Source organism: Antechinus flavipes, chromosome 1, assembly GCF_016432865.1.
Source record: "Antechinus flavipes isolate AdamAnt ecotype Samford, QLD, Australia chromosome 1, AdamAnt_v2, whole genome shotgun sequence".
Taxonomy (NCBI): domain Eukaryota; kingdom Metazoa; phylum Chordata; class Mammalia; order Dasyuromorphia; family Dasyuridae; genus Antechinus; species Antechinus flavipes.
The window spans coordinates 577,575,981-577,648,069 of NC_067398.1; the positions used below are offsets into that span (position 1 = coordinate 577,575,981).

Here is a 72,089-nt window from a genome sequence, read left to right on the forward strand (position 1 = left end):
CTGGGTCCGGAATGACCTTCTCATCCTTCTTCTTCTCATCTTCATCTGTGGAAATGTATCCTATTCTTTAAGCGCAGATTAGATGAGCACCCAAGTGATCTTTATTTCCATGAACTTTAATTAGTTTATAGTACACTTCTTATGTGCTTATGAAATTCTAAGTTTATTACAACTCTTTGAATTTGTTAAATGTCACTATTAGATTTTAAGCTTCTAAATAATAGAGAATGTGACCCATTTGTCTATTCCCCCCACTGCCTTGCACAATGCCAGGCAGAAGATTTCTTGAGTTGAGTCTACCCATTTCACTTTAAACAAAATAACTCTTGGCTTCTACTTATTTATCATAAAATAAAAGGATTAGACTAGTTAGTCTTTTCTGACTGTGAGTTCTCTGAATTAAATTGAAATGCATCTAGAAAACAGATGTCAGGTGTTCTTTTAAAAAGTTTGAAGGTAAAAGAAAAAAGAGATGTATTTTAAGGCAAGGAAGTACTACAGAAGAAATGTGTTTTATGTTTTGTTAGTAAAATAGTAGTTGCCTGAGCATATTTATGAATCAAAGAAGGATTCTGTGAAGATCAAGATACTGACAATAAAAGAGATGACATGTGGGGGAGAAATCCACTTCTCACAGACAAATACAAAAAGAGACGATAAAATAATGAGTTTTAGAAATGATGTGTGTGTGTGTGGGGGGTAAATATGGAGTACTTAGCAAGAAGATAGATAGTACAATAAAGCTTGAAATAGTGAGCATGTGGGAGACATTCAAGTACTAGAATGTTCAAATACTAGAACAATTGGGTCACAGAGAGCATTCCATAAATTAAAGAGTTAAGATGAACTGATCAGGTAGTGCTCTTTGGGTATTCCTGATGTTAGAAAAAGCGAAGAAGTCAGCCAGCATGTTGTTTGCATCCTCTGTGAGGAATTATGCAAGATTATAGACTAGGATTACACAGGATAGATAAGCATGAATTGCTTTTAAGCTGCATCCTTGGAGGAAATGGCCAAAGATCCATGTGAAAATCTGAGAATGTTTTATAACAAGGCACTGTTCTAGGTGCTGAGAACACAAAGATAGATAATGATTTGAAGCTTGGCAAGGTTGGAAAAGAATTCCAGACTTCAGGATTTGGGAAATGAGTCATTTTGAGTAATGAGAAAATTTAGGACCTCTCTAATCTAATGAGTGGCTGAAGTAAAAGTAGGGATGGAACTCATAAGAGTGGAGATATTGATCAGGTAGTAGGGAAAACTAATGGTTGTATTATGAAGTAATCAGTCTGGATAATGAAGTCTTCAAGGCTGAAAGGATAAGGGCAAAAGAAACATAGAAATCCTAAACCAAACTATGGAGAATTCAGTTCAATTCAATTAATACTTAAGTACTTTCTAAGTATGAGATACTGAGGAAAATGATGGATAGTGTCTAAGAGGTCTGTAGACAATACCAATGCTCCTGTCAGGTGAACTTTCAGGGGAGAAATTGTTGAGTGATTCTAGTAGAACAGAAGAACGGAATAACAATGTGAACAGGTGAGATGTGACCAACTAGTTTCATTAGGCCTTAATCATACATTATATTTTGAGCATCTTTCCTAAGTTTTACACTTAATTGGTAAGTTTACACTACAAGATTCACATTCTAGTCTAGTATTCCAGTTTTATTCTTATGCACAAAGAACACTTAAGATGCTTACTTATGAATTATTTTTATAGGGAATAAAATATCCTTCAAGGTTATAAACAGCTATAAAAGAAGTTTCCATATATACTATTAAAGAAAATTTCCTCTAGGCTGCTATCCAGTCCAATGTAATTTTCAGTGACTAAGATGGAGATGTTGAAAATAAGGGATAATAGCGGAAAGGCTGACAAAGCCATAACTCCCACTACTGAAGGAATGGCAAAAGAAGACTAGAATAATAATGATAAAAAAAGTAAATTTCTTTTTTCTTCTCTAATCAAAAGCAGAAAGAATTTCTGATGTTATTTCTCTCTTATACACTAATTGTATAATTGTTATGCATTATTGTTTTTCCAAATATTACTTATTTTCTTAATATTATAGAACATTTTAAAACATTTTACTAGGATATAATTTTTTAATTTAAGCTTGAAATCAATGTATTACATTACCAAAACTACATGTTAACAACAACAATAATAGTATTTATGGAGCACTTTAAGATAATAATAATTGTAAAATGTTTAGCACAGTGACACATAGTAAGTACTATGAAAGTGTTATTATTGTTGTTATTTGCAAAGCATTTTATAAATAACAATTTATTTGGTCTCCACAATAACAAAGCAAGGTACATGCTATTATTCCCCATTTTAGAAATGAGAAAATTGAAGAAGACAAAAAAATTGAATGATTTACCCAAGATTATATATGTGATCAAATGTCTGAAGCCAGATTTGAATTAAGGTCTTCTAGATTCCATGTCAGTGCTGTAGCCTGTGGATCACACACTTATCTCTAACCATCTCTTCCCCTTCCCCCCCCTCCCCATCTTTGGAAACCTCTGTAGCAGAATAAATTCCCGTTTATCTTTAGGCAAATGAGAACACTTGCCTCACTCCACACCTGTTGCCTTAAGAACTCTCCACTAAGAAGAGAGAGTTACATGTCATTATCATTCCTCTGGAATCCAGGGAGGTCATTGCACTGATCTGAGTTCCAATGGCTAGGACATTGTATTGTCTTTGTTCCTGGTTCACCTTCAAGCTATGTTCTTACATTTCTTATCTCGGCAGTTGACTATGGCTCCCTTCATATAGTACTTTACAGTTACAAAATGTTTTCACCTCTATTATTTCATCTATTTTTTCACAAAAATTCTGATTCCTGACTCTTGTACTCATGCTGCCTTCATCTTTGCCTTTCAGAATAGATCTCCCTCTTGGTCTAGATCCAGGGTTACCTTCTAGGTGATGCTTTTCCCTCTTCCCCCCCTCCTCTCAATGGTGGCTAATGCTTTATTTCCATTTCTTCAAATTATCATATATCAGAGATAAAACCAAACCCACTGTCTTGCACTGATAAGTGTTTGAATTTTCCAAATGAAAAAATGAAGATCAGGGAATGTAAGTGACTGAAGAATTGAAGAGTTTATATTATATAGAGCACTCAAATCTATATTTTATGTTAAAAAAAATTTAAACCCCAACAACAACAGCTTTATAATAATTTGTTATCTAAAAATTAGAATGGATTTCCTCAGGAAATACTGGGATGTCCCAATAAGATGACCCTATTATATGGCAGAGTAGATAGAGAGCCAGACCTGAAATCAGAAAGACCTGACTTCAAATACTTACTAGCCATGTGACTCTAGGAAAATCTTTACTGCTTCTGCCTCATTTTCTTCAACTGTAAAATGGGGATAATGATAGGATATATCCCTTGGAGTTGTTATGAGGACCAAATGAGATGATATTTCTTAGCAGCATGTCTGGCACATAGTAGGTGCTGAATTAATGCTTGTTCCCTCTCTTCTTTACTGGAGGTCTTTAGATAAAGGCAGTATGATTACTTATCATGTAGGAAGATATCTAAGATATGTAGGAAAGATTCTTTCTTAATATCCTCTCTAGGTCCCTTTCAAGTCTGAAATCCCATGATCCCCTCTCTAAAGTAAATAGTTACTCAAATCACATGACATTCTCTACCCCCACCCCCAGAATATAGGCAAAATAGTATAATCAATCAATTTATTAAACATTTATTAAGCACTTGCCATATTACCAGGTAAGTGCTAAGTGCTGGAAATACAAAGACAAAACTGAAACAGTTCCTCCCCTCAAGAAGCCTACATGCTAATTTTATAATGAATAGGAAATATAAGGTGCTTTGGAGAGGGAGAACATTAGCACCTGGGGGAACCAGGATAAGCTTCAGGTAGAAGGTTTTATTTGAGATAAAGGAAAACAGGATTTCTAAAAGGGGGAGTGGGAAAGCGGGGGAGATACCAGTCATGGGAGGCAGTTAGTGCAAGGGCTCATTGAGGGGACCACCTTACATGGAGAATAGCAACTAGATCCGGAATGACTGGATTAAAAATCACAATGGAGGGGAGGAATGATTTCAGACTTGAAAGGAGGATTAGTGAACTAGGAAGGGGCCAAATTATGAAAAGCTTCAAACGCCAAATAAAGGACTTTCTCTTTGATTCTAGAGGAAAGAGAATGGATGTGGATTCTATTTCTAATTCAGCCCCTGCTAGATAGGTCACAGTGGTCTCCCTTGGCCTTAGCTGTCGCATCTGTAAAGTTTAAGGATTGAATTAGAAACCCTCAAAGCTTCCTTCCAGCTGTGACATTCTATGATCATTTTCATGAAGGGCTTGGTTTATAGATCTATTGAAATTCCCTCTTCTAAATCTATTTTCCCATTCCTCCTTCTACCTTCTTCTCTGATTTTGACAAATCCTTTTTTTTGCAGCACATGGTAAAAAAAAAAAAAAAAACATTAAAAAGTATATTTGAAAAGATTTCCAATTCTCTTTGTTCCCATATTTGCCTTCTATTCAAAGCTCTCCCAAAGCCCTGAAAAGGGACCCGTCTCCAGACACCTGGAAGAGACATAGTTAAAGGGAAAGATATGAAAACGGGGCCAAGCCTGGTGGAACACAATGGTGCTGATAGTCATCACCCAGCTTTTTTTATTTTTTGAGCTGAAGGACACTGCCATAGATAAAGGATCCTTGACTTGAGGTATTAACTTGCTCCTGTTACTAGTCCCATTATCTGAGGTCACTGTTTGCTTGAGATAGATCAGGGTGTATGTGTGTGGGTTTTTAAAGTGCTATCATCTCATTTTTGGGAACTTTATGAATAACAAAATGGAAATAGCTCAGAGATCTTATTTCCTTTTAGCTATCATTCATTCTGACAAATAAAAATGGGGACAAGACATATGATTTGTTGGCTATCAAAACAAAACATCATCCTGGTACCAAGAGCTTAGCAATTACACAGGAAAATACATTGCACAGGCTAAAATGGGATGTTTATCAAAACTTTCCATGAGCCATCAATGGCTCATCAGGGTAATTTGTCTTTAGAATACGAGGAAATGTGTTCTTCACTGGTAAACACAAACCTGCTCTGTTTGTTCCCAGGATAGATTGTCCAGTGACAGAGCCATACTCATTCCTATTGTTCCTCATATCCCCACACAAAGGCTTCCCTGATCTCTCAACGGCTAGAGTCTCCCTAAAATTACTTTATGTTTATTATATATGTGTGTATGTATGTGTATGTATAGATGCACACACATATATATGAATTTTGTATATGTATATATACCTCCCTTCTCCCTCTCACCAAAGGTGGGTAGGAATTATTTTGCCTTTATATTTGTATCTTTATTGCCTAGTTTGTTTAATAAATTATTGTTGGTCAATTAATTATATCTCTAAGAATGGGGTAAAAATTATCCCATCCCACTTAGCCATTTTAAAATTATTAAGGGGAAACACATCCCAGTTTACTAGGTATGAACAAGAACAGGACACCTCCCTAGGTACAATTGCATGTCTATTCTTTTGGGATCAAACACTTGCTCCTACCTGGGGTACTTGTATAAAGCCAACAACTACTTCAGAAGCCAAAAGATTCAAGAGTCTGGGGCCAAGAGAGACGCCTCTGAGAAGAAATCACTTGGGTTGAGGCAGAACATCACCAAAGTTCAGCCTTAGTTTCTTCTTTCTTGGCCAGAGGAAGACTGAGAGATTCAAATGATCTAAAAGATTTTTGCCTTTCCATCTTCTCAATTGACATCCTTTCATTTTCCCCAGGTCAGCAGTGTTGGTGTGAGTGTTTGCTCCAGAATCTAAGAACAGACTGGATAAAGTTCAGAAAGTCATATTCAAGACTCTATAAGGAACCCAAAAGAAAAGATGTAACATCTTTAAAGGAAATTTTATCGAGCACCTTCACAAAGGGGAGAAAAAGTCTTCCCTTGACACATATACTTTAAAATTTGAATTCACCTTCCTCTGGACTCCATGTACTTGTGGAGGAATGGGTCACAAATTTGGGGGAAATGTTTTGTATCAATTGTTCTTAGCACTTTGGTAAATACCTTTTTTTAAGAACTAATTAATATCAGCTGATACTCATCCTAGGAAGTACATCATTGGGGGCTTATGAGCTATAGCATTAGAAACATATTTTCTCATGGCTACTCCTAGAACCCTGACAGAAATTGTAGCAACCAAACTCTAGGGACCAGACTCATCAACCTGATTGGGAATTAGATTAAGAGTTCCAGAGCATGTGTTGCTCTTCTTAAATCTTTCTTTTAAATTTTTGTGTTTAGAAAAATAAATTTTATTATGTTATATTATAATTATTAACATAGTAACATAATTTAATTCCATATTATAATAATCATTTTCCTTAGCTCCTTCAAGGAATCCAACTAAAGAATTTCTAGTGTAATTTACTAAAGGGACAAAACTATTGCTTCATGTCACATTTACTTACAACCAACTGACCATTCCTCCTTAAGCTTCTTCTAAACAAAACTAGTGGAAGCTAGCAGGGTAGCAATAAAAATCAGGGAGCATCTGGAGGAACAAAACTAAGCTAATCATTGAATATGTTTCAGGAGCTGTATGTCCTCACAGTTTAGGGAAAGAACAAGTATTTCAACTCCATGTGGCCTTCAGCACTTGTGTACCACTGTACTTGCAAGGTGCACCATCCAATTTATGGACTGAGTCACCAAGTAAGATTCCAAGGAACTTACAACAGTTCAGATGTGGTGGCCTAGGTTGCCCCTGGTATCCTCCTTGGGGCTGGGACTGAACTCCAAGCTTTGTCATTGGGAAAGGAGAGCACCATCATACCATTACACATAGGTTAAAAAAAATTCCTTCTCCCGACTTTTTTCATTTTTAAATATTTCAGAAAAGTAATCTTATCCAGATTTTTTGGTTCTAATTAATGTACTTTTGAAACCAAAGAAAGCATACCAAGGATTGTTAAGTAAATTATAAGCAAAAGTTTAAAAACAAATTTTCAGTCATCTAGAAATGTGCTGCTCAGATTAATTTTAAACTTAAAGGATTACTGAAACATCCAGATGATGTAACAGGATTAGCAGAAGGGAGGCATTCTCCTTGCTAGATAGCAAGAGAGGTATAACTTTAGAAAGCAGAATGAAACTAGACACCCAAGACAACAACAGCAATGTTTGGGGAGGCCAAAATATTAATAGCTTCAGCCTTTAGAAGTTCACAACCCAACACTGAAGCACTATACATATAAAGCCTAGAAGCAAAGGTTAGAAATGTTGTGTATATTAGGTAGTGTCTGTAGGTCAAAGATTCTTTTCCTTCCTTTCTTTTTTAAATCTTCCTTCCCTCCCTTTCCTCCTTTCTTCCTTCCTTCATTCCTTCCTTCCTTCTTTCCTTCTGTGCTGGGCTTAGCACTTCCAAATAAATCCATCAGCTCCTCTATGTTCTCTGAGCAGAAGGACTAACCCCATCTATTTGTCCTACCTCTAAAACCCATTTAATTTAGTACTCAGTTCTATCCTCCAAAGATGAATGGGTGAGTCCTTCTTTAGCTCTTTTTAAAACCTCCAGCAACTTGGTCACACAAAAGACTACAGAAAGAAGATTAATGATTCTGAATGTCCAAATTCACCTAGGATTTAATCTGTTCACTCTAGATAACAAGAGATCCCCTCTATCTTATTCAGAGGTAGAACCAAGAAGAAATCTTCCAGTTAGCTTAGTCTGTTTGGAAGATTTAAGGTGGACTAGGGGAGTTGCTGGAGATACTGGTTTTGACAGATTTCTATCATCTTAAATAGTATGAAAGCTACAATTATTTACAGTCTGGTTTAGAAACAGATGTATTTATGGACCTTGAGGTCAACTAGCTTAACTTATCTTAGGCATGAATTATTTTTCTATCATATTATCTCAAAGTGGTCAGTTATCGTCCTTTAGTATATATCTCCCAAGACAGACAATCTACCTTTTGAGGAAGAATCATTCCATTTTTCAACATTAAGAGAGAGAGAGAGAGAGAGAGAGAGAGAGAGAGAGAGAGAGAGAGAGAGAGAGAGAGAGAGAGAGAGAGAGAGAGAGAGGGAGAGAGAGAAAGAGAGAGAGAGAGAGAGAGACAGATGGGGAGAGAGAGAGAGACAGAGAGACATAGACAGAGACAGAGACAGAGCATAGCACAGTGCATATAAGACTAGCCTTGGGATTAAGAAGACCCTGATTAGCTCCTGCCTCTGTTCCATCTTGATTATAGGGCCCTAAGCAATATTTATACTCCAAGAATCCCAGACGATTTCCTTAGACAATAAATTACAGAAATTTCTAATCTGCATTGAATGGAGAGAGTTCAGTATGGGGAAGATCTAGTATTGAGAAAATCACAGATCCAGAACTCCCCCACCCCCAAATCAGAAAGTTTTGCTTTCTACTGAACTAAAATCTATCTCTTTTCCATCTCTCCTAGTTCTACTCTCTGGTGCCAAATAGAATAAATCTAATTCTTTTGTTACCAGAAGCCCTTAAAATAATTGAAGACAATGATTATTCTCCTTCTTACCATCCCCACCAATTCTATAGCATAAAATCTAGAGACTTTTGGGGTGTTGTTTCTAGAATATATACATACATATACATGTACACACATACACACATAAATATGTACATGAATACACACGTGTCTATGTCTATATATAGATATATGGTAAAGAATGTAGACCAGGATAATGTAGGGCAATAGTCTTGTCTACTTAACTTTCATTTTCCATCAAGCTTGTTTAAATGGTGTCACTTGAGTAGAATGGGTTTAGTAGCACCAACCACTACACAAAACTTGTGGGAATCTTTGTGCAGATCGCTGAAAATTGGTTTCGGATACATAGGATGTCCATCCAAGGTTAAATGGTAATCACAAAAAATTTCCTAATCCTAAATTAGATAAACAAATGTCTATCTATAAATAGATTTAAAATCAGCACCAGCTACCTAGGTAGGCAAAAGGATAGACTTAGTCTTATTAAATCTAGAACTTTAATTGCTTCTCTTAGTTATATATGGTGACTTATAGACTGAGACATTACCAAAAAAGCTATCAGTCTCCCCTGGTGATGGAGAGGCTTTCTAGTCATATAACCTGGAGCCAAGAACCTAGCAGATGACCCTGAAGATCTGAAGTCCGGGAGATAGGTGAGCGACAGAGATAATCCAAGTGAATATGAGACAAGTGGGGATACTCGGGGGTGCACAGAGTAGTCCAGTGCCCTCATCAGCGGACTTTAGCAGCTCTCTAGCCTCAGAGGTCTGCACCACCCCCGTATATGTCCTCCTAACATACGTGCCTATTGCTACGTCTCTATGCTGAGCATATATTTTCTTTTGTGATATATTAACTTTAGAAAAGAGTATCCTATGTTTGAATGACTGGGAGGTGGGGACATAGGAATCTTTTCTTGTTACTTTATCAACTATACTATTTGATTAAATCACTTTGTTTTAAATAAATATGCCCTCTGGCTGCTTGACAAAAGTAAACACAGGAGGAAGTACTGAGAAGGACTCATGAGTTATGATTTTTAGTGAATGCTAAAGCACAGTGTACCTTGAACTTGGGGATTGTTTTTCTGGGGATCCGTGTTTAAGGGGATACTCAGTTGTGAGATCTAGACTAAGCATCCCCTGTCTCTTCAATTATTCCTAATATATAGAGTGGGGACAAAAGATAGTAGGAAAAGTAGGCATTTGCTTAGGATAAAAGGTAATGTGGGGAAGATGACAATGAGATCTGACTTTTTCTAGTATTTTAAAATAGAAATACCGTTAATGCTATAAAATTCATATATATATACACATAACTACATACATATATGTGTCTTTATGCACACACATATAACTATATACATATATATATATATATATACATACACATATTTCTACATACATATATGTGTTATATGTATCCCTCCATGGCACATTCTGAATGGTAGAATCAGACTAAAAGTTGGAAGGAACATCAGATGTCATCTAATTTAAACTTACCCAATTCATGAATCTAATCATCATTCCGATCACCTTCTTCTGGAGGCCTTCCCATTTGTTAATGTCCCTATTGAACTATTCCACTAGAACTGAACACATAACTCCAGCTAGGAAAGGCTATTTAGGGGCCGCTAGAAGTCACAGTGCCGCTCTGAAGTCCGGAGAACCTGAGTTCAAATCTGATCTCAGACATTTAACACTTCCTATCTGTGTGACCCTGGGCAAGTCACTTAACCCCAAATGCCTCAGCAAAAAAAATAATAATAATAATTTAAAAAGTGGGGGATATTTTACCTATTTTCAAATAGTTATAACAAAATTATGACCTCCAGTAGAAGACTAATTGGTGAATGTAAGAAATTTTCTGTATACATATAAATGTATATATAAGTGATATTTATATATTTATGTATAAGTTATACACACACATACATACACACACACACACACACACATATATATATATAAAATATTGAAATAGACAAAACATTTAAACTGAAGAGAATTCCTAATTTTGGAAAACAATCCAGCATAAGAAATTGGATTGAGGCCGTGTTTAAACTTTGATAGTGATACCAATTTACATAAATTAAAAATGAAAATGGAATTCTGAAAAAAACAACAGTTTAAAATAAGAACCATCACATAATTGCCACTTGCAATTGAGGTCCACTTTGTTCATTTACCCAGGTCATTTATTTGTGAGTCATTTCTATGTGCCCTGAATATAGAATATTGAACTAATAATCTACAAAACCTAAGAAGACAATAACACTTCTTAATTTATTGCCCTGAAAACACTTGTTTTCAATTTAACAATGCAGTAAGAATATTTTGATTTATTGTGTTGAATAGAATGCTAGGCTTATAAACAGGAACATAAGGCTTCAAATCCTACTTCTAACAATTGTTAATAATAACTTTGTATAAATTATTTAACTTTTCTCTAAGTTTAAGTTTCTTCTCCAATAAAATGGGGTAATGATAGGACCTCATGGTGCTATTGTGAGGATCAAATGAATAAAGCTATTTTTACATTAATGCATCTGTGATGTTATTAATGTAAGTACTCCCTTCAACAATGCAGATGACAGCTGTTCCAAGCCTTTTCTCTCTGTACAAACCTGTCCATCTTCTTCCATGAATGCTTTATTGAGAGACCATCCAATGTTCTAGAGATTTTCACTGAGATCTCAGTATAAGAGGGATATTAATGGAAACCCTAATGAACTAGAGCCAGTCTTGAAGAGGAGGAGATTGTGTTGGACTACATTCAAGAAATTGCAGTTCTTTAAGGACCTCAGGCTTCTTTGTGAAATGTTCATCTTTTGAAAATGATAACTCTTTGAAAGTAGGGATTTTCACTCTTTGTATTCTCATAACTTAGCATAGTGTTAAGCTACATACTAGGCAATTAATAAATGTTTGTTTACTAATTGACAATATTATTGTTCTGATGATATCGCAGGATACTATAAAGTCTAAAAATGAAAGTGTTGAATCACCCAAAAGACAATAAAAAAGAATGGGATAAATAGGGTGTAACATAATACCAAGGAGGAAATGTACAGGAAGGAGCAAAGATCATCATAAGAGAGACACATGACTTAAAAGGGTAGTATATCCTTGAACTGTCTGCATGTTCCAGTGGCTTCTATACTAGCAGCACAAAAATATTCCATAAAGCATTTTTATAAGTTTTCTCATTGTGTTGATTACTGTGAGTAGCATTATGGTGGAGCTTCCAAAAGAACTTCATATATGAAGCTATAGAACATATCAATCACAATAAGAGAAAATCATAATCACCATTTTCTTGGACTAACAAATTCAGTCCCTTTGAAAACTAATCAATATAAGTAAATTTATGAGCTGTATTAGCTGCCATTTTGAGTCCTTAGAGTATAAGGAATAGCTTTCTTTAGTTTTTAGACAAAGGTTACTTTTAAAACTTATCTGCTTGCAGTGAATAAGTACAGCTGTCAGATTGACAAATTTTTACAAGAGAATATAAAGAACTTAGGGATAGAGTGAAGCATTAGCAATTGTCAGCAATATAAGAGAGGTTAAAAAAAAAAGTCAACACTGAGTAATGCCATAGGCGTGTCCAATATCTATCTTTGTCTTTGTTGTAAAAGGACCTAGATACTCCTGTAGAAGAAAATTGTTCATGAGAACAAGGATTAAATAGATTCATTACCATCTATCCCAAACCCATCCTTCTTCCAAACCATATTTCTATTGAGAATGCAACCATAATTCCATTCATCCAGATTTGAAACTGTTGAATCATTCTGAACTTTTCCCTCCCTTCAGCCTTCAAGTCCAGTGAATTATTAAATTTAATTGATTTTACCTCTATAAGATCTCTCATTTGAATCCCTTTCCTTTCAAAGGTTGCCACCACCCAAATTCAGGCCTTCATTCTGTTTCAATGTAGTATTGTAACAGCCACCTAATTGAACTTCTGTTTCCCAGACTCCCCTCTTTCCTCTTCTCCCCCATTCTGCCCTTTACAAAACTGCCTAAAAGTACCATTTCACACCTCCTTTCAATAAACCAATGGTTCCCTATTGCTACTAATATAAAATATAAACTCCTTAGCTTGACTTTGAAATCTTTCAGTCTAGCTATGGCCTGCCTTCCCAGGATTATTTCACATTTCCTTCATGCACTCTACATGTCAGTCAAACTGTTAAACCAGTTATTTCCAGAACTGGGTAGTTCATCTTCATCTTCCGTGACATTTCATAGTCTCTCCTTGAAGGCCTTGTATTTCACAACTGATTCTTAGAACACATGGATTTCTTCAAGGATCAATGACTGTTTCATCTTCTGTTGGAGGTCATTTGTGATTCCCTTAGTTGTTAAGGCCTATTCCCTACTTAAATTACCACAAGTATTTATTTACCGGTGTCTCCCCAGCATAATAACAATGATAACTATCATTATTATAACTAATATTAAAATTGCACTTAAAGGTTTTCAAAGTACTTCAGAATATCTTATCTCCCTTCATAGAATGAAAGTCCATAAGGGGAGGGACTATTTTTTCATTTTACTTTGTACTTTAAAATTTTTTAAAGTACAAAGACATCTGCCACAGTGTCTCATACAAAGACAAAGACTTAATAAAGACTATATTGAATTGAGTTAAATTTAATAGAATAACATTATTTTTAAAACATATGCAAAGATAGTTTTCAACATTCACCCTTGAAAAATCTTGTGTTCCAAAATTTTTTTTCTCCCTCCCTTCTTCCCCCCACCTTCCCTAGATGGCAAGTAACACAGTATATGTTAAACATGTGCAATTCTTCTACACATATTTCCACAATTGTCGTGCTGCACAAGAAAAATCAGGAAAAAATGAGAAAGAAAATAAAACGCATGCAAATAACAACAAAAAAAGTGAAAATATTATGTTGTAATCCACATTCAAGTACTTTCTGGGTGCAGCTGCTCTATCCATCACAAGATCATTGGAACTGGCCTGAATCACCTTGCTGAGAAATATAGCTTTAAGAAGAAATTCTTGGAAGGTAGTTAGATGGCACATTGAATAGAGCACCAGACCTGAGTTCAAATTTAGCCTCAGATATTTAACACTTACTAGCTGTATGACCTTGGGCAAGTCAATCCCAATTGCTTAAAACAAACAAACAAACAACAATAACAACAATAACAAAAGAAATTCTTGGTTGGCTAAATGTAGCATAATTAAATATCTTCTGTGTTTCTTATTTGTATAATTTTGGGAAGGTAAATGAACCCACATTAAAGCTTCAGAAAGGTGTATGTATTTTTTTTTACTCTCACAAGGCTAAACATTATCATTACTTTTCATTCCAAAAAGCTGTTTATGACTTTTATATAACACTCCCAATTTTTTCTGATCATAAATATTTAAGCTAGCCAATTTCCAGTCACAAACTTCATGGAAATAGTTTTTAGAGAACCCAGGCCTAATTTGTTACCAGCTTTGAGTTTCCACTCACTTTCAGCTCAACAAGAAAGAAAAGAATTTCATGAAAAGAATTTCATGACAATGCAAATGTTTGTTCTCTCACATATTAGGGCCAACTTTTGCTCTGGAGGAAAACAATCTAGGTTCAGATCCTGCCCTTGAAGCTTCCTACCTGCACTACAATGAGCAAATCACTTACCCTCCCAAGGTCTCAATTTACTTAACTGTAAAATTAAGGGAGTGCTTTACACGGCTTTTGAGGTTCCTCCAGTTCTAGAGTTCTAGATCCTTTCGGATTCCTCATCCAATCAGAAAATCCAATGGTTTCTTCCCTTATCGTTTGTCTTACATCTTTCCCTTCTGGATTCCCTGCCCCTGACTGGAGTTTAGGTGCTTACAGCCTCACTCCTGTATTTTCTAACAGTCCCCTAACCAGCCTTCCTAAATTTAGTCTCTCCTAATGCACGAATGCACCCTCCATGTCACTGATATTTCCAAAATAGCACTTGCATCATTTCTCCTCCTCAAAAACCTTCAGTAGTTCCCTAGTGATTATAAAATAACATCCAAATTCCTTGGCTTGGTACTGAACACCCTTCATAGTCTGGTCGCAATTAGCTTTATCCATCACATATCCCATTATTTCCCCACAGACATTTTCCAGTGAAGTTAGACTGCTTAAGTCATTGTCCACTGAATGGACTTTGCTCAATGGACCCTGGTTCACAAGGGTGGGAGAGCCAATTGATTCAAACGATCACCCTCACCGCACTCTAACAATAACTCTAGATCCACACCTTTATCAGGTGAAAACATTTCTATTGGATCAATCAATCGAAAGCATTAAACTAATGTAACCCCTGTCGGGTCTTGTGGGACTTTATAAATAGCAAGGCAGCTCAGATTCTAGCATTCCAGTGGCTAGCCAGGAGAGAACAATCTGAGCCAGGCTTCTGAGAGAATTTCCTAGGAGCACAGAATGGTCAGAAGAACCAGGGCGGACTCCTCCACTTCACCTTGACCAGAGGAGGAATTCGTGAACCTCGGTGGGATGGAGGATTTGGACTTGTTCTAGTGGATATCCCAGAACACCTGGCAGCAGTGAATGCCCTGGGGGCTAAATGCAAACTAAAAATACCTAGAAAAGGCAGGTTGGGGTTCTACCAGGAGCCCGTCAGAAAGCTACACTCTAGTCTCTTTAGGAAGGCAAAAAGCCTTCCAGCAGCTCCAACCTACCTTCTTTGACCCAAGTGCTCTAAACCTGAAATACTCCCCAGCTCTATATGGACTTATTGGGAAAAGGAGCACAAACTGGGGGGAGAGGAATGTTGATATCAATTGTTTTTATTATATTACTTTAGTAAATACTTTTTTTCTAAAAGCTCATTTTTATCTGACTGACTGACTAATCGATGTCAATTGATATTCTTGGGAGGGGGTGAACACACTAGTGAGGATTTATGAGTTATGGTACTTTTAGACCCTTCAAACGCTTTAAAAGTCCTCCAAAATCCTGAAGGAAGCTGCCAGTCTTGTTCTGGGGCCCCAGACTACTAGTGCTAGTTGGGGGTGGGAGAGTGAATGTCAGAGCAAATGCTACATGTCCAGTGTCTCAGTTCTTTAATTACAGATTATGGTAGAATGAGCATTTGATTTGGAATCAGGGATCAGGGTTCAAATTCTAATGAAGTTTATGATGTGTGTGATCTGGGCAGCTATGTGGTACAGTGGATAGAGTCCTGGACCAGAGTCTGGAAAACCTGAGTTAAAATATAGCCTTGGACACTTATTAGCTGTGTTTCCCTGGGCAAAGCACTTAACCCTGTTTGTCTCAGTTTCCTCACCCGTAAAATGATGCTAATAATAAGATCTATCTTACAGGATTGTTGAGAGAATTAAATTATATAATATTTGTAAAGTACCTAGCATACCGTAAGTGCTATGTAAATGTTTATTCCATTCCCCCTCCCTTGGAAAAGAAAGTTAAATGAAGGAATGCTGATAATTTTTTAAAATTATTTATTTGTTTGTTTGTTTTTTTGCTGAGGCAATTGGGTTTAAGTGACTTGCCCAGGATTACACAGCTAGGAAGTGATAGGTTTCTGAGGTCAAATTTGAATTCAGGTCCTCCTGATTTCAGGGCTGGTGCTTTATCCACGGCCCCCATTAGCTGCCCCGAATGCTGATAATATTAATAATTTTAACACAGTGCCTACATGTAGTAAGTATTTCATAAGTGATTGTTTATTGACTTATTGATTGGTTTGCATTTATTCATTCACTTTACTGCGTTTTTAACTTGACTATGTTTTTAAAGAATTTGTGACCAAAAAAAAAAAAAAAATCAATCCCAAAAAAGATGGGACCACTATAGATAACCTTAGGATTCGGGGTTCTGATGACCATCTGACATGTATTTTGGTAGAACCTTATATTTCTGATTTGCTAAGTGGGCAGTTGAAACTGCTTCCCTGAAAGTCCCTAATTTCACAGAATTCTCAAACAACCAATCAGGTTGAGATGTTCTAGTTTATATTCATTTGTCATGGGGATAAACTCTAACCCCTAGAACTGGTAAAATGACAGGAATGCTGGTCATTGTTTAACAAATGGCTTTCTAGGAAAAAAACAAATTTATGCATAACTCATTTTTAAGTTTAATCAGCATTATTAATCTCTCCTCTGTCTCTTTCATAAATCTGGGCCATCGGCAAAATAATAAATTAAGCCTTGATTTGTAGCATTGCCAATTTCTGAGGTGTAAATGCTCATCCTGAAGGTTTAACAATTGGCTCTTGGGAGATGGTTCAACCTGGCTCTAGCACATCCCTGAAGGAATGGAAAATGTATAGGATTGGTAGTTAGAGAATCTGAGTCTGAATCACATCTCTGCTACTTATTACTGGTGTCTCTTAAGGCAAATTATTTAACTTTTCTAGACTTCAGCTTACTTATCTTTAAAATGAGGGGTGGGGGGAGGAGGGAGTTAAGATAGATGACCTCTACAATCTATTCCAACTCTAAGACGATGTTCTTATGCTTCTTCTGTATAGTCCTCAAACCTAGCATTGTACTGTGTAAATAGGATTGTACATTTCAGATTTATATCCATCTAGTTCAACCTTCTTATTTTATAAAGGAACAAGCTGAACTATAGAAAAGGTAAGAAAGTTGTTTAAGGACACAGTGAAAAGAACTATGATATGAAATCAAGTTCTGATTACAAATCTAGTGTTCTTTCCATTCCATGAATACAAGTTATTAAATTTAAAATAAATTAGTAAAATTACAAGTTAAGAAATCTCTACATGAGTGGTTTTCTGAGAGCTCTGTGAAATCAGTGATTTCTACACAATTCAGAGGAATGGTATCTGAATCAAGTTTCTATCTCTTAAATTAGATATGCAAGTTCTAAACTTTTGGTAGACAGTCACTGGTAAACTCCAAGGGCAGAGAGGGATTTGGTACACGGTGAAGAAGAAACATGATTTCCTAGGATGATCCTATCTTTTGTGGTCACCAATTTTATAATGAATTAGGCAAGTTAATGAACCAAAACTAAGTAATTAATAAAGAATTTATTAAGTGTCTACTATGTGCCAAGCACTACATAAAAATCTTAGTAACTTTAGTAATATTCCTTCATTTTAATTATTGTCTACTGTTTCAATATTATCCTATCTCTTTCTAGCAGGTATCATCTAAAATTAAAATGCATGTCTCTGACTTAGATGAATGATGCTGAGTGAAGTGAGCAAAACCAGGAGAACATTGTACACAGTAACAGCAACCTTGTGTGTTGATCAGCTATGACAGACTTAACTCTTCTTTGCAATACAGTGATGCAAGACAATTCCAAAAGATTTGTTATGGAAAATGCCATCCACATCCAGAGAAAAAACTTTGGAGTCTGAATGAAGATGGAAACATACTATTTTCACTTAAGATAAAACTTGTCTTTTGTTTTTTTCTTTCTCATGGTTTTTTCTTTTGTTATGATTCTTCTTTCATAACTTGACTAATATGGAAATATGTTTAATATGATTGTATATGTATAATCTATATTAGATTGCTTGCTGTCTTAAGGAAGAGGAAAGAAAGAAGAGAGGGAGAAAATTCTGGAACTCAAAATCTTGCAAAAATGAATGTTGAACGCAATCTTTACATGTAATTGGAAAAATACTATTAAGTGCAAAACAATTTTCTGATAGGTCAATTGATTAATTGATTGTTTCAATAGTATAAACGTATCTTTCACTACTTACTGGTATTTCAAAAAATCATCTATATTCTCACTAAAAAAATTCTATTATTTCACATGTAAAATGTTAGATTCAAGGCTATTTACCTACCAAAGAGCTAAATTAATTCTTGCTTCCCAAGGAGCAAAAAAAAAAGCACTTTGATGCTCTAGAACAAAATGGTTTTATTTTTTGCTTTTTTAAAATCTCCATCATATTCTTTATGACCAAACTCTGCAGTTCTCTGACAGCAGCAATAATAAATACACAGCTGCCTATAATTCTTTACTGCAGAATTCATTTTTGGCTGCAGACACAGTGAGAAGAAATCTAATCTTCCCCATATACATGGATGGTAAATTGATAGTAGTAACTAATAATAGTTGACATTTACATAATATTTCTTTGGTTACAAAGCTCTTTTTATACATCATTTCTTTTGTTCCTTTTAACAACCCTATGAGGTAGATAATGCATTGAAACAGTTGGGGTGAGAAGGAAAGGAGAGTGGTAGATCAAACCTGTAATTTCATTTGGAAATGGATTCCTAGTGAGGAAATTCTCTTTACCAATCCAGGTCTGGATCTACCAGTTCTGCAGCTTAAGAATTGACTGGAACATTTAGAGGTTATGAGTGGCGCTGTTTCACATAACCAATATGGGTCAGGATTACTGGAATCCAAATGTATTATTCTCTACTTTATTCCTCTAAACAATGGACCAAGGGATCTTTCCTACAAGGGACTAGTAGGTAAAACCTCCTTTATAGGTTGTCTTCCATATTAGAATATGAGCTTAAGAATAGGTGCAGTCTCTGTTTTTCTGTTCCTATCCCTGGTACTAAGCATGAGGTTTTCCCCATAGTAAATGCTTAATGTATGCTTTTTTTATTCTTTCATTTTCATTATTGACTCCAACAATGGTTCTCTGTCTATTATTATATTCTATACTGAATACTATTATATTCTAACTGATACATTATTATTCCCATTGTATAAATTGTAAAGTCAAAGCTTAGAATGGTGAAATGTCTGGATCAAGTCCACAATGCTCAAAAGTAGTAGAAATAAGACCTAAAACTGGGTCTTCCAGAATCAGCAGTCTTTTTACTTTACTCCACTGCTCCATTATAACTACAGAAAAAGTGATGGAACCCCTTCTTTGTCTCAGAAAGGCAGGAGGCTTCATAGAGAGAGAATAATGCATACAGGGTCCAACGTAGTCACTGAGTCAGTTGATTTTTATTGTTAGTCCATAGGAAATCATTGAGCTATAAAAACAAAAGGCAGCAACAAAATCTTAATTTTAAGAAGAGGAAAAAGAAAAAAGCAATATAGAAGGAAACTTTCCTTAATCCTAGAAAAACTAAAAGTTCCACAGCTTTTTTAATTGACATGAAGCCTTCTAGAATCTTAAAAACATGAATATTCGAAGAGAATTAAAAGCATTCATTCGACAGTATTTACCAAGTGAAAGATACTGTGATTATTTTATGAAATCATGTGAAATTCAGCACCTATTATTTTAAAGTTAATATTGAAGTTATTTTTTTCAATAACTTTGATACTGAAGATGAGCCTGGATTCTCAGAAGCTGTGGATCAAGAATATAATAAACTCTCTTTGGTCTTACCAAGTTAGAGACTTAATTGAATTGAACCAGTAATTTATCTACCAACCAAAAGCAAACCTAGCTAAATTTTAAAAGAATAGTTAGCATTTTATATCATGCTTTAAAAGGTTTTCAAAGAGCTTTATATTTGTTATCTCATTTGATAAGAATGGTTCATCAATAGGAATTTGACCACAGTAGTTTCTAGTGACTACTTACTAACATGTGGAGAAATGTCAATCTTCATCAGTGGAGGGAGTACTCATACTAATGAAAATGAGGATTTATAAAAGTGTTTGAGGAAGTACAAGGCAGTTAGGTGGCATAGGATGATTAGAGTGCCAACTGAGTCCGGAAAACCTGATTTTAAATGCTGCCTCAGACACAAACTCTCAGGCTTAGTTATTTCATTAATAAAGTAGAAACAATAAATAGCATCTTTTTCATAGGGTTATTGTGAGAATACAAGTGACATACAAGATTTGCAAATCTTAAAGCACTGTTAGTTATGGTTATTTATTATTCATTATTATTCCAAAAGGATACTTCTTTTTTTGAAAAAAAATTTTACATTCTTTTTTTTAAGTTCCATTCTCTCCCTCCTTCAAATCCCTTCCCGTCTATAAAGAAGACAAGAAATATGATATTCATTTTACATGAGTCATGCAAAACATTTCCATATTAGCAACATTGCAAAAACAAAGCAAGAAAAATAAAGTGAATGTATCCATATGTCTATCTATCTATCTATCTATCTATCTACCTACATCAATCTGCTCTCAGAATTGGTAAAATGATACTTCAGACAAGGATCCTCTTTTAATATATCTAACAAAGTGGTTGATCACTGAGTTTTCCCTCAAGACTTCCAGGAAGGCAGAACCCACTACTTAATAAGATCATTTTAATTTTGGACATCTCTGGTTATAAAGAAATTTTTTTCTTGACTTCAAGCCTACACTGATTTTTTAGCATCTTCTACCTAATGCTTCTTGTTCTGCTTCTAGGGCTGAATAAATATAATCCTTTTTTTACCCTCAGAAGCAGTTCTTCAAATTTTTAAAAACTTCTCTTCCCTAATTTTAAGATTCCTTGGTTTCTTTAGTCACTTCTCACATGGAATAAACTACTGGCTCTTCTGCCATTCTGGCTTCCTTTCAATGAACACTTTCCAAATAATTTTGGAAACTTGTGCCAATTTATGTTATTGTGGCTGTTCAGACTCCTCGTGACCTCATTTGGGGTTTTGTTGGCAAAGATACAGGAGTGGTTTGCCATTTCCTTCTCCAGCCTATTCTACAGATGAAGAAACTGAGGAAAATAAAGTGAAGTGATTCATCCAAGCTTACATAGTTACTAAGTGTCTGAGGTCAGATTTAAACTCAGGGAGATGAGTTTTCCTGACTCCAGGCCTAGCACCTCCTAATTATCCTTGCCAGTTCATACCTAATGATTACGTAGCACTTGAAGATTTTCACAGGATTTTGCATTCTACCACATGACAACTCTGTAAGGTCCAATTTTTTAGGACCAGATCTATGTTTTCATCAGCATAAGAAACTTCCAGATTGGTGATTGAATCTACTCATGTCAATTAGCACCTGCTCTGAAACTTAGTCTAAGGGATCGCTTGGGATACTGAGAGTTTAAATGTCTTCCCACCACCACAAAGTCAGTATGGGTCAGAAGCAAAACTTGAACCCAGGGCTTTCTAACTCTTAAAATAACTCTATATCCTTTATTCCCTGTTTTTCTGATCCTCTAGATATAGAGCTAGAACAAACTCCTAAAGATCATTCAGTAAAACTTACTTACTTTATAAATGAGTCTTATATACTATATACTATATATATACACACACACATTATATATACATATATATGTATATGTATATATATAATCTTAGTCTTAGACAGTATATATATATATATATATATATATATATATATATATATATATGTCTTATATACTAAGACATGTCAAGATTAAGGACATACAGGCAGTAAGTAGCACAACTGAAATCTGAACCCAAGTTCCCTGACATCAAACCCAGTAATCTTCCCACTAACTACATTTGTGAAGAGGACAGAAGGATTGGTACCCACCTGCAGTTATACAGAGTGCTTAAGCTATTAAAGGCCTAGCAGGTGTTGACTCCCATATCTGTTTGCATGTTGTTAAATAAATGTGAAACTGTGGAGAAGTGCCATCCCTGATAACTAGCTGCATTTTATCTTTCCAATTTTACTTTCATTAGTGCCAAATGAAGGAAGGCTTTTTTCCTAGACTGAGAGCCACAACCAAATGTAGTTTGATCGAAAACTGTTACTTGTAAAAAAAAAAATTCAAGTCGTATATGATACCAGCTGTTGTCTGTCTCATAGATCCGACCCATAGAACCAACTTTCTTAATTAAATGTTTTTCAACAGCCAGCATCTATTTTCTCCCTATCCTTCCCACTGAGAATGAAAAAAAGAAAAACAAAATCTTTCTAAAAAATAGTCATAGCCAAAAAAAAAAAAATTGGCCATGTCCAAAAATGTATGTCCATTCTGTGTATTGAGCTCACCACTTTTATTAGGTGGTAGATAGCATGTTTTTTGCTTAGTCATTTCACTGAACCACCTTTCTTTTTTTTTTTAATTTTATTTTATTTAATAATGACTTTGTATTGACAGAATCCATGCCAGGGTAATTTTTTACAACATTATCCCTTGCACTCGCTTATGTTTCGTTTTTTTCCCCTCCCTCCCTCCACCCCCCCCCCAAGATGGCAAGCAGTCCTTTACGTGTTAAATATGTTGCAGTATATCCTAGATACAATACATATTTGCAGAACCGAACATGAACCACCTTTCTAATGAAAGAAACTGCTGGAGTTGTAGTTAGGGCAAAAGGCATCAGTAGGTATTCAATAAATACTTACTTTTTGATTCATGCTTCCTAGTTGTAAGTAGCAGAGTCAGAGCTAAATGCAGTACTCTTAGGATGATCTGCCCCACTTTGGGGGGCTGATCTTTGTTTGACCCTCTAACAAACCACTGACAATCTAGAATGGATATCAAGCTGGATCAGAGCTCCAGAATCACAATCACAATGGTTGTCTAATCTAACGCAGAGTTGCAAAAGAATTCCCTCTATAACATACTGACAAGTGATTATTCTGTCTTGAAGGCCTTCAGTGAGGGAGAGCCCACTGCTTTCCAAAGCAGCCCATCCACTTTTGAACATATCGGACTGTGTCTTTGTTTTACATCAGATCTGAATTTTCCTGTCTGCAAATCTCTGCCCATTTCTCCTTATTCAGTTCTCTGGAGCCAAACAGGACAAGTCTGAGTCCTCTTCCAGTTAGCTGCCTTCAAATATTTGAAGAAAATAATTATGGTTCCCTCTTCTCCCTTATCTCTTTTTCCATCAAAAATCTTCTCTTCTTCAAGCTAGACATCCCCAATTTCCACTTCACGTCACATATTAGGCACTTAATAAATGTTTATTGAAGGGGCAGCTAGATGTTGTGGTAGATAGAACACTAGTCCTGGAATCGGGAGGACCTGAGTTCAAATCCAACCTCAGATACTTATTAGGACAAACCACTTAACCCTGATTGCCTCCAAAATATCCAAAACATGAATGTTTATTGATGAACTCAACTGACAGAATGAACTCAAGGCTCTTTATCATCTTGGTTGACCTCCTCTGCCAGCTCTCCACCTTTCAGTGTTCTCCTAAAATGAGATGCTCACAATGAAAACAAAAAGCCAGGTGTAGTTTACTGAGATCAGAGTCCAATTGGATCATTAACATCTCCTGATTCCTGATGTTGTATATCTCTTAATATACTTTAAATTAGCATTAGTTCTCTTATCTGCCATGTTACATCTGAGCAAGGAGCTGGTGACTAGCCACAGGTCCAAGTTAAAGGTGAGACCAGAAACCCTAAAAACCTGTTGAACAGAGAATGTGTTTATATCTATTCAATCCTGTGGATTCCCACTCTCTCAGCAGGATATTCTCCACAAAGTGGATTTCTTTCTATGATGGTGCTTTATAATGAGGTAAATTTAACTGGGTGCTGACTGCAAAAGCTCCAGAGAACAGACGAGCCTCGAAAAATTTAATAATAGGATTACCAGGTAAAAATGCATCTTCCATAGAATTGGGCTTGCGTTCCAGCCCCTTTTGAGAGGATCTAGAGAATTCTTTTAATTGGTTGCCAACTGTCTCCAGAAACAAAAGGATTTATTGAGGGATGAGGATATCCTAACAGTGATGGGGGTACCTAGAACAGCAGTTCCAATCTGCAAGTGATGTTTTTGACAAAATGGGTTTATTCTCACTGAGAAATTCCTTCTTTCAGTGGGCCACTTCTTGATTAGGAAGATAAAGTTTGGGGTACAGAGTCTTGTTTTTTTATTTCGCCTTCTGTAGTTTGGGGCTAGGATATCCAAATCAATAAGAATGGTGATTGTTTCCCAGACCAAAGTGATTCCCAGATCATTTGGAGGTGGAAATTTCTTATGGGAACTAAGTAGTTTTCCCAGATTCAGGGTTTTTCTAATCCAGGTCCATTCTCCTCCCCCTTCCCCCAAAGATCAGAGTGATACAGTTCTATTACATCAGAATGGCAAATGAGTGTCCAGGAAGACTGGACTATTTTAAGAAGAATCATTCTTACTTGTAGTCCAGAAGAATGAGCCATTATGCAAATTGTCCTCCATGCAGAGAGCATCTGGCTACTCAAAAAAACATTTATGAAGCACCTAACAAGTGCTGGGGATACAAATAAGAAAAAGACAGTCCCTGCCCTCAAAGAGTTTACAATCTAATATTCTAAGGCAACACACAAAGGAATCTGAAAAGGGACACAGGAGAGTACCCAGTTCAGAGCCTGATGGAAATAAATCAGGCAGAATTGCTGATGGAGAATAGTATTATTAGAAAGTTAAAAAGGCTCTCAGAGTTTAGTTTTCCACCTTCCCAATCTACAGGAAGATGGGGAGAGGTAAAAGAGGGAATTGACAGGGTGTTGAATAACAAAAACAGTCAATTAGGAAAGTGTTGAGATTTTCATTTAGCAGCATTTCTTGGGGGGAAGGTTAGACGTTCTTAGAAGTTGACTGAACACTTTGGCTCAGTCAGAACAGGGTGTTCTAGTGTACTGACCCACCTTATGCACACTTATGAGCTGGTTCCTTTTCTTTTTGGGGGGTGGAGGAGTTGAATAGGAGGTAGATATTTTTTATTGAATTTTATTCAATTTTATTGAATTTCCAGAATACTATGAAGTCAGAGGACTCTGTTTAGCCAGGAGATCTCTTGACCTTTCAGGTCCCGTTTGCTTTCTTCTGCCTGTTTCTTTTTCTGAGCACAAGTCAAACATTAGTGATCCTAGGAATGCATATTCTTTTGGGGATAAACCTGCATTCAAGAGTCCCCGAGATCTAGGCTGTCCAAGAGACTGGGAGTTCCTGAGTTCCAAAATTAGGCAGTGGCCTTCCAGAGGGAGGTTTCCTTACTAGCTGGGGTGTATGGAGTGCTCAGGGAGGAATAACATCTCTGGTACGGTTTGCTGAGTTCTTTTCAAGGCTGTTTATCCACCTTTAGTGTCCAACTTTTCAAATTCAACTTTCATTTGTGGCACCCAGGAGTCGCACCCTGCACAGGAGCCAACCTCTGTAAAACCTTCTTGGCTAACTCAGGTAACTGACAGGTTACCCTCAAATCCATGGCAAATTAGGGGGGATGTCTACCCCTTTTCCTGGGGAATAGGCAGATGAAAATAATTTCTTCCAATGTCCATAAAGGCAGTGGAAGCAGTTTGTTCAGATGTTGGAGACACTGGAGATCCTCACCCTGGGCCATCCTGGGACTTTGGTTCTGACACTGGACTCAGTGACTCAGAAAAAGAATGGGGCTGATGACTTTGTGCAATTCTGCCTCACTTAATTCAAGAACTGTTCAAGAGGTCACCCAAGATGTCTCTGGTCCTTTTAGAAAACAGAGGATGAGCAACAACCTTACCAGCTCCTTTCTCAGAAGAGGAAAGAGTATCTACCATGGAGAAAAGTCCTGCAGCTGAGGGAAGAACTAAAATCTGTCCATAGAATCTTGCCAACTTTTCATGTTATTTTGTTATGTTGTTCACATTGTGCTGATTGGAACTTATTGTTGCTGTTCGGTTGTTTTGGTTGTGACCTGTGAGAAATGGATAGTCATTTTGGTTTTCACAGTTATAAAAATCAAAAGTGAAATTTAAATTAGAAAACTGAAACTCATTAGGACATTAAAGAATAATCAAGGGTGGAGGTCACCTTCTTCCAAAAGAAAGTAAGCTCCTTGGGGGCAAGGACTGACTTTTGCAATCAGAGGTTGTGCCCAATGTTTGAAAAGAATCCTTTGTTCTTTGCCTTTAGCCCTTTTCTGTTATTTTCCCCCTTCTGGAATATAAGCTCCTGGGACAGCCTTTGTAATGAGAGGTGGAGATTCATGAAGTGTAATTTCTGTAACATTCAATTAATGGGGAATCAGGGGAGGGATTTGTGCTTCAGGATAGGAAATAAAATGCTGAGATTCAGATGTGTCTACTCACCTAGGCACCCATTCTTGCAAGAAATGTAAAATAAATCCTGCATTCATGGGCGAGTCATCGGTGAGTTCTTGGTATGATATTTTGTTTCTTAAAACATGACCCATTCTTTGGGATCCTTGGGGTTTTCTTAACAAAGACACTGAGTTGGTTTGCCATTTTCTTCTCTAGCTTATTTTACAGATGAGGAAACTGGACCAAATGGGTTTAAGTGATTCACACAGCTAGTCAAGTTTGAACTCAAGTTTAATTTTTCTTCTGAAGAAGTCTAGCAAGTACATTTCAGTGCTTAATATTTCTGTTATGAGTTCCTACAAATCACTTTTATCTGATATGCATTTTCAATGCTGAGTGAAACAGAGCCAGTTCCTTAGCTAAAACCCATATTATCCACTGAATGTTAATTTGAGTGTTAGAAGCCTGTTGTCCACATTTTGGGGAAACTTGGATGAAAGTCAGATTTAATCTTTATTAATATTTTAGGGTGAATGCAAGGAGTCAAGAGGAATAATAATTCCTTTGGGCAGGGATATGTTGGCAAATGTTTAATAATATGTTCTCTGGGGGAGAAAGTACAGGCAGCATATTGTTTAAGTTTAATCTGCATTAACTTTTTTCCTATACTTAAACAAAATTTTTTTTTGATTATACATCTAAACTAACTTTTAAAAAATATTCTATCACTTTCTTAAGTTTAGAAAATGAGCAAAATAATAAGTCCTTTTTTGTAGTTCTCCAACTTCTGAATATAATGCTCATAACAAAAATTTAACAATTGGCCTTTTGGAGCAGGTTTGAGCTGGCTCTTGCATATAGCAGCTTTTGCAACTATCCCTCCCCCAGGATCTGACCAGATCCATGTCAGTCCAGAGTCCTTAGAGAGGCAGTAGGCATCTGGCGTTTCAGTAAACAATCTTCATATCTTGTACCTGAAAAAGGCTTAGTTATAAAATTCTTTATATTATGTATTTTATAGTCTAAAAATAAAATTTTCTCACACACACACACACACACACACACTCACTTCTCTAATACATGTTTAACTGATTCAGTATCACTTGACAACACCAGAAATGTCAATAAGTGTTCCTCAAGCTAAAAATGTAGTTCGGGTTAGTCTTTAAGGGATATGTTTGGCCCTGACACTGCAGTTATATTACAGAGTAATGTAGCTATGTGGAGTTTCTATGAGAAAGTTAAATGAAAAGTTAAATAAAAGAAAAAATTCTCCTTGAAGGGGAACAAAGTCAAGGTAAAAAAAGAGTTAAGGGGTTAGTCAAAACAACAAATAGAGAAGGATCCCTGTCTTCAGCCTCTGCCCTCTGTTCAGCCTCCATCCCTCTCTGTTTTTATTTCTGCCATACTGTAGATCCTCCTATTCTGAGGCCCCCTCTCGAACTGGCATGGACATTGTCACTACAATCCCTGGTTTTTTGGCTTTCCTTTAAACTTCTTAATTCATCAGAGTCAATGCTGGACTAGTTTGAAAGCAATTTATGCTAGAGGGACAAACATGTAAATATATAATGGTATATACAAAGAGCCATTTACAAAACAGAGCTTATGTTAAATTAAAATTTAGCCAGAGATAGACATGAAAGAATCATATATCTAGAACTCAAAGAACTTCAGATGGGATATGTCTAGAAATGAAAGAACCCACTCTAAATATATACAAGGAAGCTGAGGAGGCCCATAGGCAGGATAAAAATCTTGTCCAATATCAGAACAGGATTTGAACTTAGATCCTCCAGCCAGCTTAGGTTAGACGGTAAACCAAGCTCTCAAGCTCTTAGCTTGAAGTGATTTTGGTTTCTGAACATTTTCAAATCTGATATAAGTTTCCATTTTTCCTCAGTGTCTCCTTCCCATTGTTCTTTATGGATATCAAACCCTAGGTCACTTCTTCCATCTCTTGGCTGCAAAACATATTCTCTTAGTATTTGTCTTGGGCTCCTGAAGAGGAGAATCTCAGAATTTCTATTGGCAGAGAACTCAAAGATGACCTAATCAAATTTATACATACTTTGCAGGGTAATCCCAACAAGTAGTTATTTAACTTCTATTTGAAGCCCTTTAGCAATAAGAAACTGATAGGTGCCTATCTTACAATTTCCAAGTTGTTTCCAAGTTTTCCTGGTTATTAATATTCCAGATATGTTCTGTCTGAGACAAAGTAGAGCAGGTCTATTACCTCCCATTCTGTATATTATGCTTCTCAACTAACCTAAAATCAAATTAATCAGCAGGGCTCATTTTCCTCATCTGTAACAAAATACAGTCTCTTCTAGTTCTGATATTCTATGTTTCTATGGCTGGACCTGACTGTTCTCTTGGCACCTTCTAATACAAATGCACTGATAGAGACACACAGCTTTTAGCACAAATATAAAGCTAGTTGAAATAAAATTAAACTAATAAATGAATTAATTCCTTGGATAAGGAGGATGTGAAGCAAAACACAAAGATATAATTAGGGTAATGAAATGGGATAGCAGTGAGAATTCCATATTGGAATGGAATTAGAAAGTGAGGGGAAGTGAGGAAGAAAGAGAATGGCTATGTTTTCTAAATAATCCTTCGAGGCTTTGGGAAGTAAGCCCTCTACAAAAACCCTGAGATCTTCAATTCGATGTATATTGTTTGAGAATTGGGTCAATTGTTTTTTGTTTATTCTTTTCCCTTTCATTTGTAGAATGGGACAAAACTTGGGATTTCACTAGTCTAGGGAATTCTTAATTGAGGAACAATTATTTGGGTAGAGTTGGTACTTTCCCTGAAATTTAAATCTCATATAAAAGCCTAAAATACTTAAAAGTTAAGTGACCATGGTCATCAAAAATGGGATGGAACTTCAGTTTTTCTGTCCTTGAGAACAGTTTTCTATCCACTTTTCTTTTCAAATCTTAGCTCTGCAGTGAAATATTTCCTGATCCCTTTGATATTAATATTCTCTTCCTCCTCCTCCAAAGAGTATTTCCTTATTTGTTTGCATTGTTGTACTTTCCCATGAGCAAACTCTTTGGGGACAGGAACTACTTTTCTTTTGGTCTTTCCATCTTTAGAACAAAGCACATACCAGATTCACAGTGGAACTAAATAAGCTAGGTAATTGTAATTACTAGGTTCTTGCCAATCATGCCAGCATGCATTTATTAAGCATTTATTTATTTTTTATAAAGCTTTTTATTTTCAAAACACATGCACAGATAGTCTTCAACATTTCCTCCCTCTCCCCGCAAAACCTTTTGTTCCAAAATTTCTCCTCCCTTTCCCCCACCTTGATGGCAAATAATTCAATATATGTTAAACATGTGCAATTTTTCTACACACATTTCCACAATCGTGTTAAGCATTTATTTTTGCCTGGATGGATGGGTGCTCACAAAGGCAAAATAACAGTCCCACTCATGAAAGGCTAATTTACATTCTAATGAGGAAGACTATGTAAATAATTAGATATATAAATAAATATTGTTTGTATGTATGTATGTATCATCTAAAATTAATGGGAGGGAGTAATCTTGATGCGGGAAAGATTCCTTTCTAGATTCCCACCCTCTCCTAGTTAATAATGTAAATTGCCCTTTAACTCACAAATCCTGGTCCCTTTGAATTCCAGTAGAAGATCTGACCTGTTCCCAGCCCCACCCGTATATGAGCCAACTTTGGGGCTACATCCGAAAGCCCCTCGAGCTAAGTCTCCTATTATAAAAAGGCCACGCTGGGAACCCCTCTTTGCAGAGATTCCAAACATGGCTACCATGTGAGGACCCTCTGTCCACTGGACCCTCTGTCCGGTGCCCTCCTTATCTCTACCTTTGCCTATACTTTAACTTTGCTTATCTAATAATAAACCTCTTTTATCAATCTAGCTCTCTGGGCCAATAAATGCTTTTATTGGGAACTCGCACCGCTACTAGACCCCATTTATCCTCGTATCCTTGCGCCGAATCCAAGGGGGTTGCAGGGAAGCTTTGCTTGACTCCCTGTACCCCAAACCTGCCACTAGACCTTAACTAAACCCTAATTTCATTTAGGTACCCCAAATCTAGACCTCAACAATTTGAGAGAAGGCAGTGGCTGGACTAGTTGGAGACTAGGGGAGAGAGGGATTCAGGAAAGACCTCCTAAGGAAGATAAGATTTAAGTTAAGCATAAGGGAATGGCTAATACAAAGGCATAAAAGTCTGAGTTAGGTAGGCTGAGGAGTAAACTATGAATACTGGATAAAAAAGGTCAAGGTTTTAAACAACTTTAATTGCTGTACCACTGGGGCTTACTAAGCAGAAAATAACATGGTCAGTTATAGAAAAATAACCTTGGCAGCTTGAGTTTGGAGAAATTTGAGGATGGTAGCCCACTTAATAGGCTCTTGTTATAGTCCAAATTAGAAGTGATGAAGATCTGAATTAGGATTTGGGCTCTGGAGAGAAGAAAACATGATAGAGTTGTGAAGGCAGAAATGATTGGCGATATGGAATGAATGAGAGTGAGGAATGGAGAATGATACTGATGAGAAAAGATGGTGGTGTGTATGCTGGATGGTAATAAATAAGTTTGAAATTGTGAGGGAGAGGAAAGGGAGACAGGATAGTTTTCTGTTCTGAATATGTTTTGAGTTTGAATGATTAAAGGACATCTAGTTTGAGATATCCAAGAGATATTAGTAATATGGGACTATAAAGAGGAGGCTAGGGATGGATATATAAATTTGGGAATCATTTGTAGCTGATAATAGAATTCATGGGAGCTAATAAAGTCACTGAGTGAGATAATATAAAGAGAAAAAGAAAGAGAGCCCAGAACAAAGCTTTAGGACAGGAGTCCTCAAACTACACCTGCAGACTAGATGCAGCAGCTGAGGACGTTTATCCCCCTCACCCAGGGCTATGAAGTGTCTTTATTTAAAGGCCCACAAAACAAAGTTTTCGTTTTTACTATAGTCCGGCCCTCCAACAGTCTGAGGGACAGTGAACTGGCCCCCTGTTTAAAAAGTTCGAGGACCGCTGTGAGATACCCAGAAGTAGTGTGTGAAGGAAGAAATAAAGAGAATCAGAGGGAAATGATCTCATAAAAACTGTCAGAGAACATGTTTTGGAGGTGATTGGCTGTGTTAAAGGTGAAGAATGTTTCATTGAGATCTACCAGGATGAAGCTTTAGAAAAGGCCATTACATTTGGCAATAGATCCTGATAACTTTGTTTCATGATGACATCAGAAATCAATGATTTATACACTTTAGAAAAGTGAGGGAAGAGTAGTACAGTCAAGTATAGAGAGCTTTCTCAAGGAGTTGAGCTACAGTGGGAAGTGAGCTATAGGATAACTAGCAGGGATGATAGAACCAAGTGACAATTGAGATTTTGTTTGATTTTTTGTTTGTTTGTTTGTTTTTAAAGCTGGAGAAGCATATACATGTTTGTAGACATCAGTGAAGAAACCAGAAGATAGTCAGGAGAGTGAGAAAAATCTGCTTGAGAAAAGTAGGAATAGGATTAATATTGAATATAGAGTTGGGCTTTGGAAAGAAGGGCCCTCTCTTCATTTGATGTCCATTTGAAGGAAGAGATAGTGGAAAGGTCTGATATGAGGATGAGGGAAGAAAAGGATGTTCTTGGCAAATGGCCTCAATTTTTTCAGTGAATTATGAAGTTCTTTCTCAGCTTTGTGAGAAAGGAGATATTGACAGTTCTAATATTATCAGGGATCCTCAAGTTTTTAAAATAGGGCCAGTTCACCATCCCTCAGACTATTGGAGGACCCGACTATAGTAAAAACAAAAACCTTGTTTTGTGAGCCTTTAAAGAAACTTCATAGCCCTGGGTGAGGGGGATAATAGTCCTCAACTGCCGCATCTGGCCCACAGGCCCGTAGTTTAAGGACCCCTGTATTAGTAAACAGATTTATTTAAATAGTGAATAAATAGAATTAAATTTCATGATACTATTTTCCAAGTGAATGAAACCTCTCCCAATGATTTCACTGGCTCATAATCTTTTTTTTTTTTTTTTTTTTTTTTTTGCTAAGGCAATTGGGCTTAATGACTTGCCCAGGGTCACACAACTAGGAAATGTTAAATGTCTGAAAGCCTATTTGAACTCAAGTCCTCCTGACTGCAGACTGGTGTTCTATCTACTGCACCACCTAGCTGCCGCCTTACTATAGACATTTAAAGGACTTGCAACTTGAAGTAGCTACGTGATATCCTTGAGATAGCATCCAGGTTATATAAATGGGCCCTATAAACTATCTTAAACAAATGAGACACTATATGTGATGGTAAAGTTCAATAGCCATCCAGGTCGGGAATGTTATCATCCATAAATCCCTGGGTTTAAATCACTCTGTAGGTCTGCCTCTACCTCAACTTTGATGAAGAACTGCATAAAAAGAAAAACCTGAAAATGGGCGGGGGAGGGGGATCTTCCAATATTAAATATCAACTATCTAAAGTCACTGGGCCTCTATTTCCTCTCCCATACACAACATAACATACAGGTTAGATGTGTAGGTGTGTTTTCCAGCTCTATTCCTTCTTCCATACAACAAGGAAGCAGGATAGATGATGTTAAAGATTATTTTCCAGTTTTATAAAGCTTCCCAAAACTTTGTGTACATATATTTATGTATACACAAAAAATATGTATGATGCTTGTTTGCAAAGGCTCAACTTTATTTGATGATTGTGTTTATATAACCATCTACATACTATCTTTATATGTTAGTATACACTATAACCAAATGGGATAAAGTTGGGGCTTTGCAAACTTAACGGGGGACAGAAACAATTAGCCCTGATGTGCTCTTATCTATGTAAAACTCTTAATTTTTTTTCTCCCCCGTTCGAATGGCAGGTCTAGCTAGGAGGGTACTTGGTCCTCGGCATGGAGTTCACGACTACTAAGATTTGAATGAATGTAACCCCCTATTTTACAGATGAGAACACTGAGGCCAGGGTGGTTCAGGTCTGGCTCAAGGTCACGCGGGCGGCCCATGCCCGTGAAGGTCCCGGGGTTCTAGAGCCGGGCTGGGGGGCGCTGGGGTATCCGGGGACGCGGGGGGCTGGCCCCCGACCACTAGCCGCCCGCGGGCCCAGCTCCTCTCCTCCCAGGAGAGGTGATGCTGAGCAGCCGACAATCCCGCGCCGAGAACACTTTAGTGTCTAACAGCCCAAATCGGGGCCCCACCTTGGCCTCGAAGGCTGCTCAAGACCGTGAACGTGACCGCCCCGCCTCCTCCGCCCCGTTTGGGGGCGGTCACGTGAAGCTGAAGAAGTCGCACCAATGGGAGGCGGGCGCGGAATGGAAGGGATTGTATGACCCCCGTGACGTCACAAAGCCGGCGGGGAGAGAACGCGGCCCTTCCTCCTCGGCTCCCCCGGGCCGGCCTCCCCCCGCCTTCCTCGCCTGTCCCCTCCCGACCCCTCCCTCTCCGCTGGTTCCCGGCTCCACGCCCGCCTTCCTTGTTCCCACCCACCCGGCCGCCCCGCAGCCAATAGGGAGGCGAGAAGGGGTTCGGGGCCGCCCGGCAAGGTGCCAGAGCGGGGCCGGGGTTGGGGACAGGGCGGGGGCTGGGGCCCTAGTACCCGGGACCTGCGCCTCGGGCTTCGGGGAGGAGAAGGCGCGGGAGGCTACACCGGAGCTGGAGCCGCAGCCGGAGCCGCTCCTGCCGCCCTCCAGCTGCTGCTCCCCAGGGAGAGGAGCCAACTCCCCGGACGTGCCCGGTGCGTAGCCCGTGCCCCCGAGCAGCCCTCGCCGGACAGTGCTGCTAGGAGCTGGGGGAGCGGGCGGGCGTGGGGAGGGCGCGAGGGGCACTGGGGCGAGCGTGGGTCACGCCCGTGGGGATGGGCTGTGGAACCAGGTGAGCTTGAGGGGGAGGACTCGCCCTGCCCTCCCTCCGGAATGCGTCTAAGGGGGTGGGACCCGAGTGTGCGTGTGCTCCCACGGGGGCGGGGGCGTGCGTGGGCAGGGTAGGAAGCGTAAGTCAGAGCTGAGCTGGCGAGCGAGAGTGTGAGTGCTTCCAGCTCCGCAGCCCCGAGCAGACGAGGCAGAGACCCACGCACCCCACACAGACCTTCCCGCGCCACTGGAGCTCTCGGATGCCAACGCTCTGAATGTGGTGCGGGATGTGGGAGGAATTTGGGGCCCGAGCCCCGGAATTCTTAGGCCCCACGGTCTCATGCGAGTCAGTGGGAGATTGCGTGCCCTGTTCTCCGGACCTCGCTCGGTGTGTGGCTTAACCCCTTCCCCCTTTACACCTGCCCCTCTGTGGGCTTCCGATGCCTGTCTCTTCTCCCATCCCCTTTTGTGCTGCTGAAGATGGGGTTCAGGTCTAGCTTTGCATCGAGTCCAAACTCATCGTGGATGTGGCCGGGCTTGGGGACGCCCACGCCGGCTGTGGATGGGGTGCTCGTGGGGTGCTGCTTGGGGGATGCCGCCGCCGCTGCATTATTTCTCTGCTGTACCCATGCATCCCTCAGTGTGGGGAGGGGGCCCCAGGGGTCTGTGCCTCCCGGCTCCTTCCTACTCTCCGGGTGTGGATTTGTTTGGTTTCTTCCTTGTCTCCTCCTCCTCCCCCTCCCCTCTTTCCCATTCACTAACTGGAGACCTCCTCCTTCCCCTGGCTTCTCCACCTCCCTCTCTAATATTATTAATCTCTGCCTTGCTTTCAATGGGCCGGTGCTGCTGTCGCTGCTGTCCCTGCTGTTGCTGCCCGTGCGGGGTGTGGATGGTGTCGGCTCCGTGTTGTGATGACAGGAGAATGTGTGTGTGTCCCGGGCCCAGGCGAATTGGTAGGTATTCTATTGACTGCCAGCTTTGGGTACTCGAGGGAAGATTCCCCCCTCTTCCCCCCCATTAATAAGGCTTTCTTTTTGGTGGGGGGCATTTGGAATTCAGGGAACAGGTAGGAATAGAGGACCGAGACATCCAGAGCCCAAGGGAGATGGTAATTGATGTCTAGGCAGATTTCAGGTTAGGGACAAAGGAAGCATCAAAAGAGTGCCTGGGCAGTGCCTCTTCCTGTTTAAAAGATCTAATTAATTCGTCGGAATTCCCCCCCCCACCCCACCCCCATGAGTGAAACAAACAACTCCCTTAACAGGCACTGAGAAAATGCAGGAAAACAGCCCCAATCTATTTGGGGGGCTTCTTTAATGAATTTCATTATTGGTTTCTTTTTAAGGTAATTAATACTATTTCTTTTAACACATACAAAAAAAAAAAATAAAAGAAGCCTTTGAAAGATAAGGAGACTGGAATCAGTGGACCAGTAACATTTACCAATTGGTTTGACTCAGATGTTTGTTTATGAAATAAGTCATTTTTTCAATCCCTATCCCTATCATAGGTGCAGTGTTCACACAAGCCATAGATTAATTTTTTGCCTTGCTTTTGATTTCAGAAGGTTTTTCAGAATTAATCTGGCAAAATCAGTCAAGTTGCTTGAGCTATATGTTAGGATCCCATGGCCTGGCCTAGGTCATAAGGCTTGAACTTTTAAGTGAGTAATATTGTGAAAAAAATGAGAATTTGGCTTTTGATCACTTCATTAGCATGCGTAGGTGTTCTTTCTTTTTTAAAAAACTTACTCTTGGTCTCTTAGAAAGCATCAGTCTAATTCAGCAAGCTTGTTAGCAAAAGTTTTTATCTCAGAGGTCTTTTGTTTTTAGTGAGGGATAATTTTAAAAGAACAATAATTCAGGGTTTTGGAGAGACCATTTGATGCCTGTGACAGCAATTCAAAACTTCAGCCTGATGAAGGAAACGGATCACATGGCTTTCATTTATTATCACTTCTTCCCCATCATTTCTTCTTTAGATGGACATAATAGTTAGGATATTGGAAGGATCTGAGACATAATCCCATAGAATTGGTTGCTTAAAAAAGGAGCTTGTACTGAAATTTAAAATTTTTTAAAGATAAATTTTAAGGGGACTGTGGTTTTCATTAAAGACTTGTTAGGGATATTTGCACTTTGAATGTTGTATGAAATCCACCTACTGCTCAAATGCATACATCAGACTACTCTGAAATTTTATCTCTGTTGTAAGATTATGATCATTTTGCAACCAACTGGATAAAACTGCCTAAAAAAATAAGGCAGTTATCAGCAGGGTGATGATTTCTTGGAGACAAGACAACAAACTCAACTAAATCCTATTTTGTATGTGTCTAGCAAAAACCAAATGGAACTAGAATTACTCTTAATTGAATTTTTTTTGGTCTTCCTTAAAAAAAAATCTTAAGTTGTAAACTGCTTCTCTGTTTCGATCAGGGGTTCTTCACTTACTTAATATTTTAGACCTTGTTGGGAATCTGGTGAAGCTAATGGACCTTGGTTCAGAATGATGCTTTTAAATGCATAAAATAAAATACATGCAAGTACCAAGGAAACAAAAAAATTAATGAAAATAAAGATGAGATCTACCCCCCCCCCCCAATTTCATAGATCTCCAAAATCTATCACAGACCCTCTGGGGAGAAGAGGTCCATGGATATTAAGAACCCTAGATTTGCATCAAGAAAAATGTATGTTTTATCCTTAAATTAAAATAAAAAAAATTTATATAATGGAATGTTCTCAGATTGAGTTGATTTAAGATTTTTACATGGCAAATCTAAACTAAAAAGCCATGCATGATGGATAAAGGCCAGTAGCAGGTGGTCTCATTACATCTGGGCCCATCTATTGGCACAAATTAAATATATTTAACCTTTGGTTGACTTTCAAGTATATTTTGGAGGGCCTTTAGTTAGGCCTGAAGTATGACGTTTTTTGATTGTTCCATCTGAAATACTGTTTTGGAAGGCTGCAGTCAGCACTATTGAGTCACCTATTCTTATTACTAAAATTCTGGCAATTCTGATTTCATTTTCAGTTTTTCCAAATGTAGTCCTTTTTAGTTATTGACATCAAATATTAGGATCTCTAATTCTTGTAAAAAGGCTTTTTGAACAGTTTCCTTGCTCACTGTTATAAACAAAGATTGGTTGTTCAGTTTTATTTCCAGTTGTCACTTTTTGTTAAATCTACCCTTAAAAGAAAATAAGTCAGTGTCTGTGCCTACCAGGTGAAGAGGAAGCAAGTCGATTAGTTGCAATTAGAAAATGCAAAAGCATTTACCTGGATAATTGATGCAGAAATACCTGCTGTCTAGGAAAAGGAATGTAATTCTCCTTTCTTTCCCCCTTTGCATAAATTATCCAGGTTTGTATTTTACATTTGTTCTGTATTCTTAGGTAAATGCTTAATTTACTGGGTTTACTGTGTATACTGACTGATGGTAAATCTTAATTTTTATATGTGATGATAATTCTAGACATTTTCTTCTGAAGTGTGAGAGCATTGTGTTAGTGTTGGAGTACCTCCTCTACTACCTTAACACAGTAAAGGATGGTTTTCTATTAAGGAGCTGAGAAAGAGAACATTTTTAAAAACTTGCCATCCACTATAAAGGAAAAATTAAAATATTAAAACTGGGACCTTTTTAGCTGGAGAATTATATTTCAAAACAGAGGCTGTTTTTCACATCACTAAGAGGCTGTTTTTATGTGTTCTACAACACTTTATCATGAGGAATGAGGACAGCACAACTCAGTGAAGCCTTTGGATTCAGTGTCTCATTTCATCAGATAGTTTTAACCTCATCAGCTAACTAAGCGGAGCTGCTAATGTGTAGCCAAGTAGAGCTAAGCTTCTCTTCCTTCCTATACCCATCTCCTCCTCTTGTGCTTATTTCAGAAACCATATCGAGCAATCAAATGGCCACTAGGAGGGTGAATTTCAGCTCCTGTGTAATACAGTATTTTTAAATATTGAAAGAATTAGTGATTTGGTTTGCATGCTTTCCACTAATGTTGGTTCTTAGTCCATCTTCATATTAGCAAATGGGTTTCTTGATTTTTGTAGAAATTCACCTGGTTGCTAACTTTTTATTAATTAAACTTAGCTGGATAGTTATGCTCTGTGTCCCTAACTCTAGATTTGAAGTCTTTAGCTTGATAAAAACTGGCTGAGGTTCTATGGGCACAAAACCTTTTAAGAACACTTCTGTGTCAAACTGACCTTGTATATAATTGGGCCTGAAAGATGTATGTAAGTGGGCAATTGGCTTCTAAATTCAGTTCAAGAAGATAGGATTGCTATCAGTCTAAGCACTGTGCTAAATTCTAGAGATCCAAAACAAAAAAATAAAACAGTCCCTGCTTACTTTCTTAATGCACACACTTATATATGTGAGCCTGCACCTGGATATGTGTATTTGTATTTGTCTATGAATGTATTCAAGGTAAACTGCTATGTGTAAAACTATTTTAGGTGCTGGGAGTACAAAAACAAAAGTCTTTGCCCTCAAGTTACAGCATGTAAATATAATGTAATTTATGAGGGAGACAGATCTAGCAGCTGGGGACAGCCGGGAGGAGATATGAAGAAAGATCTAGAAGGGTAGCTAGGTGGTACAGTGGGTGGAGTGCCAGACTTGGAGTCAGGAAGACTCATCTTCCCAAGTTCACTCTGGTCTCACTTAGTAGCTGTGTGACCCTGGGCAAGTCACTTAACAGTGTTTGCCTCGGTTTCCTTATTTGTCAAATGAGCTGGAGAAGGAAATGGACTCATTGCAATATCTTTGCCAAGCAAACCCCAATGGGGTCATGAAAAGTGGGACATGACTGAAGGACAAACAAGGATTTTTAGAAAGTTGTGTTTAGCCACACTAAAAGGATAAACTCTGTGGAAGTAATACCTGCCTGGGATATGCAGGTTCATTTCTCTAATCAAATGTCTATCTGTTTTCTTTTTTGTTTTCATGTGGTCCAGGAATCCCAGTCAGAAGTTCCAGTTTGCCCCTGTACGCTGATGCCATGCCGGCGCCGACTCAGCTGCTTTTCCCCCTGATCCGTAACTGTGAGCTCGGCCGCATCTGCGGCACCGCGTGCTACTGCCACCACACGCACCTGTGCTGCTCCCCACCTCCCTTCCCTCTCAGCCGCCTGAGATACGCTCCCCAGAAGGCCTTCGCCACTGTTTGCCGGCCGAAGGATCCCTTCTGGCAGTACAGCCATGCCAGGAGGTACGCCACCACCCCTCAGAGATTTTACCTCACCCCCCCGCAGGTCAACAGCATCCTGAAAGCCAACGAGTACAGTTTTAAGGTGCCTGAGTTTGATGGCAAAAATCTAAGTTCTGTTCTTGGATTCGACAGCAATCAGCTGCCTGCCAATGCACCCATCGAGGACCGCAGGAGCGCAGCCACTTGCTTGCAGACGAGGGGGATGCTCCTGGGAGTGTTTGATGGCCATGCAGGGTGTGCCTGCTCTCAGGCCGTCAGCGAAAGGCTTTTTTACTACATTGCCGTCTCTTTGTTGCCGCATGAGACTTTGTTAGAGATTGAGAATGCGGTGGAGAGCGGCCGAGCCCTCCTTCCCATCCTGCAGTGGCACAAGCACCCCAATGATTATTTCAGTAGAGAGGCATCCAAACTCTATTTCAACAGCTTGAGGACTTATTGGCAAGAGCTCATAGACTTGAACACGGGGGAAACCACTGATGTCAAGGAGGCTTTGATTAATGCCTTCAAGAGGCTTGATAATGACATCTCTCTAGAAGCACAAGTAGGGGATCCCAACTCTTTCCTCAACTACCTAGTGCTTCGAGTGGCCTTCTCGGGGGCCACTGCTTGTGTGGCCCATGTGGATGGGGTGGACCTACATGTGGCCAATACCGGGGATAGCCGGGCCATGCTGGGAGTGCAGGAAGAGGATGGCTCGTGGTCGGCAATCACCCTGTCTAATGACCACAATGCACAGAATGAAAGTGAAGTAGAAAGGCTAAAACTAGAGCATCCTAAGTCGGAAGCCAAAAGTGTCGTGAAGCAGGATCGGTTACTGGGTTTGCTGATGCCCTTCCGGGCATTCGGAGATGTCAAGTTCAAATGGAGCATTGAACTACAGAAGAGAGTGATAGAATCAGGCCCAGATCAGTTGAATGACAATGAGTATACCAAATTTATCCCCCCCAATTATTATACCCCTCCATATCTCACTGCCGAGCCAGAAGTCATATACCACAGGTTAAGGCCACAGGATAAGTTTCTGGTGCTGGCAACCGACGGTCTGTGGGAGACCATGCACAGGCAGGATGTGGTTAAAATAGTAGGCGAGTACCTCACTGGAGTGCATCAACAAAGCCCCATCTCCGTCGGAGGTTACAAGGTAACTCTTGGACAGATGCATGGTCTCTTAGCAGAAAGGAGAGCCAAGATCTCCTCTGCCTTTGAAGATCAAAATGCAGCCACCCATCTCATTCGTCATGCAGTTGGCAATAATGAGTTTGGGGCTGTGGATCATGAGCGCCTCTCCAAGATGCTCAGTCTTCCTGAAGAACTTGCTCGGATGTATAGGGATGACATCACAATTATTGTTGTCCAGTTTAATTCTCATGTGGTGGGAGCATATCAAAACCAGGAACAGTGAGTGACTGAAAATTAAGGCGATTAGAGGATGAAAAGAGCAAATTTGAAGGGTGAAAAGATTAAAAAAATATATAACTTGAAAAATCCTTCCAGTGGGTCAGCCCATCAAATCAAGCATTTATTCATTTAAAACCCTAACATGCCGGTATGTTTCTAGAATTTGGGAGAATGTCAGGAAAGGGCTAATAAGATGACTTCTCCAAAGGTCTGAAAAAAAAAATGATGCCTTAGCTTTGGCCAGACACAGCCTCCAGTTGATCAGGAAAAAGACACTTGGAGACCTATTAAGTTCTCTTTATAAGTGTCTCCAGGGAGGGCAGGCTTAATTTGACCAGTCTTTTTGAAATAGCCATGACCTCAGGATAGGACCTTGACTAGACAGTGAAAGAAATTTGTTGGATCTATGCTTACTGTAGAAAGGGAACAAAATAATGTATTCATTTGCACCCTGATTTTCTTTAAGAAAAATTTCTGTTCCACCAATGAGCAAAACTGTTCCTTACCATTTTTAATTGCATACTTCCCCTGTGTGTATTTATTTACACATTATTCATAGAATTGTTTTTATTTAAATGGGTTAAGCTATAAGTTAACAAAATTCAAGCAATTCAAATTTATTCAACCTGTTTGGTTTATAACATTTAATTTAATTGAAATGCTTTTGGAAAAAATATAACCAATTTTTGGCCCCTTTCTGTCCCACCTGCCTCCCACCACCCCAATATCAACTTCCTAATAGAATTGAAACATAGCTACTCTTACAGTAGTTTAAAAAAAAAAAAAACTTTTTGGATCTCTTTCATTTGTTACTGTTAATAAACAAGAAAAAAAAAAAACTGCGTTTCACTTTTTTGATGTGAAAAGCCTTAGTTGAGCTGCTTAAATGAATAAGAGGCTCCTTTTCAACTCCTATGAAAGGTGTTTTTTTAGATTGAGAAAGGGGAAAACTGACATCCTCAAGAGCTTTAAGGCCCTTTCCTAGTTTATCTTATGTCAGTGTTACTTATTAAGTGATCTCCAGTGATGGTTTGCTATCAGTGTGAATAGGTTTTGTTTGTTTGTTTACCACAAGATCACCATTTCTTAATTTTGGTGCTTCTCCAAAAAATATTCATCAGTTTTGTATTTCATATATGCCATATATATATGACAAGTTACAAAAGGTCAAGTGGGGAAGGGAACATTTCATTATCAACAGATGGAAGAGAAAGGGAAGAAAGTATCTTGCTTTCCTCAGCTTCTTCCTATCGCCCCAGAAAACATAGGTCAAAATGTAAATGTCCTTGGTTTAAATGTTGCTAAATGATTTATACATAATATGGTTTTTCAATAGGAATGCAAAGAAAGAGACAACACCTAAGGAAGATAATTACTGTGATATTGATCACAGCATTGTCTGTCACTTCCATTTTCTATACCTATGTCCCTATGTGATTTCATTTCTGCTGACCATAAAGGAAAGGAATATAATTGTAATGGAGAGAAATATATTAGTGGTGGCACTTTGGAGCTTATTTAATATGTATCATTGGACATTTCACTACTGGATTTAATTGTGAACTGTGGATTTATTTTTTCCACTTAATCTAGTGTCAATTAAAAGACTAGCTATGATTATATTTAATTTGTGGGTAGATTTTGGATATAAACTGTTCTCAGCTTTCCAACATGCAATTTAATTGAGGATATTTGATTTTAGAAGAAAAATTGGACCAGATGTGCAAGGATTCCTTTCTGGGCTTTGACCTGTCAGGCAACTTGTGGATTGCTAAATTTGATTTTTGTTAGACTCACCCAGAAAGCTAGTAGCACAGAATAATTTGCTATTTGATTTCTGGATATAGTACGCATATTTAGAATTCAGTGGTATAAAAAAGAAAATCACTACTACATTATGTACTGTAGGAATGGAGTTACATCAATTGCTCTGAATAAAACCACTGAATAGTAAAATCTCTCAACATTTGTATATAGCCCAATGCTATGTAAATTTGGCTTTCCTTTGTCCTAACTAAGATGCTGGTACTTCCCAACGTTTTATTAAAAACAGTCACACTGGTCTTCGATTTGAAAGCTCAGTTCATTTTCCCATAGAAGATGCAAACCACAGTTTAGATTTTGACAACTTTAGAAATGAGATAAATTGGGTGTAATTGCAGTTAACACCATCCAAAACAGTTGTAATCTTATTGTAATGTGTTGCCTCTGTGTTATTCTTTATGCAGAACTAAAATTTCCGTATAGATAAAAAGGCTTGTATCTTTCCTGTTGCCCTGTCTTATGTGTAAAGTACAGAATGTATGTAAGCTGTTAAAGTATTTAGCCTTTCTTAAATTTTTCTACCATTTAAACTTTCTAGCAGGATATGCACTTAACTACTGTATTTATATCTAATCAGTGGTTGATTATAGTATTTATATTAAAAAAAGTCCTTAATGAGTGAAAAAGGGATCCTGGTACTATAGCAGTACTCAATAGGAAAACAACTTTGTTTCATAATAAAGTATATAACTGTACAGGGATATATTCAAGTGTTTATGACTTGGAGAAATGTTGTTAGAATGTCTGGAGTGAATTAAAGCATTATAACTGCTTTCCAAATGCCTTGTGATTTGTTGTAAGCATAAGAATGTCCTTTTTAAAAAATGTCAATATCTTGTTTTTATATCACTTTTATGTTAAAATATTTCTTACTCGTCTCCTACCCAATAAGCAATCCCTTAGAACAAAATTTAAAAAGAAAAGTTATGCAAAATTTATCAGTGCATCAACAGAATCTGATAGTATATACCTTTTTTCATGTCTTTTGTCTCCCAACTCTGTAGAAAAGGAAGGGAAATACATTTTCTCATCTCTTCTTGGAGGATAGACTTTGTCATTATATAGCACAAAGTTTTGATTTTAAAAAATATTTTCATTCACATTTTTGTTTACATTTTTTTACATTGTTTTCCTCTTTTTGCTAACCCCACCTTTCATTAAGTAAAATTTTCCACACTTCTTCTTAATCAAATTCCATGACCTTAATGTACCACAATTTGTAGAGCTATTTCTTCAATTGATGCATGTCTAATAGTTATTTGCTATTACAAAAATATAAATATTTTGATATACATAGAACTTTTAGTCTCTGATCTCCTGGGGGTGTTTGCTAAGCACTCAAATCTCTGGTCAATGTACATTCAGTAGTTTTATTTTTTTTAGCTTAATTTTAAATTGCTTTCTGTATAGAGAAAGGATTAGATTTGCTCTATTTGGTTCCAAAAGATAGAACCAGGAGACATAGGGGGGAAGATACAGGAAGAAAAAAGGCCAGTTTAGATATGATGTCAAGAGAAACTTCCTAGCATGTTAAGATGTTAAGAGCCCTTCCTAGGACTACACACAACCAGCTTATTCATGAGTCTCAATTTTAAAGTTTACAGTATTTGAATTCTCCAGATCAAATTCAATTTTGATAGCCCTATTGTGGTTTTGGAGGTGACCTTGGATTCTCATCAATTATGCCAATAAAAGACAGATTGGTAGTTATTCCCAAGCTGGAAAGGCTTTTGAGTTGTGAAAGGGAAAACAGCTTCTGAAAAGTTTGGTTTTCAGCTGATTGATGATTTGATTTGACTTGATTTTTGGCCATAGCCATTCAAGAAAGTTTTGAGAAATGGGTCAGTTTTAGTTCTTTCAGGACTTTGAAATTTGTCCCATTATTAGCTGTTACTATTAAGGGGACGCACATGGTTCTTTTTAGTTTTATGACATGATCACCTCTGACATGCTATTTTCTCCCAATTTTTCATCATATTAAAGGGATACTTTTAAAGTCCTATCCTCATTTTATAGATAGAAAAATCAAGATCCCATAATGAAATAATGATTAGAATCCAAGGTCTCAAATGCTAGTGCTAATAGTATTTTTCATACACCATCGAAAGGGCTGGGGAGATATATCTTTGGATTGGAAATCTTGGAAGGAAAATAAATCCTATTTGGGGAACACGTAGAGGTTTTAAAATGTTATTTCTGGCTTGTGGAGATGGAAGCTGGAGGCAATAGAGTAATGGTAGAGCTGTTTTAAGAGAAATGGGACACAGTATCAGTAAAAGAAGTTGTGGTGCTTTTATTATTTTTTTAAGGCATATATGTACCCAGCAAAAGATTGGATTCTGTAATGTCCCTAGAGAGGTGGAATTTGTGATCCTTGAAAAGGTTTGACTATTCTGGCCCTTATGTATCATTTTAGTGCTTGCTACAGATTTATTCATGCATTCCTATAACTTTGTTTTCATTTGAAAATAGGAGCTATTACAGAAGAAAAGGAAGCAGAAAAGGGATGTATTCATTCCTGACTAGGGATTTCTGAAACCTTATGACTTCAAAGTTCACATTAGATTTAATCAAAGAATTTTAGCACTTAAAGGAACTTAGTTTACTAAATACCTGATACTGCCTTACCCTGGTCTGGAATTGGCCATGGGCTCTTCAGGCTTTACCAACAAAGCAGGTACTACTTGAAGAGAATGACATTGAGTATTGGTCCATTAATAATCTATCTTTCTAGGTAATCAGCCTTACAAAAGTCAGATTTATCATCAGACTAGTAGCTGAGGGATGAATTTTTCTAATGTAGCAATTCAGGAAGAAAGTCTTTTGAGAAGAGACTTGAAATACAGCTAGAGGATAAAAATCTCCTGTACAATGCTGAAGTTATAAAAATCTTACTGATGTAGGCCAGGGAATCTTAACTTTTTTTTATGTTCTGAACCTTTAGGTAGTCTGGAAAAGCTAATGGATTCCTTAATATTTTTTTTTAATAAGCAAATGTTAAATTTCAATTAGAAGTTAATGAAAATAAATTTGTAATTTTTTCCATCTAAATTAATTTTTTGTTTGTTTTATGTTTTCTCCTTTGAAAAACCAGATGTATAAACCTCATTCACTCAAACTTATTATTGGGAAGCTCAAGGAGGCTTTATTTTTGAAAAGTATTTTCACTTTTTTAGGTAATCAGATAATATATTGAACGGTCCAGTATTTGTGCTGGAGACAAAAGAAAATAATATGAATGAAAATGGTTCTTGCCCTGAGGAAAAAAACACATTGTAGTTGGAAAAATTGAGGAACACAGAGTCAATGAGAAAAACAAGTTCAAGCAGTGGCAATCATTCAGTAAGCATTTGTGGAACAGCTGAATAAATGGTTTTGAGTGGTGGGTTTTATTCAGTTTTTTTAGCCTGTGTTTATGATTGAGGAATATTTCCAATTCTAACACTTGATCGTTTTTATCCACATTCATTTTGGAAGGCATGATATAAGTTGAGAAGTATTTAGAAAACAATGCTGTAGTTTGTCATAATAACTGGGCCAGGCCTTGAGATATTAATCAGATAGTCATATGAACCAGGAAAATAGGACCTAATCGGATTAAATTTTGCTTCAAGTAAATTGTAAAGGGAACTGAGAAAATAGCCTTCTTGTAGTATGTCAGATGCCTATCTGTGTCTTTATTTTCCCAATTCATTTAAGAGCAGATAATAATGTAACTTTGTCATGTGAAGAAAATTTTTTGATCAACTGCATTTTTTCTTTTTGGTCTTTGTGAAAAATATCCAATTTGTGGCTCTGTAAACAAAGAATTGGCTCACAGATTATAAGTAATATAAATATCTTTTGTACATCTCACTATTCAAACTAAGTATATTACCGGATTATAGATTCTGTTGGTATCTGTTCCCCTTCTGCGTTTTACTGCTGAGGAAACTGAGGCTCACAAGGTTTGTTACAGAAGATAGGTGAGGTAAGAGAGTAGTGTTGGGACTAAGAAGGTGGGGTCATAATAGCTTGTTCCATCAGATTCACCCTTGTTGAGTGAAACACAAGTCTGCCAACAAATGGATCCAGTGAGCTACTGAGATGTAGAATTAAATTTTAGGTCCCTAAGCCAAAATGCCTTGGGCCTTTTGAAATATTTTAACAACTCACAATTATGAATGCTTGAAGATTTATAAAGTATTTTTCCTTAAAATGACCCTATGAGGTAAGTCTAAGATAACATGATTAATACAGGTCAGAGATGGAATTTCAGTTCATTTTATCTTTCCAAATACAGTACCTTTTCCAATTTTGTTGTAGGGTAACACCCTAGGGAAACATTCCCTTTAGTAGGGCCATAATCACTAAGAATTAATCTATTTAGCTGCAACTTAGATATACTCATCATCCTCACCCTAAGGTAGATGGATTTTCCTCATCAAAGACTAAATCCCTGTCTCATGGCATTTTACCACTCCCTCTGGCTTATTTAATGATATTCCCTCTAACCATTACATACAGCAAAGCATAGAGGGTTTATGCAGGCATTTTAACTCCATATATCCCAATACTTTTGAACATAGATATTTAGGGGAAAACATAAGAGTAAGGCTTTAGGTTTCTAGAACACAACTTTCTGGAACCATCCAAGGCACGGATATATCTGGGGTGAGGTAGGATGGGCCCCTTTGAGAAGGTGGTACCTTTGTATACCTCTGCTATTCAGGAAACACATAGAAAAACTCACAGCTTGAGAGTTCTGGATAATATCTTTGGGTCTGAATTTATATTCCCAGAGTTTAACACAGAATTGTGCTAATAAGTGCTTGTTCACTGACTTGCTGTATCTATCTTTAAATGCTTCAGGGGATCAAGGATCTCATTTAGTGGATCTCACCCAAGGATCTCATTGATGCAGATTCCAACCTGTCCACTCATTCTATACTTCCTCAACTGTGAGAAATAGCACCAACCTACCTTTTGCCAAAGAGAATGGCCATTATGAATTGTTTTCATGACTGGATCTCAACATTTGGTGCTCTCTTAAACTACATTATTTGATGATCTCAATCACTGTTGCTGATAGGACGCTGGATGCTGGTAGGATCCTGGAAGATAATCCTCGAGAAGTTGGAGACCTGTTATGAGGAATAAATGAGATAAAATTTGCAAAATACTTTGCAAACCTTAAAATACTATCATCACGTTTTTATTATCACTTATTATTTATGCTCACCACATGACTAGCCCATCTTTTCTGGTCAAACATTTCCTTTCTGACATTTCTTACATCTTTTTTTTTCTTAATGTGGCATTTAAAAATATTTTTTTCCCAATAACACACAAAAACAATCTTTAAATTAAAAAAAAAAAGAGTTCCAAATTCTGTCCTCCCTTCTTCCCCCTCTCATTAAGAGAGTAAACAATTTATGGCAACTAGGTAGTATAGTAGAGATTGAGCTTGAAATAAAAAGATATTATCTTGAATTCAAATCTGGCCTCATTTAATAGCTGTGTGACCTTAGGCAAGCCACTACTCTCCATTTGCCTCAATTTTCTCATCTGTAAAATGAACTGGAGAAAGAAATGGCAAACCACTGAAGTATCTGCTAAGAAACAAACTCCAAATGGAGTCATGAAGAAATGGGCAAGACTGAAAGGGCTGAACAAGCAGCAATCACAAATACATGTGCAATTGTACACAATATTTCCATTTTAGTCATATTGTGAAAGAAAACAAAGACCAAAAAAACACACTAAAAATAAAAGTTGGGGGGAAAAAAAAAAGGATGTCTCAGTCTGCATTCAGGCTCTGTCAGTTCTTTCTCCAGAGGTAGATATCATTTTTTTCAACTGGAGCCCTTTGGAATTGTCCTGGATCACTGTATTGTTGAGAATGCTTACATCATTCACAGCTGATCATTGTTCAGTTTGCTGTTACTCTGTACAATGTTCTGGTTCTTGTATTCTTATATGCAAAGCTTCAAATAATATTGGACACAGCCCAGAATGCAACAAATATAGAGCCTACTTCTACCTACTATTTGCACTTAGACCTATGCTTGATTTTTTTTAAAGCTTTTTATTTTCAAAATATATACATAGTTTTAAACATTCACTCTTGCAAAACCTTGCCTTCTAATTTTTTTTCCTTTTTCTCTTGCCCCTATCCCCTCCCTTAGACAAGTAATCCAATACATGTTAAATATGTGCATTTCTTCTATACATATTTCCACAATTATCTTGCTGTACAAGAAAAATCTGATCAAAAAGAAAAAAATGAGAAAAAATAAAGTGCAAGCCAACAACAAAAAAGGTGAAAATACTATTTTATGATTCACACTCAGCCCCCACAGTCCTCCCTCTGGGTGCAGATGGCTCTTTCCATCACAAGTCTATTGGAATTGGCCAGAATCACTTCACTGTTGAAGATGTACTTGATTCTTTAAGAGATTCTGATACACCATGACCCATGTACACATAGCATCACCATGGGAATCCTGGTTTTAAGAAGGTGGATTTTTGTGCCCCTGCCCCATAAGCAGTTTGGGATTATTAAAAGTGCTTCATCTCCTAAGGGCAAACCAATCAGTCAACAAGCATTTATTAAGTGCCTATGATTGCCAGGCACTGTACTAGGGGGTGTAAATAAGAGTCTTAAGTTAGTCTGGCACAGATTCAAAACATGAAACAATTTCTCCTACGTGCTCCCTATAATTATCCCATATCAGAGGCAGCATAGCATAATGGATAGAGTTCTAGTAGACCTGGTTTCAAAACTTGGCTCCTGGCATTGTTGTATTAGCATGAGTAAATAAATTAACCTCCTTGAGTCTCAGTTGCCTCATGCATAAAATGGAAAAAAAAAAAACCCACACTCCCCATCTTCCTGTTTTCTTGGGAGGCACTATACAAATGTTATCATTTTAATCTGGATTTTTTCTAGTCACTGATGCTTCAAGTTACCTTCTGGCTAATCTACCCTACCGTCAGCCAAAGAATAAGGTATTAACTTTATCTTTCCTTTGTTCTCTGGAGAAAAAGTTTCTTTACTAATAAGACCTTTTGGGTTTGGATTCCAGAACTTCTGTCTCCTAGGGCAGGTCCGCTGATATTCCCCAGTCTTTGGCCCAGTGTTCTTTCTCTGGTTCTTAGGTGTTCTGATGGCTTCTGTCTCCTCCCTGCTGTTCTGTGATATCCTGAAAGTTGACTACTGCAAACACCAGCAGGATTAGGAAGATGAAGAAAATTAACCCAAGTGTATATATCCCAACATTCCCAAGTTTTCTATTCTTTTTATCCTTACGAACACTTCCCACCATTTCAGGCCATTCTTTCCATTATTCCAATATTCCATTATTCTCCACTATTGGCTAAGTGGTCACTCAAAGTTGTCCTGATCTATATCCAGCCTCTGGACCCATAGGGCAGTGCAGGAGAAAGGAAGGCTGGTGACTTTCCCTCACTAAAATCCAACGCACTTGGATGTCGTGGCACCACTTCCCTGCTGATTCCCTTTGAGAATTAAGGACAAACACTAACAGCAACACAAATTACTGCTACACTGATAAAATCTTGGGTGTGGATGGCAGGGAAAGAATGAAGCTTTGATAGAATTGCTTCTTGGAGAAGGACACTGATGGGAATCATTTTAACCTCATGGTTTCTCCTTGCCTTATGTCCAGTCAAGAAATCCAAGTTATATCAAATCCCTGAGGTTAAATTTCCCCTATAAATCTCTCCACGGCTCCATGACACCTTTCTGAATCCCTCTTGAATTCACTCTGCCTTATGGTGTCTTTCCCTTCTCTCCTTCCCCTTGCTGCGAGGTGTCTCTCCTCTCACCCCCAAAGCCTCATAGTGTCTTAGCTAACTAATTATATGCTCTCCCACTCTATTTCGCATTTGCCATTCCTGGTGTCTGTTGGTATCTCTTCATTTTGTCTGTAAACTCTTCTAAATAAACTTGCCTTTTGACAAAGACAATGGCCATTGGGAATTGTTCACATCACTGAACCCCAACATTTAGTGCTAACAACCACATCATTTGGTGACCTCAGCCATATCACTACTGGATGCAGTGATAGATGCTGATCCTGGGTATAGGGAAGAACAGCCAGAACAGATCATCGAAAAGTTGGAGATCTGGAACAGTGCGAGACCAGCACAATGGGGGAAAGCATTGTCTGTGATTTATACCAGCATTGCCTTGTGAGACCTTTGTTGCAGAAGAGAGACTGAAAGTCACCTTGTGAAAATCTCTGCTAAGGGTGTGACGGAGTATAGAAGTGATTTCTTTCCTTTAGTTCTCCCTTGGTGTGGACCTGTATCTCCTAATAGATAAGAAAAGCAGCCTCTCTGGTTTTAGGGGACTATAGAGTTTTCCCCATATGCTTCAGGAATGACATGATCAGGATGATTGGCAATAGGCTATTGACTAATTGCTCTGTGGAATATCATTTAAAAAGCATTTTAGCTATTTCTAAAGAAAGTGCATATGTCAATTACTTGCATAATGTAAATAAGGAGAATCAATCAGAAGAAAATTTTCCAGGCACAGGTTGGGAGGTAATGCCATAGATATTTCTGAAATTTCAGTGTAATGATTATTCTGACATTGCCTGAAAGCCAAGTATGTTACATTTTGCCCTTTCCTCCCCTAGAGTTCTCTTAAGCCCTAAAAGAGGTGTTTAGAAGGTGGTTAATCTTTGTGATTGACTCAAGCCCTCAATATTTGTATTCCTCCAATTTTGGAGCAGATTCAAGTACCCTAGTTCCATTTAATCACTTAGTAGTCAGAGTAGCTTTTGCAAATTTCTAAGGTATAATAAGAACAAACTTCCCCACTTTTCCAGGGAAAAAAAGAGACAATAATATCTTCCTGTTTGTCTCTATCTCTCTGTCTCTGTCTTGGTGTGTGTCTCTGACCCTTTTTGTCTCTGTCACTCTGTTTTTCTCTGTGTGTCTCTGTCTCTGTCTCTCTCTGTCACACACACACACCTCAATCTCTGAGTGAGATTACTTTCACAGCTTAATTTAGTTCCTATATGGGATAATACTATCAGATTCCAAGTCCAAAGTCCTCCCCGGGGTCACATTCCAGCCCCCTGGATTCTCAGTATTTCCTTTCCAGGCTGGCAGCAATAGCTAACCTGGAATCTTGGCTCCAAGGCCACCCAGTGTTAACTCCTGGATCTGGACACCATCATCTTTGTTAAAAACTGAAAAAAGCCAAAAAACCAAACCCAATCCTCAAGCTCCCAGAACCCAAGAGGGGAGGGAGAAAGTAGTCCTTCCCTCCACCTAGCTTAGGTCACCGTCTCCATGCAGTAGGTCAATAGGATCTTCACCCCTGGGCACATCTGAAAAAGATGGCAAGACCATCCTAGTCTTGTTGTTTAAAAGAGACAGCCTTTTCCTGCTATGGAGCCAATGAAAAGAGGTTGCTCCCACTCTGCATAGTGTAAGGAAATGCAGAATGTCTTCTTCCAGAAGCAGGTTCCTGTTGCCTCACACCTGGATGCCTCCAAATTAAGTGATCTGGGAATGTACCAAAGTCAAGTTAAGCTCATAAGACAGAGAAATATTCCCATCTTCATACCTCTAGTTCAGAAATTCACAACCTGGGGACCAATACTTCTTTTCCTAAAAAAAATTTTGATAACTGCAGTTTTTGTTGTTGTTGTTGTTGTTTTGATTTTTTATTTTTTGTTTATTTATTGATAACTGTGTTTTGATATAATTCTTTGCAATCGTAAACTTTTTATTTTATGAGAATAAAAATATTATTCTGGGGCAGCTAATTGGTGTAATGGATAGAGAACCATCCCTGAAGTCAGGAGGACCTGAGTTCAAATCTGGCCTCAGACACTTAACACTTCCTAGCTGTGTGACCCTGGGCAAGTCACTTAGACCCAACTGCCTCAGGGAAAAAAAAATATTATTATTATTATTCTGAGAGGGGTATCCATAGCCTTCACCAGAAGGACTAAGGAGTAAGGGGACAATGATATTAAAAAAGACAAGATCAAAGCTCAATAGTATTGATTTGCTTATCATGAGCCAAGTAAGCTTAGGGTGGTGAGAAAGGTAATTAGTTTACAAGTTTGTAGAAGAAGGTTCCCCTGGTGAGTAATAAGGAAACTTTGAACTAGGGGAAAACCAACTGATGTGTACTGATAACCCCCTGATGGTATAATGCCCAAGAAACTGAGGCAAGATAGGAATTAGAGAGTTTTTAATATTTTATTAGGATTTCTAAGAGGGAGAGATTTACTGGGACCAAAAGAATCCATTTTTGACCCCAGGGCTTAATGAGACTTTTGTCTCAAAGAATCCAGCAGTGAATGTGAATTCTCAATGACATATATATATAAAGAGAGAGAGAGAGAGAGCTCTATAACAATTAGGTATCTGAGATAGGACATCTGGAATTTTATCTTTTAGAATGCCAGATCTCTACAACCCTAAATTTTTCAGTTCTAATGAGCAGCAAAGGGTGGTTACAACCAGGGAAACTGAGGCATAACAATTGAGGGAAACTGAGGCAGAACAATTGGAGAAATTGAGGCAGAACAATTTAGGGAAACTGAGGCACAACATTGGTAACTACAGGGTTCACTAGTCCAATGGCTTAAAAGGAGTGAATAAAATATTACCTTTTGCCAGGTAATTCATTAATAGCTTTTTGTTTAATGTCAAAAAGCAGAGCAATAAGCCTGATATGGGCAGTTCACTTTATCAAAATACATCTGAACCCCACCATCTATTATGGTAGAATGTATATTCAATGAATTGTTAGAACTAAATCTGGAAAGGTAGATTGACACCAAATTGTACAGGGCTTTAAATGCCTAACAAATGTGAAGAAAGTGTATCTCAGATACAACAGGGAGAAGGTGATTCTGCTTGAGCAGGGAAGTGGCGTTGTCAGAATTGTTTTTAGGGAAATTCTATCTGGCATAAAAAATGGGATGGGAGCAAGAGAGGCTGGAAACAAGACCAATTAGGCCATTATTATGATAGTCAATAAAATGAGTAGGACCTGAACCATATGAGTTAAGAAGACAGATTTGAGAAATGTTGCGAAAATAGTATTTTTAAAATTGTAGCCCCTAGAATATCAAATACTCTTTTTAAAAAAACTTAGATGGTAGATGTATATTCATTTTTTATGTATTTCCATATGAATTATGTTAGGAGAGAAAAATCAGAGTAAAAATGAAAAGTTATGAGAAAAAAAACAGAAGGAAAAAAAGATGAAAATAATATGCTTTAATCTGCATTCAGTTTCCATAGTTTTTCCTTTGAATGTAGATGGCATTTTCCATTCAAAGTTTATTGGAATTGCCCTGAATTATTGTAGAAGGCCAGTGTGTCCATAATCCATGCCCATATATCTTCTCTCTTTGAAAGACATATTCTGGGGAAAATTTAAGAGAAGGCATTCCAAAAGAAACAAAGTATTTCAACTATACTATTTGTCCCTAAACAATGAATTAAGGACATATTTGAAGTAAATTTATTAGTATAATAATTTCAGCTATTTTCTACTCTCTTTCAACAAGTATCTTGGTATTGATAAAAACATTGCAGCTATTTACAATTCTGTGGCAGTTGATGAGTATCACAATTAGGCTATTTACAATTCTGTATTGATAAATATCTTCGTATATTGATGGTTGGGTAGATACTGAAAAGTCAAAGTATGGAATATGCATTACCCCTGGAAAACTAGGATGTCTACTGAAGTTAGCTAATGTGCTAGCCTAAAAGAGATATTAAGCCAGCTGGACTCCAACAGATAGTGCCTGAAATGGAACTAGGACTATATGTCTATATACTGAAACTGAGAAACTGAGGCAAGATAGAGATTAAAGAGTTTTTATTATTTTATTTGAAAGGAAGAGATTTACTGGGAACAAATAGATCCACGATTTGGTCCCAGGGCTGAATGAGACTATCATCTCCAAGAATCCAGCAATGAATGTTGGATACAAAGATTCCTTTATAGGGTAACAAGAACAATGACATAATGGGGGGAGGCACCTGATATTCTAATGATGTCTAAGATATAAGATTTTTATCCTATCAAACATTCTAATGATTAAGAGAGAAAGGTGGTGTTGCAGGATTGAGTATTACAATTAGGAATTGAGGCAGAACTATTTGGGAAACTGAGGCAGAACAATTTAGGGAAACTGGCTCAGGAAAATTAGGGAAACTGAATCAGGACAATAAAAAGGAACCATGGCACAGCATTACACATACTCTCTCTTATGAATATTCAAATCATCTAGCTACCTGGAAGGTCTTAGCATCACAATTTTGACCAACCCTATGTGAAGCAAATAAACCAAAATAAAACTAGAAAGATGCAAAGACTCTTGTCTCTCCCTGATAACCCCAGAGTTAATCAGCAATACACAGGCTCCTTGTTGCTAGTATGTCCGGTCCTCTGCAGTTGGAGAGCATCTCAGCCAGAGAATCCAGTTTGAAATGGACAGTTCACTGTGAGTTAGGCCTGTGGTCATTTGTGCATTTAACTCAGTCTCTGCTTACAGAATAGTAGGGCTCAAGGGCTCAAAGCCCATTCAGAGGAGCAACCCTCTCCAGGGGAGAAGGACAAGGCTTGGAGTAGCTCCATCTGTCCTCGCCCAAAGGAACAGACAGGGCTGCTACTAGGAAACAGAAAGGATCCAGATTTCTGAGCAGATTATGCATAGTTAGACCAAGGCAGGCAAACTCCAAACTCTTAGAGGTCCTATACAAAACTGTAAGGTCCTTTGAGAATGCTGAAATATTAAGGAACTGAGGTTACAGGAGTGGAGAAACAGTGCTTCATCACTTTTTTTTTTTTCAAACTGAGTCTGCTGGGGCAATTCTAATAAAGTAAGGGATTCCAAAGTTAAAGCATAACCAGCAAATCATAGTCCAGTAAATTTAAGCAAGGAGTAAAAACGAAAAGGACTGTTTAAAAGACTTCCAATTCAATCTGAACTAATGAGATAGGGGGTGGAGCAGAAGTGCCTAAGGCAAAGTGAATAGGAACTAGGGGTTCCCATTCTTTCAAGTATTTTTAGGAAAAAATCCACCAGTTTCTCCAATTTCCTATCTCTTTCTCCCTTTTTTTCTCACAGAAAGGAATTAACAAATAACCATCCCACATATAAATCCCAAGAGTGAATCAAAAATCCTATATATAACAGACTAGTGCAGTAAATTTCCTAAAAATTTCTCAAACATAACAGCAATAGTTACACAAGTTTAACAATTTCCATCCCACATGTTAAAACACACAGTAATAGATGACCCAGACAGAGTTTAACAGTTATTCACCCATTCCCAAATTCCCCATATCAGTCCAAAGTGAGCAGGGGCGATGGTCTCTCAAAAACTGCTTTCTGCTGAAGATGGGCAGAGACTCTCAGTCCAGGGAGGGGGATGGGTGTGGTGCGGCCTGCTGACAACCAAAGCTGATCTAGGTCCCAGAAGCAAGTCAATATATCTGTAATCTGACCAAATCTAGAACAAAAAACCCCCCACAAATCTAACAAATAAAGATTAGACAGTCTGAGATAGAAAGACTAATCCACAAGGACTGTTACAAGATGTGGGGAGGCCGAAATAGATTGGCCAGCAGCATCCTATGTGAAGAGATGCTTGTCTCACAGACAAAAGGCTGTCAACTATAGTTCCACACCCAAAAAAAAAAAAAAAAAAAAAAAAAACAGCAGTTAGGTCTCATAGAGTACTGTTAATTGTCCTCTCATTAGTTAGAAACTTTTTAAAAAAACACTTGAATATCATAGACACAATATCCCGTAACAGACAAATGACCAGGCTAAACATTTATTTGCCCAAGTATTTAGGATATAATGATTACATATAACTAGGTTGGAAACAGCAAGTTATGACATAAAACTCAACCTTCAGCCCATACTTAACCCAGTTTTATTCTAGTTAATTGTCCCACTAACTATCAAGAGGGTGGAGCTTTAAAACTCCCAAATAGCATTAACTATAAAGCCAAGAAATTTTACCTCCAATAACAAATCCCATTAACCAAAGTCTCAAATAAATCCCAACCAGGTATTTACCATGACCTTGTATTGACAACAGTAAGAAATTTGTCCCAGTAAGTTCACAACTTAGAACAATTATCTTTCATATCTAAGCAGATATATATAAACCAGTTTGCTTTTAAAATATCCAATACATAAGTACCCCAAATTGCACATTGTCCCTAACAGAAACATTTTCAAAAGGACAAAGAAAAACTATTATTTTCAGAGGCCCTTTAAATAACCTCAGAATGACCCAATACAATCAATTAAAACTTATATAGAATATCCTAATTCCACCTAAGAGAATCTGAAAGATTCTTAAAAATATCAATTAAACTTTTAGAAAAAGCCTTACCAAATTATGGATCACATTTATGACCATATTCCTTAACCAAGGAAATCATTATGTATCAAAAGAAACAAATATTCTGTCATTAGCCAAGAACCAGGTGGCTGCAACTTGAAAAACACGCCTGGAACACAGTGGGGGGTTAAGGGGGAGAGGAAGGATTCCAAATGGTCACCCTACTCCCCACTCAACCTTTAAAGAGGCACGGGGGAGGGAAGTTGAGCTAAAATGCTCCCCTGGACAAAAGATTCCCTCCTGTTTTCTACTCAATTTTCCCCATACAAAAATCCTTCCATTAAAACTTTCCTATCTTTCTTTTTCTTAAACAATCCCCAATCCTACAATCTTTCTAACTAGATGCTCCATTGCTAAAGTAGCAGAGAACAGTGGGGAGTGAGTTTAATCTTCACCTTTGAAGACAAAAGATCCTGTTTCTCCTTACCCCCACCCAACCTTTTTCCACATGCAAATTTCCCTTCTAGTCTCTCCTAAATCACCTTCAAAACTATTAAGATTCACAGTAAAGTGAATAGCTAAATGACTTCCCAAAACCCACATGTCCAGCAGAGCTGGATTTAAAGCATAACTTATAATGTTAACAAATTATCCAAAAGTGTTTCAGAAGGTAACAAACTTTACCTAATTAGAGAAATGTGATCCCTTTCAGGCAAATTAACAGAACTTCTCTTTAACAAGTCATTGTTCTTAAGATCTTATACTCAAAGATAACCAAATCTAGCCTGCATAAGCAACAATAAAATTATAAAATTTACAGTTTCAGAATCATCCCAAAATTCCTGATCAAGTGTTTTTTCCTGCCAGAGTTTCAATCAGATAAGATTTTGCAACAGGTTAAAAAGTTTTAAATCACAAGCAAATTTTATTCTAAGCACAGTTGTAACATTGAAATAATGAATTCTTTTTTTTTTTTTAATTTTTAATTTTATTTTATTTAATAATAACTTTGTATTGACAGAATCCATGCCAGGATAATTTTTACACGACATTATCCCTTGCAATCACTTATGTTTCATTTTTTCCCCTCCCTCCCTCTTCCCCCCCCCCCCCCCCAGGATGGCAAGCAGTCCTAGATATGTTAAATATGTTGCAGTATATCTAGATACAATACATATTTGCAGAACCGAACAGTTCTCTTGTTGCACAGGGAGAATTGGATTCAGAAGGTAAAAATAACTCGGGAAGAAAATCAAAAATGCAAATAGTTCACATTCATTTCCCAGTATTCCTTCTTTGGGTGTAGCTGTTTCTGTCCATCGAAATAATGAATTCTTAATAATTTTTTTAAACCTTTAGCAGAGCTCTTTAACCAATCAGACAGATACGTCATAGAATACAGAACCCAGATATAGACAGCACAATTACAACATTAAACAAAACTTTTAACACCTATAACCAGAGTGTGCCCAAAAAGGTGCCCAGAGTCAGATCAGACCAGATGTGTCTTAGAAGATACCCAAACCAGAGGGGATCATCCAGCATCCTGGAATAATACCCTTCTCAGAATTTAATGCCCGTCAGCATTTTATTATTCTGAGAATCCAGATGCTACAGACAGACAGAGAAGGTAAACAGATCAGGTTATATCCTAAGACATCCAGACTTAATCTCCAGTGGCTGAATTAAGATGTCCACCATTGGGCTGCAGCAGACTCTGGAGAAATCCAGAGAGCTGGCCTCTCCAGGCCAAGAACCCAGATCCTCAACCACCCCAAAGCCCAAGGTGGAGACCTGAAGGTCTCTAATCTCTACTCTCATTCTCAGTTCTTAATATCTTGGTGGGAAGCCTCCAAAATGAAAGCCGGAGAAACTGAGGCAAGATAGACATTAGAGAATATTTAATATTTTATTTGAAAAGGAGATATGTACTGGGATCAAATGGATCCATGGTTTGATCCCAGAGCTGAATGAGACTATTATCTCCAAGAATCCAGCAGCGAATGTGGGATATAGAGATTATTTTATATGGTAACAAGAATAATGACATAATGGGGAGAGGCTCGTGATATTCTAATTAATTGGGATGGGGAGAGGCTTCTGATATTCTAAGATATAAGACCTTTATCCTATTAAACATTCTGATGGTTAAGAGAGAAGGATGGTGTTATAACCTGAGGATTGAACCTACTGAGGCAGAACAATTCAGGGAAACTGAGGCAGGATAATTAGGGAAAAATGAATTAGAACGATAAAAGGGAACAGTGGCACAACACTAGCAGGAAAGGGCTCTCTGGAGATCACAATAATGTAAGAGGGGAAAGTAAATTAAGATAAAGTAAGGAAGAGGTCATCATCAAAAATAATTTATCACTAGAAATAACTTATCACCAGACTGACACAAGGAATAAAATATAAGTTATATTAGATATCAGATAAAAATATGAGATATAGAGTCTTATGAGATATAAAATATAAGATAAAATTTATAAGATTGATCCTTGTCTAGCTGATATCAATCTAGTACACATATTGAATTGGAATAAGGTAAAAGCAACCAGGTAGTGGGGACAGAGAATGTTATCTGAAAGTATTCTCCCGAACTGCTTTGATACCTTTTAGATTAGTGTCAAAAACCACCTTAGAAGGAGGAGACTTTGATGTGGAAGGCAGTGTTTTTTGAAGAATACCTAGAGCAGTATGCATAAAAGTACCAGGACCTAATGAGACTTTTGCTAATGACAATCCAGCCTTCAATCAGTAAGGAGAAGCAACTTAAAATTTATTGAAACAATTTGCCTTTGAAAATGCTAATGTCGATTGTAAGGAAGCACGAGGGGTGGGGGGTGGGGGGAAGGGATGGATGGGTTTACTTCAAAGTAATGGGTTTACTTCAAAGGTGTCAGAATATTGGGATGTCTACCTTTTCAAGTGGCAATGGCTGCTGCACAAAATCAGGAGTTTGTGATCTAAAAAAAAGTTTCAAATTCTCGTAGATGTTATAATTGTAGGCAATTGCCTTAATATAAGAAAAAATTATATTACTCAAAAGGTTGCACTTCATTACAATTCAGCAGATAAACCTTTGACTTTAAGTCCAAAATGCAGAACTAATTCTGTCCCTTTCCTTTATTTCCTTCTCAAGCTGTGCCTGCAAACAAAATACCTTAAATCCCTACTTTTTTTTTTTTGACAGTATAAGATTTAATGCATGCTATCCTGGGAAGTGCCAGTCTTTATTTGTCCCTCTCAGTGTCACATCGAATTACAGATCATATAGAATATGTTCTCTCCCCACTGGAGACCCCCTCGGGTCCTCTTCCTTCTGGTATACTAGTCTTATTTTAGGATGCAGTTCACAGGCATTGCTAGAGTTTAAGGTTATGCTTGGAGTAATAGATTCTGATTTTTTGGAAAAATATGTATTCTTTGCTATGCCACAACATATAATTTTTTAATATTTAAAAAATATTTACAATATTTTTTAAAAGAGCAGAGGATAGCGCAGTTATTAATAATAACTTTAAAAATAGGAAAAGCATAAAAATATATATACATATAATAAAAATTCGGGGTGGTGAAAATTTTGGAGGTACAGGAAAAGAAGCGTTCTGGATGCATTCTATCACTGATTCTAGGCCAATTTAAAAATAGAAATTAGAAGGAATAACTATTCCTTCTAATTTAGTTTTTCTAAATAATTATTGAAAAATTGGTGAGGGATATTAACTAGAGAAAAATGTATTAGAAAATTGGAAACACATAAATTGACAAAATTATTCAATATTTTAAGAGAAGATTCTAAACCTAATTCAAGAAGAAGTCTGAAAATAAGCTGCAAGCAGTAGATGGGATTCACAGATGCTACTAATAAACAATCAGTCTCTTTATATATCCTACCTACTATTGATGTAATAGACCAAGACTTTGGTCCCTTGATCTTTGTGGGGGGACCTGGGTCAGAAAAATCTGAATCTCCTGACAGTCCCTCCCCACACCCTTCTACCTGGTGTTGGGAAACTCCTAAAATAATCCCCATCTTCAATTCACTTGGGGAATTACTCTTTAGTTTCTGGCCTCAAGAATAATAGCCGCCCATAATTGACCTGGAAATTACTCCTTCAATTCATCTGGAGATCATCCCTAGCCCCGGGCCACAGAAAGCTAAATAAAATTGAATTCTGTCATCCAATACTTCCTTAACTTCCTAATTAGTTATTGTCCCAATGCAAGTAAACCCTTTTTTTTTTTTTGTCAACTTAAACTTGAAGGCTGGGACTGCGAATTCTTTTGCAAAACCTGTGACACCTGCCTGGGGACCCTAAAGCTGTTAGGGTGTCTCACCCCCCAACATTACTAAATATGTTTTTAACACCTGTTTGAATATACACAGTAGAATGAGTTATATGCGATTATAATGACTTAATATTTTTCAGATAGGAAATTTGCTGTTTACGAAACAGTCCAAGCCCTGGACATCCTGCTGGTTAAAATGAGATTCCTTTAATAGTATTTTTTTTTTCTGTAAAAGAATGTTTTATATTTGCATAATGTTAATAACGAAGTAGTTGTTTTTATTTTTCAAGTTTATGGCTTTCGACAAAGCTGGAACAGTCCTCTTCCATGTCATTTTAATTTGTGTCTATGTCTGTGTTTCTGTACAGAATGTCGATGTCATGTTTGTTTTGTGAGTTTGATCTTGTTACCTGTAAAGATTTAAAAGGTGACCAGCAAGGGGAAAAAAAAAAAAAAAATCTCTCTGCCCTTGTTAAAATGCTGGAAAAAATTCTTAAAAAGCCTAACTTTTTCTGTGGACTTCAGCTCTGGCCAAGTTGAGGCTACACAAAAAGATAGCTAATTAAAATTAAAATAACATCTTTACAGATCCTCAAAAGTTTTGAGAGGAAAACATCTTAGCAAATTCCCTAAATTTTGAGACAATTTGATTAAGGAATCTGGCAACTAGTCAAAACAACAGTTGGGAAAATAGCAATTTTTTGACTTCTTTATTGTCTGGAATGCCCTTGTTACTCCATGGAGATTAAGAGTGAACCCTCATAAGGGATTGCTAACGAGATTGATATAATCCGAATCTCTCTGTTTGTTAACACTTCTCATCTCAGATCAGATTAAAACTTAAATTCTGCCTCACTTGTAGAAATGGGGGAAGCAGCCCCTGGGGACCCCACACAATCTTTCCCAAATACACACCCAACCCAGCTCGGGGGAATAGGGATGGAGGCAGGGTCAGGTTCCACAGTCAGTATTTCCTGAGCCCTGGCACCTGAAAGTACCATCAAAGGGCTATCCTGGCACAAGTCACCCCAGCTTTCAGCGGCTTCTGTCCAAGAACTACCTGGGAAGGATCTGGGTGTCCCTGGCAACATCCAGCATGGCAGCATGAAGTGAAAAAGCCACTCAGCCTCTGTTTTCAGTAAACTCACCATTCTCTGTTTCAGAAATGTATAGAAAAGTGTCTACCACACAGGGACTTCTCTACTGAGCTTACGATCGCATCCCTTGTGCTGATTTGTGCTCTGCTTTGCAAGACTCTGCATTTCTGGGGCCCCACATTTAGGTGCCAAAATGTGATGTCCAGACTAGCTCTCTAGAGGACCTTAGTGATTAGCAGGCGTCCTTGGTCTTAGTGGAGGAGTGAAGGAGGCAGGAGAGTTACCACGAGGCTGGTCAGAGATGGAGTCCGATGTCTTCTCTTGTGTCTGTATCTGAGAGAGTGTCTGTCACTATGTCACATTAAGTATATATTTAGAGAACCGTTATCTCACACTGAGTAGGTGCTTAACTATAAGTACCCTGCTGTCCTTGATCACACTGAGTAGGTGCTTAACTATAAGTACCCTGCTGTCCTTAATTCAAGTACATCTTTTCAGAGTTCAAAAGTTATTTGATAACTTAATGGGTTTTTAGCTGTGACCAATATACAAAGCCAATGTTGAGATAAATAATTTTTGGGTGTCTGTAAATTAAATTAAGCAAATTTAACTAAACTAAGGCCTCATCAGGCCTAGAAGTATAGTGTATAGAATCTCTTTCTCCTTCTTCCTTCCTCCTTAGGGAAGGAGTTCCCTAACTGGAAGAAGGGGTAATAGAGGGAGAAAGAAAATATACATAATTCAGTAAAATTTATTATTTGAGATATAATAGTAAAGGCAATTTTAAGGAAAGCCCATAAAGGGATCTATTTGCACTGATAGTGTTAACAGAAGACTTTTGAAACTCTAGGAAAACAGAAAAGCAGTTTGTCACTACTTTTAAAACTCTGGTTATCTTAGGTCAGATTTCTGAGGGCCCTGTCAGTAAAAACTGGCACCTTAATCCTTTTTCTGGCTCAAAAAAGAGAAATGATTTGTGTGAATTGGAAAATATTTAAATGGCAATTCAGTTTGTCTAGAACATTTAGCTGATAATATAGGAAATCTCATGAAGTAAAGTTAAATTTCAAAATCTGTTCTATCTCAATTAAAAATATGTGTGTGTATATATATATATGGAGAGAGAGAGAGAGAGAGAGAGAGAGAGAGAGAGAGAGAGAGAGAGAGAGAGAGAGTGTTTTGTTTTCTCTCTAAAACAAAAAGGGAAATTATTTAAGGGAATCATTCTTGAGAACTTCTCAGTTCAGCAGTTTGGAAACAAAATAGAATGTCAACTTTAAAAAGGTGGAAATTTTATTTAGCCTTGTTAATCCTGTTTTATATTATTTTGTAAATGTAATTTAGAAAATTAAATATTTTCATTGTCACTAGAAACATTTTTTAAAATTACAAATAAGACTATTTGGTTATTTGCTATTTTGCTAAATTATTTGGAGCTATTGTCATCATGTTAAACCTCAATCTGATAATTACTATATACTGCTCAGCCCCTACTTCCCCTGTCAACTCGACTTAATTTGTAAGCTTGCCAGTTTCCTTAACCTTCAAGATCAACAAGATCATCAGCCCTCAGCGATGAGCCTATTTAGGAGATATGATAATATATTTATAAAAAGGAAAGTATCTACTAAAAATCCATAAACTTATTTAATGATTAATCTTTTGCACCAGAATGATTTTTAACATACAAAACAAGTTAAACAATCTCTTATGTGTCTAAGTTTCAGTAAACTTTAAAAAAAAATTATCTTTTTTTTTTTTTTTGATTGCCTGATCATTAAGTTAATAACCTACCACTTGAGAGAATTATCATAACCTACTCAGAGAAAGTGACTCTGAACAGGTAGGGGTCTGTATCTGGACAAGAATTGGGAGCTTCTGCTCAGGTGAAATCCTTCTGACTCAATGTCCCAATTCTGTTTCTTTGCTTCTCCCCTGATCATCCCTGAGTCTGATAAGATAGAATTATTATAATTGGATATCAATCTAAACTTAGGAGGCTTTGTTCTGATGGCATTATCATACCCCCTGTATTTTCTTCCTATAAAAAATTTCTATGATAAAAGCAAATGGTCAACACAAATTCAATTATATAACATCTTCTTGTTTTCAATCTGAAAAATATGTAGTCATTATATCCCAAATAATTTGGTGAAAGAGTATTTGGTCTAGCCATCTATTTGTTATAGATATTTATATCTATATGTAAATAGAGATGTTGTAGATGTTTGTGTGAAATAAAGTTCTTATAGGTTTCCAAAATAATGTAAGAATAATTACCATGATTGTAAAATCTGTTATTTTATTATTTATTGAAACTAAAGCTGAACCATCTTTAACATTTGTATATTCTGTGTGTTCTATGACAGAAATATATTACATTACATGAAAAGTGCAAGCCAACCTACATTGGTCTCTTTACATCTTATGGCAGTTGTGAACTTGCCTTTCTACCTCAGATTATCCTAACCTCTATTTGTTAGATTTGTTTTTTATTCTAGATTTTGGTCAGTTACAGCTGCATTGGCCGGCTTCAAGGAGCTCAATCAACCATTGGATACTTCAATCAGTTCCAGCTTACCACCCCCTTCATAAAAAGATGGAACCCTACAGGTGACTTAGCTCTATGCCCATTCTCAACAGAAAGTAGTTTCAGAAGATAAAATCATCACCCCTGCTCCCTGAGAACTTTGAGTCCCATTGGTTTGGGGAGGAACTGGAACTGATTGGTGAATGGAATCCAAATTATTCAGTGTCTGGATGGGTCTCCTGTTACAAGGTATTTGGGACTTAGAATGGCACAAATTTTCACATCTCAAATTTGGGATTCCATGATGTTTCAGGCCCCTCAGTTTAAAATATATATATATATATATATATTTGTTTAAAAATATTCACAGATGTTTCTAACTTCAGATACTGTTTAAAGGAATGACACTGGAATCCAAATCCAGTGATTTATATATAGGAGATATAGGAGAATATATTGTAAAATGTTATAATTGTATTTTATCCCAATGTCTTCTAATTCACTACCTATGATTCTTATCATTGAACACCCATCCTACATGATGGTGCTTAGTAAGATTAATCACCATTGGTACAGGTCAGCAGGTGAACAGGTTTGAGATACTATCAAAGGAAAATTAGAAAACAAAAGTAGGAAAAGGAGAATTGCTGGAATTCTAGCAACTATAACAATTATTACATCACTTGCTATTTTAGCTTCAGCTCCTAACAGAATCTATTTAGATTCCCCAATTTGCAAATCAGTTAGCAAAAATGTATCATAAGCTCTTAAAGAACAAATTAATATAGATAATGAGGGCAAAGAAGAACCAAATTGTTAAAATTATTTCCCAACTTTCTGCTTCTAATCTTTTTATGTCTTAAAAAGGAGGGAGATGTAGAGGTTATTAACTTAATGATCAGGCAATTAAATTCAAAACTCAAAAAAAAATTTTTTTTAAAGTTTACTGAAACTTAGACACATAAGAGATTGTTTAACTTGTTTTGTATGTTAAAAATCATTCTGGTGCAAAAGATTAATCATTAAATGAGTTCATGGATTTTTAGTAGATACTTTCCTTTTCATAAATATATTATTTTGCTATATACATAGCAAAAAGTAATGTCCCTGGAATTGATAGCATAGCAAACGAAATATTTGAGTATTTTAAAAAGATAAATCCTGTAAATAATCTGACTTCTATGCTTTTGCACTTTGTTCCTTTTGTATGTGTTATTCTTATATTCATTGGCTTAGCCCCTTGTGCTTTCTGGTATGTTTTTAAAAGGAGGGAGATGCAGAGGGCCGCCCATATCAGCTCACTATCTCTTCTAACAGATATAGAGGGGTCAGTAAATCCATACTCATGTTAACTAATCATCTCTTCTATCTTTGAAGGACATACTCAGGGTAAAATTTAGAAGAAAGCATTCCACAAGAAATAAAGCATTTCAGCTATACTATTCACCCCTTAACAATGAATTAAGGACATATTTGAGGTAAATGCATTAGTATGATAATTTCTGCAATTTACTGTTTCTTTTTTAAATTTTTTTTAATTAAAATTTTTTTTAATTTTAAAGCTTTTCTATTTTCTAAACATATGCATAGATAATTTGACAACATTGACCCTTGCATAATCACATGTTTCAGATTTTCTCCTCCTTCCCCCACCTTCTCCCCTAGATGGCAAGCAATCCAATATATGTTAAATATGTTAAAATATATGTTAAATCTGTTTCAACAAGTACCTTGGTATTGATAAAACATCGCAGCTATTTACAATTCTGTGGATGTTGATGAGCATCGCAATTAAGCTGTCTACAACTCTGTGTTGATAAGTATCTTGGTATTGATGGTTGGGGTGATATTGAAATGTCAAAAGTATGGAATGTGTCTTAACCCTGGAGGAATATGATGTCCACTGAAGTTAGCTAATGTGGTAGCCTAAAAGATATTAACCTGGCACTCACGATAATAAAATGAAGGCTGCAAAGCACATCTTCCACCTGGCCTCGAGAACCCACACTTGAGTATTCAGGGTAACTGGACTCCAACAGATTATTGAATTGCTGAGAAGAGCCAAGTCTATCATAGTTGATTATCACAAAATCTTGTTGTTGCTGTGTACAATGTTTTCCTGGTTCTGCTCACTTCACTTAGCATCAGTTCATATAAATTTTTCTAGGCTTTTCCACCATCAGCCTCTTCATCATTTCTTATAGAACAATAATATTCCATTACCTTCATATACCATAATTTACCCAGCCATACTCCATTTGATGGGTGATCATTTACCAGTTCTTTGTCACCACAAAAAGCTGCCACAAAGATTTTTGCATGGGTCCTTTTTCTTCTTTTATCATTTCTTTGGGATACAGACCAATAGTGGTATTGTTGGATCAAAAGCATCTGCACAGGTGTATCAGGCATAATTCCAAATTGCTCTCCAGAATGGTTGACCAGTTCTTAACTCCATCAACAATTCCCTCCAAGATTTATCATTATCTTTTTCTGTCATTTTAGCTAATCTGAGAAGTGGGAGGTGGTACCTCAAGGTTGTTTAATTTGCATTTCTCTGATCAATAGTGATTTAGAGCATTTTTTCATATGTTTTAGATGACTTTAATTTTTTCATCTGAGAATTGTCTGTTCATATCCTTTGACTATCAATTGGGGAATGACTTGTATTCTTATAATTTTGACTCAGTTCTTTATATCTTTTAGAAATGAGGTTGTTATTAGCAACACTCAAAATTGAAAAAATTGTTTCCCAGCTTTCTGCTTCTAATCTTCTAATCTTGGCTGCATTGGTTTTGTTTATGCAAAACCTTTTTAATGTAATCAAAACTATCCATTTTGCATTTCATAATGTTCTCTATTTCTTGTTTGTTATAAATTCCTCCCTTTTCAAAGATATGATAGATAAACTATTCTTTACTCTCCTAATTTCCTTATAGTATCACCCTTTTTGTTTAAATCATGAATCTATATGGGTATAGCATAGGGTGTGAAATGTTGATTTTTGGCTAGTTTCTGACATAATATTTTCCAGTATTTCTAGCATATTTTGTCACATAGTGAGTTCCTATCCCAGAAGCTGGGATCTTTGGATTTATCAAACAGTAGATAGTCATTGATTATTGTGTCTTGTGTGCTTACCCTATTCTTGTGGAAGTAATATTGACAAGATTTGTTTGGTAACTTACTGGATGTGGTTTGTGAGGGAAAAGAAAAAATATTAGAGGAATCCAAGATTGTTGAACCTAGATAATTAGAACAATGACAGCAACAATAATACTAGCTAATATTTATAAAATGTTTACTATGTGTCAGGCATTGTGCTAAGAGTTTTGCAATTATTATGTCATTTAATCCTTATGATAATCCAGGGAGATAGGTGCTATTATTATCCCCATATTACAGATGGGAAAACTGAGGAAACACAGGAGTCACATGGCTATTAAATATCTAAGGCTGAATTTGAACTCAATTGTTCCTGACTCTAGGTCTAGTATTTTATTTACTGCAATATCTAACTGTCTTAGAAGGATGATGATGCCCTAAACAGAAATAGTGAAGTTTGGAAGAAAAGCGGGTTTAAGAAGATATAAATTAAATTTTGGACATATTGAGTTTGAGATATCTATATAACCTTCATGTAGAGATTTTCTAGGAAGAGACAAAGACAGAGATAAAAAAGAGGGCAGCATCCAGAGAAGATGACAAATTTTTGTGGAACTAGTGTAGAATGGCAAATCCCAATTCAAAAATACTCAGAGATATCTCAAAATGAAGAATAGAAGTTTCATTAGAATTTCCCAAGAAACAGACAATAAGTTCCAGAGGCAGGAGGTTCACTTTCACAAAGTTTGTGAGATAATTGAAATGGTCAGTGAGGAAAAAAAAATTACAGAAATTATTCACCCATCCACTCCTGTCAATCCTCCTAAAATCTTTGGCAAACTGGACCTTTATTCCTTTATTTGTCTTTGGAATGTAGGTGGACTTTAGGTGGGCTTTTTGTGACACTAGGGTCTTGGTTATGCAAGACTTGTTCCAAAAGACAGAAAGAGTTTATTCTGCTTCTAAGATTAATAATCACTTAAAAGGTTTAAGGAGACTTGGTTTTATTTTAGGCTTTTCTCAATCAACAAATAGAGATTAGCCAGTTTATAGACCTCTTGAATATCTCTAGGCCATTAAATAGTTAGTCACATTCTTCTCTAAGCAGTTATCTCTTAAATGTTCTCTTTTGGAAAGTCTTTGTTCTTCCCAGAGCCTAATGATTAACAAACAAAACAAAAATTATCAAGTGATTATTCTGAGAAGTTCTCAGTTTCCTGTTTCACTCATAGTTAACTTGATTCAATCCCACTGAATGACATCAGAACAAGAAAAGGAGTTGAGAAGGTGGCTGAAGGAGTTTGTGGCAGACAAGCTTGGGTTGGGGTTGGGCAATACCCAAAGAGTGATAGAACAAGAGGACAAGGGATCAAGGGTATAAAAAGTACTTAGTTGAACTGCTTAACTATAGAATCTAATTTGAAGGGAAAACAGGGGAAGTCAACACAGGAGTAGTGGACTGGGACAAGAGGAATGAATGTTATGGCTGAAGATTGAAATGAAAAATAAGTTTAGGTTAAGTAATGCAGAGGAAGAAATTTAAATTTAGGAGATTATGATCAGAGAGAGAAATTTTTGAATATGGAAGCAAAATAGTTTTTTTTTTTTGTTATAGTATTTTATTTTTACATGCAAAGGTAGTTTTCAGCATTCACCTTTGGATAATCTTATATTCCAAATTTTTCTTCCTCCCCCAACCCCTTCTCAATCTGATATAAATCTGATTAAACATATGCAATTCTTCTAAATATATTTCCATAATTTCATGCTTCACAAGAAAAATTAAATTAAAAGTGAAAAAAAATAACCAATAACCAAAAAAAAAAAAAAAAAAAAAAAAAGGTGAAAACACAGGTCTTGGAAGCTAAGGTTTGATGAACTAGAAGATTGGATTACTTAAAGTGAAATCAGTTTGTGTAGGCAGGGAGTGGAAGTGAAGAGGAAGGTTTTTAGGTGTTAAACTCCTGAAGAAAAGAGTGAGAATGACACAGGGGCTAGTAGAATATTACATCAAGGCTATGAATGAGGTGATATAGATAATTGGAGTGAATCTCAAGGATGTGAAGATGCTTTATGATGATAACGAAGAGAACGTGTCAGTGAGGAGCAAGGAGTGTGATAATTCCTTTTGGTCTTACTGTAAGAGAAGTTGTAAAGTATACTGAAGAGAATAGCCAAAGAGTCAATGATTTTCAAACAGAGCAAGATTTCTGAGAAGGTGGAAAGAGAAAGAAGTCTAAAATGCAGAGAAATTTGTTAACAATAGAGCAAGGATTCCAGAGGGGCATAGAAGGGAAAAGCAAAAGTTAGAGGCAATGTAGTTCCCCTGGAAAGATCCCTGAATTTGGAGTCATTGGAAATTAGTTCAGATTCTTGTTTTGCCACTGATTACCAGCAATTTGATTAATTGTGGGGTTTTTTTTATCTGTAAAATGAGGGCCTAAGGTCCCTTGCAGATCTGGATCTAAGGTCCTATGACTCAAGAGGAATGAAGGGAAAGTGAAGGGAGATATGAGAAGAAAGTAATGGTAAAGGAATGAGGTTCTTGCTTAGCCAGTCCATGACTCATACAAATCAAGAGAAATTTGCTAGTCATTGCTAGCCTCAAAGATCATGGGATGATAAATTAAAGCATCTTGTTTGTGCTTTCTCTGGTACCAGGGACAAAAGGAAGACTGGGTTGGGTAACTGAATCAGTAGATACTTGGTGAATGGGTTCCTAAATAACTAACTGAACTCACATTTGGGGGTCCATTCTTTTGCTTCATTTCCTCGTAGTGCTAAAGGGTGAACAGTCAGAAAATAATATGTGGAAAGCACAGCTTAGATTCAGTCTCTTTCTAGGGATTTTTGGGGATTTACCTTTCTAAGTATTTACCTAGTTTACAATAATAGCATGATAATGCTAATCACTTTATGGTATACTAATCAGTATTTATTCAAGTACCTATTATTTTCAAGGTGGAGATAGCTGGATGGCTCAGTGCATAAAGCACTGAATATGGAATCAGGAGAACTCATCTTTCATGAATTCAAATTCAGCCTTAGGCACTTACTAGCTATGTGATCCAGGGCAAGTCCATAACCTTGCTTGCCTCAGTCGCCTCATCTGTAAAATGAGCTGGAAAAGGAAATGGTAAACCACTCCAGCATCTTTGCCAAGAAAAGCCCAAATGGGGTCATGAAGAGTTGGACATGACTGAAATGATTCAATAACAACAAAAATACGCTAGACATTGGTCTTAGATGTTTGAGGTCCAAATTTAAAGAATGAAACAATCCCTGTTCATAAAGAAACTTGTATTCTTATGGAGGCAAAATGTGTATAAATGTAAAATTAATAAATTCAAAATTTTTGTAAAAAGCAGTTAAATACAAAAGAGTTTGGGATAGAATGAACTAGTGGTTGGGGGAATCAGGAAAGATTTTATGCAGAAGATAGTGTTTGAATAATATGCTAAAGGAAAAGAAGGATTCTCTGAGGCAATGAGGGATACAAAGGTACAGATACCAGAGTTGGAGTGTTATTGGTGACATACAGAGAGAAATCAGAGGTACAAAGAGGATCCTAGATTGTGGGAAAGGAAATAATTGAAGCTGAAAAAGATAGTTACTGACTATATATATAAACCAACACAAGAGTTTATTTGCTATCCTGTAGCCAACAGGAAGCTGGAATTAACCAAGCAGGGGACAGAGATATGCCTGAGGAAAAATGATTTTTCAATATTATCTTAGTTGGACTGGAATGGTGAGAGACTTGAGATGGAAAGACCAATTAGGAGGATGTTGCAATTTTCTAAGTAAGTATCTCTATCTTCTCCCTTTCCCCCCCCCTATTCTACTATGTTTTGGAAAATACTTGTTTTGTTTCTTAAGTTCAGAATAAAATTTTTTAAAAAAGAAAAAAAATTGAGGAGGTGACTAGGCCTAGG

General features: G+C 37.2%; 1 protein-coding gene across 4 annotated transcripts; it reads left to right on the forward strand.

Moving 5' to 3' along the window:
• Positions 1–33,828: 33,828 nt before the first annotated feature.
• PDP1 (pyruvate dehydrogenase phosphatase catalytic subunit 1) lies at positions 33,829–43,551 on the forward strand. 4 transcript variants are annotated; one of them, XM_051970855.1, is made up of 3 exons: positions 34,112–34,199; positions 35,233–35,267; positions 39,297–43,551. In XM_051970855.1, the coding sequence occupies exons 2-3, from the start codon at positions 35,237–35,239 to the stop codon at positions 40,949–40,951; spliced, it is 1,686 nt and encodes a 561-aa protein (XP_051826815.1). In that variant the 5' UTR covers positions 34,112–34,199; positions 35,233–35,236; the 3' UTR covers positions 40,952–43,551. The 4 variants fall into 4 exon arrangements, with proteins under 4 accessions (XP_051826813.1, XP_051826815.1, XP_051826814.1 ...); XM_051970854.1 differs by lacking the exon at positions 34,112–34,199 and adding an exon at positions 34,458–34,702; XM_051970853.1 differs by lacking the exon at positions 35,233–35,267 and having other exon boundaries at positions 33,829–34,199.
• Positions 43,552–72,089: the final 28,538 nt, after the last annotated feature.

What these genes read in the sequence shown, in the direction of transcription:
- PDP1 (XM_051970854.1), top strand. Translation starts at nt 34,590, where the DNA reads ATGTGGTGCGGGATGTGGGAGGAATTTGGGGCCCGAGCCCCGGAATTC. An exon ending in TGTTCTCCGGACCTCGCTCG is followed by an intron (nt 34,703 to 35,232) that starts GTGTGTGGCTTA and finishes TTGTGATGACAG; the next exon opens with GAGAATGTGTGTGTGTCCCG. An exon ending in TCCCGGGCCCAGGCGAATTG is followed by an intron (nt 35,268 to 39,296) that starts GTAGGTATTCTA and finishes CATGTGGTCCAG; the next exon opens with GAATCCCAGTCAGAAGTTCC.